Source organism: Cervus elaphus, chromosome 9 (assembly GCF_910594005.1).
Source record: "Cervus elaphus chromosome 9, mCerEla1.1, whole genome shotgun sequence".
Classification (NCBI taxonomy): Eukaryota; Metazoa; Chordata; class Mammalia; order Artiodactyla; family Cervidae; genus Cervus; species Cervus elaphus.
This window is the reverse complement of record NC_057823.1, coordinates 10,930,071-10,990,199: the sequence shown is the minus strand read 5'-3', so window position 1 is coordinate 10,990,199 and position 60,129 is coordinate 10,930,071. Positions and strand designations below refer to the sequence as shown.

The 60,129-nt window shown below is 43.1% G+C and overlaps 3 protein-coding genes across 3 annotated transcripts; 1 reads left to right on the top strand and 2 right to left on the bottom strand.

The window, feature by feature from the left end:
• Positions 1 to 11,810: 11,810 nt before the first annotated feature.
• Positions 11,811 to 12,725, bottom strand: LOC122700918 (olfactory receptor 10H1-like). The gene has a single exon (XM_043913947.1). It carries the CDS (start codon positions 12,663 to 12,665, stop codon positions 11,811 to 11,813), a length of 855 nt encoding a protein of 284 aa, XP_043769882.1. The 5' UTR covers positions 12,666 to 12,725.
• Positions 12,726 to 38,953: 26,228 nt separating this feature from the next.
• On the top strand, positions 38,954 to 39,903 carry LOC122700883 (olfactory receptor 10H4-like). Its single transcript, XM_043913913.1, has one exon. The coding sequence runs from the start codon at positions 38,974 to 38,976 to the stop codon at positions 39,901 to 39,903; it is 930 nt and encodes a 309-aa protein (XP_043769848.1). The 5' UTR covers positions 38,954 to 38,973.
• Positions 39,904 to 49,554: 9,651 nt separating this feature from the next.
• Positions 49,555 to 50,505, bottom strand: LOC122700908 (olfactory receptor 10H2-like). Its single transcript, XM_043913941.1, has one exon. It carries the CDS (start codon positions 50,503 to 50,505, stop codon positions 49,555 to 49,557), a length of 951 nt encoding a protein of 316 aa, XP_043769876.1.
• Between the last annotated feature and the right edge of the window lie 9,624 nt (positions 50,506 to 60,129).

The following is a 60,129-nucleotide window of genomic DNA, read 5'->3' as shown; positions in this document are numbered from 1 at the left end:
CCAGGGATGGGAGCCTGGTGGGCTGCCATCTGTGGGGTCACACAGAGTCGGACACGACTGAAGTGACTTAGCAGCAGCAGCAGCAGAGAAAAGAAATACCTATATATAGAAAACTACAAAACACTAATGAAAGAAATCAAAGAGGACACAAATAGATGGAGAAATATACCATGTTCATGGATTGGAAGAATCAATATAGTGAAAATGAGTATATCACACAAGGCAATCTATAGATTCAATGCAACCCCTATCAAGCTACCAACGGTATTTTTCAGAGAACTAGAGCAAATAATTTCACAATTTGTATGGAAATGCAAAAAACCTTGAATAGCCAAGGCAATCTTGAGAAAGAATAACGGAACTGGAGGAATCAACCTGCCTGATTTCAGGCTATACTACAAAGCCACAGTCATCAAGATAGTATGGTCCTGGCACAAAGACAGAAATATAGATCAATGGAACAAAATAGAAAGCCCAGAGATAAATCCACACACCTATGGACACCTTATCTTTGGCAAAGGAGGCAAGAATATACAATGGAAAAAAGACAATCTCTTTAACAAGTGGTGCTGGGGAAACTGGTCAACCAGTTGTAAAAGAATGAAACTAGAACAATTTTTAACACCACACACAAAAAATAAACTTAAAATGGATTAAAGATCTAAATGTAAGACCAGAAACTATAAAACTCCTAGAGGAAAACATAGGCAAAACACTCTCCAACATAAGTCACAGCAAGATCCTCTATGACTCACATCCCCAGAGTAATGGAAATAAAAGCAAAATAAACAAATAGGACCTAATGAAACTTAAAAGCTTTTGCACAACGAAGCAAACTATAAGCAAGGTGAAAAGACAGCCTTCAGAATGGGAGAAAATAATAGCAAATGAAGCAATGGACAAAGATTAATCTCAAAAATATACAAGCAACTCCTGCAGCTCAATTGCAGAAAAATGAATGACCCAATCAAAAAATGGGCCAAAGAGCTAAACAGACATTTCTTCAAAGAAGACATACAGGTGGCTAACAAACACATGAAAAGATGCTCAACATCACTCATTATCAGAGAAATGAAAATCAAAACCACAGTGAGGTATCATCTCACGCTGGTCAAAATGGCTGCTATTCAAAGTCTACAAGCAATAACTGCTGGAGAGGGTGTGGAGAAAAGGGAGCCCTCCTACACTGTTGGTGGGAATGCGAACTAGTACAGCCACTATGGAGAATATTGTGGAGATTCCTTAAAAAATTGGAAATAGAACTGCCGTATGACCCCGCAATTCCACTGTTGGGCATACACACTGAGGAAACCAGAATTGAAAGAGACACGTGTGCCCCAATGTTCATTGCAGCACTATTTATAATAACCAGGACATGGAAGCAACCTAGATGTCCATCAGCAGATGAATGGATAAGAAAACTGTGGTACATATACACAATGGAATATTACTCAGCCATTAAAAAGAATGCATTTGAATCAGTTCTGAGGTGGATGAAACTGGAGCCTATTATACAAAGTGAAGTAAGTCAGAAAGAAAAACACGAATACAGTATACTAACGCATATATATGGAATTTAGAAAGATGGTAATGATAACCCTATATGCGAGACAGCAACAGAGACAAAGAGGTATAGAACAGTCTTTTGGACTCTGTGGAAGAAGGCGAGGTTGGGATGATTTGGGAGAATAACATTGAGACATGTATATTATCATATGTGAAACAGATCACCAGTCCAGGTTCGATGCATGAGACAGGGTGCTCAGGGCTGGTGCACTGGGATGACCTAGAGGGATGGGATGGGGAGGGAGGTGGGAGGGGGTTCAGGATGGGGAACACATGTATAACCATGGCTGACTCATGTCAATGTATGACAAAAACCACTACAATATTGTAAAGTAGTTAGCCTCCAATTAAATAAATTAAAAAAGAAATAAATGTGGGTGGAGGTCACACAACTGGTGAATAAAAGACGTATGGGGGGGGGGGACCTCACTGGTAGTCCAGTGGTCAATAGTCCTCCTTCCAATGCAGGGACGTGGGTTCAATCCCTGGTCAGGGAACTAAGATCACACATGCCTTGGAGCTACTAAGCCCATGCACCACAGCTAGGGAACCTGCATGCTGCAACGAAGACCAAACACAGCCAAAATAAAGGCAGGGGGCAGGGGGGCGTACTCACGGGGAAATTTAGATCCAGCTGATCCACATGCTGATGTTTGAGAATGATATGACTGAGGATCCGGGAAGGGCACCTTCCATGGGATGTAAAGTTTTAACTCGGGCTGAGACCAGATCTCAAGTTGGAGGCAGAAGAGATTTTAAAACAAGGATCTGAAGAATATCCATCACATATGAGTGCTTCCAGTTTGTCATACATTGTGGTAGGATTTCATATGCATTATCTCCTCAAACTCACAAAATAAATCCATATATATCTGTATATACGGGCTTGCCTGATGGCTCAGGAGGTAAAGAATCTGCCTGCAAGGCAGGAGATACAGATTCAATCCCTGGGTCAGGAAAATCCCCTGGAGGAGGAAATGGCAACCCACTCTAATGCTCTTGCCTGGAAAATAAATCCCACAGATAGAGGAGCTTGGACTCTGTGAGGTTACAAAGAATTGAAAACGATTGAGCGACTGATGCATACACACATATGTTACACCCACATCTATTATTACCCATATTTTTGAGTGGAGGAAAATGAGAATGTGATAGATTGAGCTATTTGTTCAAGCCTTGGGCTTCTCAGGTGGCTCAGTAAAGAATCCTCCTGCAATATAGGAGACTTGGGTTGTTCGATCCCTGGGTCAGGAAGATCCTCTGGAGAAGGAAATGGCAACCCATTCCTGTACTCTTGCATGGGAAATCCCATGAGCAGAGGAGTCTGGTGGGCTACAGTCCATGGTGTCACAAAGAGTTGGACACCACTTTTAGCAGCTAAAGAACAACAACAGCATAGAGTTGAGCCTGCAAAAAGTGAGTGACCTCTATCCAGCCACCTTATAAGCAAGAGGTGGCAACACACTCTGGTACACTTGCCTGGAAAATCCCATGGACAGAGGAGCCTGGTAGGCTGTGGTCCATGGGGTCGCAAAGAGTCAGACACGACTGAGCGACTTCACTTTCACATTTCACTTTCATGCATTGGAGAAGGAAATGGCGACCCACTCCAGTATTCTTGCCTGGAGAATCCCGGGGACAGAGGAGCCTGGTGGGCCGCCATCTATGGGGTCACACAAAGTCGGACATGACTGAAGCGACTTAGCAGCAGCAGCAGCAGCAGCAGCTCCTACTTGACTCTCTATCAGCTGCTTGCCCCTTAAGTGGAAAAAATAGAATTCATTAAGTGAGAGCTGGGGCTCAGAGGCATTGATTTCTTAAGGTTATGAGGAGGGGAGACCAGTCTGTTCCAGGAAGGGATGAAAACCCAGATTGGAAAGAAGACACCAACTTTAGCAGACATCAATGAAATGAGGCCAAAGCTTAAAATATGCTGCTCTCTGGTAGTTAGGAAGAAACACCTGATTTGAGGGACCTGGGGAGACATGTCTTAAGTTTAATGAAACAGGCTATATGCTTTTTGTGTTTGGTTTTGTTAGCAGGTGTATTAATATAAAGAGTGTTGTGTTTAAATGTGAAGTTGCTTGAGCTAAAAATAATTCTGATTCCTTTTATAAAGTCAGGCTCCTGGGTTGTATTGAAAGATTCATGTTAGTTCATTAACAATATTTGGAAACATCCTTTTTCTCTATTATAAATTGTGAAGAAGTCCCAGATAGTAAGGACTGCCTCTTTTGAAAATGTTATGTACAATGGATTATTAAGTGGCTAGAACAAGCCCTGGGGTATAGCCGGTGCTCCATGACTGATCACAAATCTGGAGACATCTTAGAATATACTGATCATCCTGGGAAATGGGTAGGAATCAGACTATGTGAATATGAGAGAATTGACAGCATAGGTGACTTCTGAATTACATCCAAGAAGGGCCAGTGTGCTTCCCTGAGATCACTAAAGAAAAAAATCAACTCATTCTAGTTTGATTAATGTCATTGAATTCTGAAATTTAACAAACTGTGTTTTTACTCCTTTACATTATTTTTTATTAATTGCTTTACAAATTTATCAAGTTTTACATGGTATTAATTTAAGTTACAAATTAAAAACAACCAAAGAAGTTGAACTTAGTGAATGTACATACAATTAGGAGTCATACTCTAGACCCCAAGGGCTGGGTCAGAGCAAGAAGACTGAGGCAGGTTGATGAAAGTGCAGAGTTGTAGCCCATCTTTATTTAAAATGCTGATACTCTGTTCATTGTGAATTTTTTGCATTAATTTTGAGTTTTAAAAATATTGCATGAAATGTGATTTTTCTTGGCCACTGAATTGTGTGGTGGTCCCTTAAATTTAGTTGTCAAGGGTATTTGCTTGCACCTAGTCCTAACCTAGTCACCTAACCTGCTAGACTTCCCCTTGTGTGCGTGCTAAGTCACTTCAGTCATGTCCGACTCTTTGAGACCCCGTGGACTGTAGCCTGCCAGGCTCTTCTGTCAATGGGATTTCCCAGGCAAGAATATGGGAGTGGGCCATTTCCTCCTCCAGGGGATCTTCCCGACCCTGGAATTGAATCATGTCTCCTGCATTGGCAGGTGGATTCTTTACCACTGAACCACCTGGGAAGCCCTTGTTAAGTAAATACAGCAGGGTTTATCATCCTTGGCACTGCTGACATCTGAAGCTGGCTCATCTTTGCAGTGGGGTCTATTCTGTATGAGAAATGGAATATTTCCTGCCATATCAGTAAACAAGGATGTCCCAGTCATTGGCAATTGCAACCCTCCAATGTGAGCTGGTGAGCCCTAAAGGCACTCGGGAAGGAGAAAAATACCTTCTAGAAGCCAGGAGACTATACCCATTCCCTCTGGTGAGCCCTGTAGGAACTCATATGTACAGATGTGAGAGCTGGGCCATAAAGAAGGTTGAGTGCTGAAGAACTGATGCTTTCTAGTTGTGGTGCTGGAGAAGACTGTTGACAGTCCCTTGGACAGAAAGAGGATCAAACCAGTTGATCCTAAAGGAAATCAACCGTGCATACTCATTGGAAGGACTGATGCTAAAGCTGAAGCTCCAATACTTTGGCCACCTGATGCAGAGCCGACTCATTGGAAAATACCCTAAAGCTGGGAAAGATTGAGAGCAGGAGAAGAATGGGGAGACAAAGGATGAGATGTTTGAATGGCATCACCAACCCAATGGACATGAGTTTGAGCAGACTCTGGGAGATAGTGAAAGGCAGGAAAGCCTGGCATGCTGCAGTCCATGGGGTCACAAAGAGTCAGACACGACTTAGTCACTGAAGAACAACAACAGTGAGCCCCAAGGGAGTTCAGGAAGTGAAAAACACAGGAAACTGGCCCGAGATAGGTGAGGTGCCTGTGAAAGGAAAGATTTCGGTGAGCCCAGGTTCTTGTATCTTCCCATACACAGAAAAGCCCTGAATCCCTTCACTTGGGATATTTGGTTTTCTTTAATTAATAATAATCTTTTGATGTTCAGGCTACCTGCCCTTGTTACAAAACTTCTATATAATCTGTATAACCTGGTTCCTCCCCTCACCTCCACTGAGTCATTTGCTCAAGGCTACTTGAGATGCTGGCTCCTGGGCTTCAACCAATTCAATTCAGTCACTCAGTTGTGTCTGAATCTTTACGACTCCATGGACTGCAGCATGCCAGGCTTCCCTGTCCATCACCAACTCCCGGAGTTTGCTCAAACTCATGTCCATTGAGTCAGTGATGCCATCCAACCATCTCATCCTCTGTCATCTCCTTCTCCTCCTGCCTTCAATCTTTCCCAACATCAGGGTTTTCCAGTGAGTCGGTTCTTTGCAACAGGTGGCCAAAGTATTGGAGTTTCAGCTTCAGCATCAGTCCTTCCAATGAATATTCAAGACTGATTTACTTTAGGATGGACTGGTTGGGTCTCCTTGAAGTCCAAGGGACTCTCAACAGTCTTCTCCAACACCACAGTTCAAAAGCATCAGTTCTTCGATGCTCAGCTTTCTTTATAGTCCAGCTCTCACATCCATACATGACTACAGGGAAAACCACAACTTTGACTAGATGGACCTCTGTCAGTAAAGTGATATCTTTGCTTTTTATTATGCTGTCTAGGTTTGTCATAGCTTTTCTTCCAAGGAGCAAGCATCTTCCACTGAATAAAACATAAGTCTCAACTTTTAGGTTGTGACTATTTTTTAAGTCGACGTGCATTCTAGGAAGTTGAGCAGCATCCCTGGCCTTGACCCACTAGACATTACAGCACATCTCCCCACTTCTCCAGTTGTAACAACCAAAAATGTCTCCAGAAACTCCCAATTGTCCTTTGAAGGGGGGCACTTGTGAGAGTTGTTGGAGTACAGGAATGAAGGACGACCTGGCTGATGCTCCCAAGCTGCAGTCACACTCCTTCTGATGGCCCTTAGCACCTGGTCTGGGGTTTCCTGGTGACTCAGAGAGTAAAGAATCTGCCTGCAGTGCAGGAGACCAGGGTTCGATCCCTGGGTCAGGGAGATCCCCTGGAGGAAGAAATGGTTGGGAAGATCCCCTGGAAAAGGGAAGGGCAACCCAGTATCCTTGTCTGGAGAATTCCACAGACAGGAGCCTGGCCGGCTACAGTCCATGGGGTCGCAGAGTCAAACACGACTGAGTGACTAACACACTAACTAACACTAGAATCTGGTCCATGTCTAGTTGAGAGCTCTGACATTTCTCTGTGTGTCTTGCCACCAAGCACCATGGAAACTCTTCAAAGAGAGAGACTAGCAACAGATCCATCTCTGTACTCTCAAAACTATCACAAGAGCTGAGACGCAGAAGGCCATCGATAACTATTAAATAGATCTTTGAAAGCAGGCATTTACTGAGTCCTTACTGTGTGCCAGTCATGGTCAGTTGCCCTACATAGAGGATGTTATTTAACTCTCTGAGCCATCCCAAGAGGTGCATGCGTGTGTGTTAAGTAGCTTCAGTCATGTCTCATTCTGCAACCCTATGGACCCTAGCCCAGAATGCTTCTCTGTCCATGGGATTCTCCAGGCAAGAATACTGGAGTGGGTTGCCATGCCCTCCTCCAGAGGATCTTCCAGACCCAGGGATTGAACCCTGGTCTCCTGTATTGCAGGCAGGTTCTTCACCACAGAGCGACTCTTATTATTTCAACTTTTCTCTAAGTGTGAAAGTTGCATGAGTGCTTCAGTCATGTGCCACTCTTTGCACTCCCATGGACTGTAGCCCTCCAGGCTCCTGTGTCCATGGACTTTTCCAGGCAAGAATACTGGAGTGGGTTGCCATTTCCTTCTCCAGGGTATCTTCTCAACCCAGGGGTCAAACCCATGTCTCTTGCATCTCTGTTGGCAGGCAGATTCTTTACCATTAATGCCACCTGGGAAGCCCATTCTAGGAGGTGGATATGTCATATTGCAGGAAAGAGATATGTGAAGGGTTGGATGGAAAGACAAACATTGGAAGCCTATATTGAGTGACCTTGGATGAGTCATACAACCATTCTGAGCCTCAGTCTCCCCTGTATCAGATGGAGTGGGTGTGAGTTTATCTGCCCTGATCCCTCTTTGTGAGGTTCATTCACATATGTAATGAGATAACATATGGGAAGGATAACAGGAAACCTGCCGTATATTCTGCAAAGGAGGGTGCTTGGGGTTCCCCAGTTTTGACTGGACTTGTTTCCACATCCTCACACTTCATGTTAACATGAAGTAACTTATAAAGAAGGACTGAATTCAACTTTAGGGCAAATTCAACTTAAACATGTGTGTGCGTGATCTTAGTCACTCAGTCATATCTGACTTCGTGCAACCCTAGGGACTGCAGGCTGCCAGACTCCTCTGTCTAAGGGGATTCTCCAGGGAAGAATACCAGAGTGGGTTGTCATGCCCTCCTCCAGGGGATCTTCCCAACCCAAGGATCGAACCCAGGTCTCCTGCATTGTAGGCAGATTCTTTACTGTCTAAGCCACCAGGGAAGACCAAGAATACTGAAGTGGATAACCTATCCCTTCTCCAGGGTATCTTCCCAACCCAGGAGTCAAACCAGGGTCTCCTGCATTGCAGGTGGATTTTTACCAGCTGAGCTACCAGGGAAGCTCATCAACTTAAACATAAATAAGCATATTTTCTTTTCCTTTAACTTTGGCTACTTTGTCTAATTAATTGTTTGTGTTTTTAAATTACACTTGTTGCTGTGTATAACAGAATCACCATAACTAGTGTTCATTAAGTATTATAAAGAGTTATTTTAAAATAAATGCATACCTCAAATACCCACTGGCTATGTGTTTCACATATGGTAATATTCGTGTTTCAGTGCTGTTCTCTCAAATCATCCACCCTCTCCTCCCACTTGTCCACAAGTCTGTTCTTTATGCCTGTGCATCCTTTGCTGCCCTGAACAAACTGTTGTACCATCTTTCTAGACTCCATATATATGTGTTAATATATGATGTTTGTCTTTCTCTTTCTAACTTACTTCACTCTGTATAAAAGGCTCTAGGTTCATCCACCTCATTAGGACTGACCCAAATCCACTCTTTTTATAGCAAAGAAATATTCCATTGTGTATATGCACCACAACTTCCTTATTCTTTGGATGGGGAGGGAAGTGGGAGTCCCTGGGGTTCAGGAGGGAAGGGATACATGTATGCCTATGGCCAATTCATGTTGATGTATGGCAAAAGCCATCACAATATTGTAAAATAATTTTCATCCAATAAAACAAATAAATTAAAACAAAAAAGCATAAATTCATATTTGGAAACAATTTAAATACATCAAAGAAGCTCTTTAAAAATTGAGACGTATTATGTAACAGTCTAAATGGGAAAAGAGCTTCAGAAAGAATAGGTACGTGTGTATGTATATTTACATGTGTATGTATAACTATCACTTTGCTGCACCCCAGAAACTAATACAAGACTGCTAATAAACTACGCTGCAAAAGAAATTGAGATACAACTGACGTATTACATTGTGTAAGTTTAAGGTACACAGTGCGATGATTTGATCTATTTATGTATTACAATATGGTTACCACTTCTTAGGGAAATTAAATGAATAGTCTTGTTTAGGCTTCAGAGACAAAGCAGAGTAGGCCTCTGACCTTGCATCTAACCTGCCTGGACACTGCCCTGACTAGGAGTGATGGTGGTGATGATGACGACGAGCCTGCTATGAGTGCAAGACTTGCAGCACCTGAGATAAGATGAGGGAGAAATCTTCAGGTTGTTGAGCCCTTGGAGGGGGCCTGGCCAACCAAGCCCCAGACTTGGCAACATTCCAAGTTTTACACAACAAACCAAACAACATTAACATGAAACTAGAGCCTCAATTTGGTCACAGATTGATGGTGATATCAGTTTTCGACCATCCTGGGATTATAAGCAGGAAACCACCCACCACCACCACCACCACCACAACTGCAAACTTGGAAATCTCACCCAAGGAGCGACATACTGCCTGGGACCCTTTCCCAATTGAGAGTCCAGATGTGCTGTGATACAGGACTTCCCAGCGCTGTTTAAGTCTGGATGTTGGTCAGAACCCAATTTGGTGATTCTCTGCTCTTTCTATGTCTCTTTTTGAAAGTAAGCAAGATAACTCTCTAAGAAATATTTGTGTTATTTATTTGTATATAAGAGTGGCTCATTTTGTTAACAAATCCTTTGAACCTGAGACGAAAATGAAACCTTTCGGAAAAACACCACTGTAGTGTTTGCTATTAACACCTCTATTGTATCACATAATTATCTCTTTTTGTGTGTGTGTGCATGTGGTGGGAATCGTGTCTTAACAACTGTGAAGTTTATGATAGTATTACTGCCTATAATCACTATGCTGCGATAAACACTATCTTGTTCATTTACTGGTCATGTTACCGATCCAGGTTCTTGGACTCAGTTGAATTGAAATTCTCTCAGTCATGTCTGACCCTTTTGTGACCCCATGGAATTCTCCAGGCCAGAATACTGGAGTGGGTAGCCTTTCCCTTCTTCAGGGGATCTTCCCAACCCAGGGATCGAACCCAGGTCTCCTGCATTGCAGGCGGATTCTTTACCAGCTGAGCCACAAGGGAAGCCCAAGAACACTGGAGTGGGTCATTAGAAACTGAGAAGAGGTCAGACAAAAGATTCAAGCAAGGCTTTACTGGGACTCGTGCTGCAGCATTACTCAGTCACAAAAAGGAACGAAACTGGGTCATTGTAAAGACTTGATTGGAGTGACAGTCTATCATACAGAGTGAAGTAAGTCAGAAAGAAAAACATTGCATATTAATGCATATATGTAGAATCTAGAAAAATGGTACAGATGAACCTATTTGCAGGGCAGGAATAGAGATGCCAATGTAGAGAATGAATGAGTGGACATAGAGGTGGGAAGGATGTTGTTGTTCAGTCACTAAAACTCTTTGTGACCCTATGGACTGCAGCACACCAGGCTCCTCTGTCTTCCACTGTCTCCTGAAGTTTTCTCAAATTGATGTCCATTGAATCAGTGATGCTACCTAACCAGCTCATCCTCTGCTACCCCCTTCTCCTTTTGCCTTCAACATTTCCCAGCATCTGGGTATCTTCCAGTGAGTCAGCTCTTCTCATCAGGTGGCAAAAAGTATTGGAGCTTCAAGCTTCAGCATTATTCCTTCCAATGAATATTCAGGATTGACTTCTTTTAGGATTGACTGGTTTGATCTCCTTGCTGTCCAAGGGACTCTCAAGAGTCACCTTAAATCCCCCTTAGTGCAAATGGGGATATTTAAACTGATGTGACCATGAGAAATACCTTCATTTTGGGCTCTTCACTCACTATTGTGATTCAACAAAGAGTTCCTCCTGGTGGCTGTGCCACTTCACACTCTTCCCATGGCAGGCAATTTCTCACAATGGGACTTTTTCCCTTGAACTAATTATACAGACTTCTCTGTTTCTCTGCAGCTGTTTGAGATTCACACTTGAAACACGGAGATTTCCTTCAGATTTTCTGAATCTGCACATTGGTGGTGGGTTGATGTTCAGTCATCATGTCCAACTCTTTGCAGCCCTCCATCAACTATAGCCTGCCAGGCTCCTCTGTCCATGAGATTTTCTAGGCAAGAATACTGGAGTGGTTGCCATTTCCTCCTCCAGGGGATCTTCCCCACTTAGAGATCCATTGAACTTGAGCATCCTGTGTCTCCTGCATTGCGGGCAGATTCTTTATCACCAGTGCCACCTGCATATTATCATTGCTAACTGCAACTGCACAGATCAGCAATGCTGAAATTTAGAGTGCTTCGCTCTCCTCTGCTGTAATCTGGTTTAGTCTGCCGTAGTCTCAAAACACTTGTGATGTAGCTACCTGTTGCTGCCTACAAGAAGGTGGAGACCTGATATCTTCCATCTCTCTTGGCGCTGTGGGTTTATGGTGATAGGAGTAATTACACCACCCTGATTTCTCACAGGAGAACAAATTCCAAGTTTAACGGTACCTGACAAAGTGCTCTGCAACAGATAGAAGATCAATGAATATGACTTTTTGTGTATTATCATCTCATACATCTTTCCACCCTGCATATATGCATGACACTGTTTAACCATTTTTGCAAACACATAGATGTAGCCTACAAATGTCCCTGTAAACCATAAAGCATCAGACAAACACAGGTTATTACATGCTTACAGGTGCCATCTCTGATGGTAGCATCTGGTAACCCAGTTTAGTCAGTTCCAAGGAATTCCTCCCACCTTTTTTGGCTAGAGCTTGCTGAGGAAGGCCTTCTTCACGGCTTCCTTCAGCTCCCTGTTCCTGAGGCTGAAGATGATGGGGCTCAGGAAGGGAGTGAGGACCGTGTAGGTGATGCCCATCAGCGTGTCTCCTTCCAGAGACTGGGGCCCCTTGGGCTTGAGGTAGATGACAGAGGCAAAGCCGTAGTGCACGACCACCACGGTGAGGTGGGACGCGCACGTGGAGAAGGCTTTGTGCCGGCCCTCGGCTGAAGGGATCCTCAAGATGGCGGCCACGATGAAGGCGTAAGACAAGAGGATGAGGACACCACAGCCCAGCAGGGCGGTGATACACACCAGGCCCACGCCCTTGGCCACAGTGGAGACGTTCCCACAGGCCAACTTCATGAGAGGTGGCACATGGCAGAAGAAATGGCGGATCACATTAGAGCCACAGAAGGTGAGTTGGAAAACGGCTGTTGTCACCACCAACCCCATGACTGAGCCTCCAGCCCAGGACCAGGCCACCAGACGGCCGCAGCCTCTGGGGCTCATGAGCACATTGTAGCGCAGGGGATGGCAGATGGCCACGTAGCAGTCGTAGCCCATGACCGTGAGCAGGAAGGAATGGGTGAAGCCGGGCGTGAAGGAGAAAAACATCTGGCTGGCACAGGCCATGAAGGAGATGGAGCGGTGGGTGGAGAGCAGGTCTGCCAGCACTCGTGGGATGATGGCGAAGGTGTATAGGATCTCTGAGATGGAGAGGGCACACAGGAAGAGGTACATGGGGGTGTGGAGGCTGTGCTCCTTCCAGACGGTGGCCATGATGAGCAGGTTCCCCAGCAGCGTGAACAGGTACATCAGCAGGAAGAGCAGGAAGAACATCAGCTGAAGGTGGGGGAAGGCGGAGAAGCCGATGAGGATGAATTCAGTCACTGCTGAGAAGTGCCTGAAGTATGGTGTGATGTGGAGAGGTCAGCTACTGGATAGGGGGAGGTTGTCAGCTTCCATCACTCCTGGCTCTGCCCCAGGGGCTGCTCCTGATAAATGACAGATGACATTGGCTGAGTTCCTACTCTGTGCCTCCTATGATTTAATCTTCTCTTCAATGTAGTGGGGGCGGTGCTGTTTTGATCACTGTCTTGAGTATCTTGAGACTACCCACTGAGAAAATTGGAAAGGGTCTAAGAAACTTGTTTATGGTAACACTTTCAAAATGCCAGAACCCGTGACTGGCTGTCCCCAAAGTTGCTACCTTTCTATCCCTCTAGGTTGCCTCCAAAAATCAAAATGTTCATTCACCAGAGCTTCCTTCCTCTGTTGCTCTGTCCTTCTGCTCCCTTCTGATAAATCCTGTTCTTCCCAGAGCGTCAGACATCATGAGATTCCTATCGCATGGCTACAACACTTGGGACCAGTGTGCATCTTTAGCTTAGTATGCATCAGTCGGATTCTTCCTCTGGAGTTATCCATGCAAGACACCTGAGGCAAGACACTGTGTAGAAATAATGTTGTGGTTGTTTTCCTAATTCCATGAGAACCATCTATGTGTTCTGAGGCAATGCAACATAGTCATCTGACAAACAGATGAGTGAGTCAGCTGATAGACTTCAAATCCCTGCTCTGCCCACACTGTGTGAAACTGAGCAATTTCTTTATCTCTTTGCACCTCCATTCCCCTCCACCTGCCTCAAAGAGCTATTATGAGAACTAAATGAATTGTTCTTGAACTGTGATCAGGAAAACAATAGGAGCTATCTATGATAAGTGAAAAAATGTACCTGGTCTGTGCTCAGTAACTTCAGTTTAATGAGCTTTCAATGTCTCTTTATAAATAACTTGCCTATTTTTATGCAATCTTTTAAAATTAGGCAATGTCAAGTTTAAAAGGCAGTAAACCACTAATCTACTTTTTGTGTCTATAGATTTGCCTGCTCTAGGCAAGTCATCTAAATGCAATCATACATTATGTGGACTTTGGGATCTGGTGTCTTTTACTCACCATGTTGTTAAAGTTCATCCATGTTGCAGCATGTATGAAAACTTCATTCTTTTTTATGGCCAAATAATATCCCTTTATGGATAAACATGGAGAAGGGCATGGCAGCCCACTCCAGTATTCTTGCATGGATAATCCCATGGACAGAGGAACCTGGTGGTCTACAGTTCATGGGGTCCCAAAGAGTCGGACACAACTGGAGTGACTTAGCACACACGCACAAAGGGATAAACAAGATTTTTATCTGCCCATCTGAACATTTAGATTGTTTTCATTTTTGCACTCTTGTAAATAGTGTTGCTGTGAACCTTTATGTAGGAGTTTAAAACATATCAGTGGTTGCCAGGGCTGCGGGCAGGGGAGAATGGAGAGTGACTGCTAATGGATATGGCGTTTCCTTTGTGGGTTCTGAGAAGATTCTGAAACTAGTTACAGGAGGTGGTTGCACAATACTGTGAATGTACTAAATGCCCCTGCATTGTATGCTATAAAATGGAGAAATGGTAAGTTTTATGTTATGTGTATTTTACCAAAATGAAAAAAAAAAAAAAAAACAGGAAAATGTAATGAACGCTCTATTCAGTGGGCTCATGTCCTAGATGAAGCAAGCCCTGATGGTCTGAGAGCAAACCAAAATGGGGAAACCACACACTTGGGTAAATGGAGGCTGCATTCCCCCAAACATCACCGGTTTCCAGGGTTTCTCAGCCTCCCTTCCTTGGAGTCCTTTGCATCTTTTCCTCAATTTTGTGTCAGCACCTGCTGTATGCCCCCAGGATGGTAGCCGTAACAGTCCCACTCAGTCCTGATACTCTGAGATCGCAGAGTGGGTGGGTCAAGGTCAATGACTTGGAAACAAGAGGCTCCAAGAACACATTGAATGGACGAGACTGGGATCACGTGGGCTGTGCTCTCAGCTTCCTGAAGTTCTCCAACAGCTGGTGCAAGTTTTCTCAATATTTGGTGCCAGATCATCCGTTGCCTTGCGGGGCTCTCCTGTGCACTGTAAGGTGCTTAGCAGCATCCCTGACCTCCACCAGCTGGATGCCAGTAGCCCCGCTCAGGAGCGACAACCAAAATTATCTCCAGACATTGCCAATGTCCCCATGGGGACGGGGACAAAGCCATCCCAAGTTGAGAACCAATGATCTAGAGAGCACAGTTGTAGTTCCTTAACCACTCTTGCTGCCAAATTGAGGTCCTTCTCTTCTCCAACTGACCAACATCTGTTCATTTTTAAGACTCAGCTGAAGTGTCACCTTCTCTGCGTAGTTTTCCTGGACATCTCTTTCCAAAACAGACCTAGTCATTCATTCCTGGGTGCTTCTGAAACAACTCCTGAGTGAGTCTTAAAATCCTTGCTTCTAACTTTTTCATGGCCATCATTATAATGTGTCATCTTAGAGATTTAAGTGTCTCTGGCACTGGATTTTGAGTTATTGCTGAGAATAGCTACTTTTTACAGGATGTTGGCACCTGTGCTCATTAAATGGTTTCTTATTAAACCATTATCCTAATATTTTGAGGCACTTGCTTTGATCCCTATTTTACAGAAGTGGTTCAGTTGGTAAAGAATCTGCCTGCAGTGCAGGAGACCCAGGTTCAATCCCTGGGTCGGGAAGATCCCCTGGAGAAGGAAATGACAACCCACTCCAGTATTCTTGCCTGGAGAATTCCATGGACAAAGGAGCCTGGCACGTTATAGTCCATGGGATTGCAAAAAGTCGGACACGACTGTGTGATTAACTTTCACTTTACAGAAGTGGCAGCTATATCCACAGAGGATACACAGCTTTGCCAAGGGACCATGACTCCTGAGTAGGGGAGCCTGGCTCTGAACCAACATCTGAATGACCCCAAAGCCTATCTTCTGCTTACTTCTCTGTTATACTTATCACTTACTGGTGGCTGCTAATGAATCTTAGAGCTACTCCCCAGGACTGGGGAGTTTTTAGCTTCACTAGACCAGACCATCCACAGACTCCCTCTGTTTATTAATTAAGATGCACAGTCAAGAAGGTAGAAAGAGAGGAACTATAAGAAGAGAAGAGCTCACCACATCCTGGGGAGGTGGCCCAAGACTTAATACACACATTCTGGGATGACAGGGATACAGAACACAGCTAAGATTGGTTTCTGTTCATTCTGGAAAACTGTGGAGACAGTAAAGAGATTGGTGGTTGTCAGGGACTCAGGAGGGGAGAGTAAGGGATGAAACTCCAATTCCATTAGGTGGAACTCCATTTTTTTTAAGTTGATGAAACAATTCTGTATGATATTACGGTGAATATATGACATTTCCCCTTTGTCAAAACCCATAAGTAGAACAGCACCAAGAGTGAACCCTAAGGTAAACTGTGGGCTTTAGTTAATAAAAATGTGTCACGTGCACCCCAATGTTTATCACAGCACTATTTATAATAGCCAGGACATGGAAGCAATCTAGATGCCCATCAGCAGATGAATGGATAAGGAAGCTGTGGTACATACACACCATGGAATATTACTCAGCCATTAAAAAGAATTCATTTGAATCAGTTCTAATGAGATGGATGAAACTGGAGCCCATTATACAGAGTGAAGTAAGCCAGAAAGATAAAGACCAATATAGTATACTAACGCATATATATGGAATTTAGAAAGATGGTAATGATAACCCTATATGCAAAACAGAAAAAGAGACACAGATGTACAGAACAGACTTTTGGACTCTGTGGGAGAAGGCGAGAGTGGGATGTTTTGAAAGAACAGCATTGAAACATGTATATTATCCATGGTGAAACAGATCACCAGCCCAGGCTGGATGCATGAGACAAGTGCTTGGGCCTGGTGCACTGGGAAGACCCAGAGGAATCAGGTGGAGAGGGAGGTGGGAGGGGGGATCGGGATGGGGAATACATGTAAATCCATGGCTGATTCATGTCAATGTATGACAAAACCCACTACAATATTGTAAAGTAATTAGCCTCCAACTAATAAAAATAAATGAAAAAAATAAAATAAATAAAAATGTGTCAATATTGGTTCAGTAACTGCAACACAGTTACTTACTAAAGCAGGATGTTAATAATAGGGGAAGCTGTGTGCAGGAAGAGAAAGGGTATGTGGAAATCCTCTGCACTATCTGCTCAATTTTCTGTAAACCTAAAACTGCTCCAAGAAGTAAAGTCCCTTAATTTTTTAAAACAAAACAAAAAGCCTTAGAACCCTGAAGGGTGTGAGTTCATGATGGCAGCGAGGTGGACTGATATCTCTTGGCATTGATCCACCAGGAGAACACTTAGGGGCTCCTCTGCAATTAAACTGAACAGCCCCAGAGAAGGAGTGTGACCGAGCTCTCTGACACTTAGAGGAACTCACAGAGGGGCTAGTCCTCTCCCAGAACTCAGAGGTCAAACCCACGTGTGGACAGACCCTGTCCACATATACCACTGCAGCAGGATTTTCCAACTTCAGCATCAGGGACATTAGGGACTGATCATTTTCTATGGTTGGGGGCTGCCCTGGGCATTAGAAGATGAACAGCATCCCTGTCACTCTCTAGATGCCAGTAGCATCTCCAACTGTGACAATCAGAGGGATCTCAAGTATTACACAGTGTCCCCTGGGGAGGAGAGTAGTATGGGTAGTAGTATGGGTAGTCTCCGACTTGCCTTGCCTGTCTGCCCCCATCATGGCTCTCTCTTATCATGAAGCTGTTTGTGTTCCCCTCTCTGCATCCCCTCGCTCCCCTCTTAGCCACCTGCCACCTCCCTTTATCCTCCCTATTTTCATCCTTGACTCCTTACCATCACAGCACCTGTCCACCCTGGTGCCTCCCTAATACATTACAATCACACGGAGTGACTGGATCCTAAATCAGTTTGTCTCTTTTCTCTGCCTCCCTGCAATCAGTTCACCATTGGTTTTTGGCTAGAATAGAGAAGGGAGAGCAGGTAAAAGTCAGACGAGTGTTCTGGGTAGAGTGGTATATCTTTTATCATGGCACCTCTGTTTCCTCACCTGCAAAGCAATCATGACATTACTTTGAAGCCAAGAAGTGGAGCCCTGGCTTCACTTTCCACCCATTAGATTTAAATTACACGAAGGGTTTTGTAAGCAGTGTGCCTTCTCTGAGTCTGTGATTGCTGGTTCCCTAGGTCTCTCCTGGTCAAGTGGGAGGGAGAGAAGATGACTCACCTGGGACTCCAGGCTCTGCACCTGCTTCTTCACCTGGAGGCTCTGGTTTGCTCTTCTCCTGTAGGAAAAGGCTGTGTGAGTGAGGGGTGCAAGGCAAGGAAGCTGCCACCCTGAGCAGTCAGGTGGGGGGCTTACTGAGCCTCACCTCCATTATTTATGCTACCTCTGCCCCCTGTCTGATGCCATCTCCCTCTGTGGTCCCACTGTCCCTGCATCTGCCCTCTGGTACAGGGATGCTGGGACCCCTGGGGACCCTGGGAGTCATCAGTCAACCTCAGAGGATTGTCCTCACCTTCCCTCCCTCCCTGCCTGTCAAGAGTGAGTCAATTACCTTAGCTTCTCAGCAGCTTGAGCAGAGGCTGGGATTTGGAGCCCTGGCTCCTGACTTTGGCAGGAGAGCAGCTCTGACAGTACCCAGTGGGGCTGAGGAACCTGCCTTGTGTGCCTCACTACCCTATTTCTTCTCCATTCATATCATTTGCCCAATTCAGTGTCCTTTAAAATATTTTTAAATCAATAAACAAATATGTTTCTTCTTATTATGATTGAGATGCTACAAATAAGGTAAGAAGTCATGCAATGGCCAGCCACACAGTCACAACGATGAATGTGATGGGCATCTTTGCAGAACTTCATATGCATGAGACATGAGAACAAACACAAACCCATAAAATAAGAGTACTATCATGATTTTATTTTTTTAAGCTCTTTTGGCTTTGTTTTATGTTCAAGGTGAAATTCACATAACTTAAAATTAACTGCTTTAAAGAGAACAATTTGGTAGCATGTAGTGCATGCATAGTGTTATTTAACCAACATCTCTATCTAGTTCTAGAATATTTTCATCACCCCCCAAATGGAAGACCTCATCCCATTGGCAGTCCTCCTCTCCCCAGCCCCCAGCAACCACTTATCTGCTGTTTGTCCCTATGGATCTGCCTGATCTGAACATCTCATATAAACAGCATCATACAATATAGGGGTCTGGCTTTTTCACTCAGCATAATACTTTTGAGACTCATCTGTCATGTAGCATGCATCAGTGCTTCGTTCCTGTTAATAACAGAGTAGTGGATTTCCTTGGTGGCCCAGTGTTTAAGAATTCACCTTGCAAAGCAGGGGACATGAGTTTGATCTGAGAAGATTCATGTGCCGAGAGACAGCAAAGCCTGTGTGTCACAACTACTAAGCCTGCATTCTGGAGCCTGTGAGCTGCAACTAAAGCCCACGTGCCCTAGAGCCCAAGCTCTACAACAAGAGAAGCCACAGCAATGAGAAGCCCATCCACTGCAACTGGAGAGTAGCCCCTACTCTCCACAGCTAGAGAAAGACCACATACAGCAATGAAGACCCAGTACAACCAAGAATAAATAAAACAAAAACAACATCTTACACCACTGTGTAGTTCTAGGAAAATTTATGGTAAAGTCAGTGGAGAATGCTGGAGCCAAAGTCCTCAGAAATCCACTGAGTTCAGACTTTGGCCTCAATGCAATGGTGATTTCAGGAGGTAAATCATTTACTTTCTCCACAGTTGTAGACCTAAGAAGTGCATTCTCAGGGCATATCACATATATTCACATAAGCAAGACCAAATCAATACTTTGAAAACTCCTTCGCCAGTTTGGTCTCATCAGTCTGACTACATGGTGATCTCAGGTTGGAGAATGAAAGCACCATTTTTCCTTTTTATTATTTACTTGGAAATGTGGCTGATTCTCCTTATTCATGGTGTGTGTGTGCATGCTAAGTCACTTCAGTTGTGTCCAACTCTTTGCAACCTTATGAACTCTAACCCTTCAGGCTCCTCTGTCCATGGGATTCTCCAGGCAAGAATAATGGAGAGGGTTGCCATGCGTTCTTCCAGGGGATCTTCCTGACCCAGGGATTGAACCCATGTCTCTTACGTCTCCTGCATTGGCAGATGGATTCTTTACACAGTAGGTATGTTCTATAAAATGACCACAAATCCTGAGTAGATGAATACTTAGCCAAGGCTCTCAGGGAAAAAACAGAATTGGGTTCCAGTGAGCCTCTGATTACATTTTTGCCAACGGATCAACACATAACTTACATCATGTGTGTTTCTGTTTAAAAGTACCTTATTTAATGAACTTGTTTACAAAACAAAAACAGACTCACAGGCTTAGAGAGTGAACTTATGGCTGCCAGGGGGAAGGATGGGGAGAAGGGAGTTTGGGGTCGACATGTGCACACTGCTATATTTAAAATGTATAACCAGCAAGATCCTACTGTATAGCATGGGGAACTCTGCTCAATGTTTTGTGGCAGTTATGTGGATGGGAGGAGAGAGTTTGGAGGAGAATGGATACATACACATGTATGTCTGAGTCACTTCACTGTCCTCCTGAAACTGTCACAACATTGTTGATTGGCTATGCGTGCTAAGCTACTTTGGTCATGTCTAACTCTGCAACTCTATGGACTGTAGCCTGCCAGGCTCCTCTCTTGTGTATTCTGAATTGGCAAGTGGGTTCTTTACCACTAGCACCAACCAGGAAGCCTACAGTTGGGTAAAATCATCTAACACAAAACCTATTTTATAATAAAGTGTTGAATATTTCATGTAATTTATTAAATACTGTACTCAAAATGAGAAATAGAATGGCTCTATGGGTACAGAATGGGTGTACATGTTATCAGTTGGTTACACAAATTCACAAATACTGAATCAGTGAATATTTTGAGGATCTACTATTATCATAGATTCACAGGATGTTACAAAGATGTGAGGCCCAGTGTGCCTTTCTTTTAACTTCCCCTAAAACTTACATCTTACAAAGCGATAGTCAACTGACATTGGTATTGAATACCATGCATGCAATTATATATCATATGGTGAGTAGATTCATGGGTACACCATTTTACTTTTTCTTATTTTAGCTCTTAAGTTTTTAGTTTTTTTTTTTTCATTTATTTTTATTAGTTGGAGGCTAATTACAATATTGTAGTGGTTATTTTAAAACAGTTTTAAGGTGTGCAATGTGATGATTTAACATACATTATGAAATGACAACCTCAACCAAGATAATTAAAACATCACAGCATTCACCTCACATAGTTAGCTTTCTTATGGCAAGAACCCTTAAGACATAGTCTTTTAGCAAACTTCAAGTATATAATACACCACTGTAATATATTGCATGAATATAATATGCTAAAGTTAATCCATTGACTGTAGACACACTGTTGGGCACTTACTCTTCTTATAACTGAAAGTTTATAGCCTTTGACTAACAGCACTATTCAACACACACACAGAATCATTCTAAGAATAGAACAACTGATGTATTGAGTAGTTCTTAAACCAGTCTCTCTTTCTATTGACTATTTCACATCCAGAGATAAAACTGCCCTCTATCTCCATCTCTTCCTCCTCCTTCCTTCCTTCTCTCCTAACCTGCACACAGCTGTTAGTCATCTTTAAAAAGGAATATCCTTCAATATCAAATCTCTCTTCAAGATGGTAGGGAGTCATAAAATGCAAACTACTCTTCTTTATTACAAGTAGCTTTTCCCATGAAACCAGATAGGTTAGAATCAAAATGGAAAGTTATATAAAGCATGAATACATTAGATGCTCCATATGCAGTGGTTATCATTATTGGAGGCCGGCACTCCATTATCTGGGCTTCCCTGATAGCTCAGTTGGTAAAGAACCCACCTGCAATGCAGGAGACCCTAGTCTAATCCCTGGGTCAGGAAGATCCGCTGGAGAAGGGATAGTCTACCCACTCCAGTATTCTTGGGCTTTCCTTGTGGTTCAGCTGGTAAAGAATCTGCCTGCAATGCTGGAGACCTGGGTTCGATCCCTGGGTTGGGAAGACCCCTGGAGAAGGGAAAGGCTATCCACTCCAGTATTCTTGCCTGGAGAATTCCTATACAGTCCATGGGGTCACAAAGACTTGGATATTACTGAATGACTTTCACTTTCACTCCATTATCTGACTGCCACATGCAGCCCAGTGGACAGTGAAGGGCACTCACTGGTCGAGCCCATCTGGTTTCAGTTCTTGGTTCTACTCCCTTCTTTGAGCCTCATTGTTGTTGGTGAAACAGAATAATTTGGGTCCTCATCAGATGATACAGCTCTAATGACAGAAAGTGAAGAGGAACTAAAGAGCCTCTTCATGAGGGTGAAAGAGAAGAGTGAAAAAGCTGGCTTGAAATTCAATATTAAAAAAACCAAGATCATGGCATCCAGTGCCATCACTTTATGGAAATAGAAGGGGGAAAAATGGAAGCAGTGGCAGATTTTATTTTCCTAGGCTGCAAAATCACTGCAGATGGTGATGGCAGCCATGAAATTAAAAGACACTTGCTCTTTGGAAGGAAAGCTATGACAAACCTAGACAACATATTAAAAAACAGAGACATCACTTTGCCAACAAGGGTCCATATAGTCAAAGTGACAGTTTTTCCAGTAGTCAAGTACAGATGTGAGAATTAGACCATAAAGAAGGCTGAGCACTGAAGAATTGATGCTTTCAAATTGTGGTGTTAGAGAAGACTCTTGAGAGTCCTTGGACTGCAAGAAGATCAAACCAGTCAATCCTAAAGGAATCAGCCCTGAATACTGGATGGATTGATGCTGAAGCTGAAGCTCTAATACTTTGACCACCTGATGCAAAGAGCCAACTCATTGGAAAATACCCTGATACTGGGAAAGATTGAAGGCAAAAGGAGAAGGGTGTTGCTGAAATGATTGGATAGCATCACCAACTCAATGGGCATAAATCTGAGCAAACTCTGGGAGATAGTGGAGGACAGAGGAGGCTGTTGTGCTGTAGTCCATGTGGTTGCTAAAAAGTCAGACACGACTTTACAACTGAATGACAATAACCATATGGATGTCTTTTATGGTGGGCTCCATGTTGAATTAGAGTCATGTGTGAGATTTATGGAGGCAAGGTGGTGTGCCAGTGATTCAAAAGGTTGAGTAGAGTCTCCCAGAATAATGATAGGGCAGCTCAGACTCCAGAGTAGAGCTGCTACTATGGCTGAAGACAGGCTCAGAACCTAGAATGAGTTTGCAGATATGCAGCCCAGTCTTCCAATAAGGCTTCATGAAGCTGGTGAGGTGAAATCTAAGGCCAGGAGCTCACTCAAACATTCACAGAGGCTAAATCTGGTTTATCTCTCAGCTCTGAACATGAGGAAAGGAAAGTGGAAGCTTAGGGACCCCATCTCCCTCAAGGCCCCTCCTCTTATTCCTTTAGCCCATACTCTGCACTCTCACACCTTTTTACTTTTATTTGGAGTTCTTCTTGGTGGCTTGATTTTTTCTTCATCCTCTTGGAGAGCCCCTATTGATGCCTTATGCTGCCAATAAAATACCCCTCCTTCATTATTTTTCAACGTCCCCTAGCACACCACCCTTAGAGTGATTTTATTCTCATGAGTCTGGTCCTCTGACAAAGTGAGAGTGTGTGAAAAGAAAAAATGGTACCTAATTCATCTCTGTGGCCCTGTGACTATTCCAGAGCCTGGTCCTCAAGATATGTTGAAGGCTAGATATATTTCTCTGGGAAGGAAGATGTGAGGCTGTCACGGCTAACGCCATGACAGGCAGCCTAGATTAGGAGTAGGCCTGGTTTCCCGGGGTAACATAATTATCAGGCCACCTGGAGCCAGCCAATCAACATGTACCTAGCAAGAAAAAGGGAACCTATCAGGGGAAAGCTGAAAGCCCACAAGGATTGGGCCAACAAAAATTGCCTTGCAACTGTGTAACCAATCCGCTTGCACCAACTACCTGATTGTACCCAATAAATACCCAAGACAACTGGGGCTCGGGGCCTTTTCGTTCTCACACCCTTGGTGAGGGCAGGAGGCCCTGGCTCGAGTCAGTAATAAATTCCCCTATTGCAAGTTGCACTGTCTCGAGGAATCTTCTTTCCCGATAGGGGATTCAGACTACGGGCAGAACAGAAGACAGAGTACAATGCCCTGTGATCATACTCCTAGAACCCCTTCTGTGAGTACTTCCTATGTGTCAAGCATTGTTCACACATTAACTCCTTGAATCATCACAACAAACTATGAGGTGCAGTTCTATTTTTACCACTGTGTTCCACCAAAGGAAACTGAGGTTAGGTAAATGCAATAATGTGCAAGGTCACACAGCTGGAGCTAGTCTAAAATGCATGTGTGTGTGTCTACGGCCAGGGCACTCAACTCTTATTGGAGGTTGTCATAAGTTATCACATCTCCCCAAAGAGTTTTAGTGCCCTGGACTTGACAGACTAAGGACCAAATATATCCTGTGTATTGTACATTCACAGGACTTTATGTCCTTACAAATTGGTCTTTCACCAAAGGGGAAATTGAAGTTCAGCAAAAACAAGTCACTTGTCCAACTTCACAAAGCTGGTTCCAGGATTTCGTTTCAGGCTGTTGCAGACAATTAAGGTGATTATACCACACACACACGGGAAGAAAGACAACCATGAGCTGGGCATTCAGAGGAGACACCATGACAGACTGCATAGATGATACAGCAGGATCTACACCTGACTACTTCCTCTTTCTAAGTCTCAGTTTCCCTTGGAAAGCTAGTGAGGTTGACAAATTGACTGCTCTGTGATGTGCTATGACTTGAGGATTCCTTTTTGAATCTTAATTATCAGAGAGACCAGAATTTTGCTTTGATGGGACAAAATCATATCTGTAATCCTGGAGTCAAGAAGGGAATATTTCTGTCTGCCTACAGTTATCTGTGTCTTTTCGGAGATGTGTAACATTAGGAACAAACAACACCTAAGAATCTGAAGATTGTATCAAGATGCTCCACCATAGTCACTAGGATTACTTCCTGTAGAACTGTCATCTGGACAAGGGGATCGGTGAGAAGAAGAAGAGCCCCTGCCCCTGACCTATCTCCTCTCCATCCCTGAGACTATATGATAGGTCCTTTTCTTCTCTGACTTCTGGGTACCAGAGACATCAGTGAAGAATGAGTTTGTGAAGCCCAGCAATTCTTTTGTTGACAGAATATATGGCCCTCTCCCAGCTCCTTTCTGATTTTTGTTGAGCTGAGGAAACCTGATATCAATATGCATATGTGAGCCGTGTCATGTCCTCCAAAATTTCTTAGATCCGGGACAACGTGGATTACCTAGAGCTTAGGTGAAACGGATGGCCATGTTGCAAGAAGTGGGATCCCATCCAGTGTCCAAAAGTGGAATCTTGTCTAACACTCAAAATGAATTGTCTGAGGAGACTTACATGCTGACAAAGACTTCATTGGGAAGGGGCACCTAGGCAGAGGGCAGTAGGGTAAGAGAACCCAGGAGAACTGCCCTGCCACATGGCTCACAGTCTTGGGTTTTATGGTGATGGGACTAGTTTCCAGGTTGTTTTTGGCCAATCATTCTAATTCAAGAATCCTTCCTGGTGACTCACACATCGCTCAGCCAAGATGGGTGCCATTGAGGAGGATTCTGGGAGATGATCAGACATATGCTGTCTCCTTTTGACCTTTCCCAAACTTTTGACCTTTCCGGTTGGTGGTGGCTTATAAGTTCCATGTTCCTTACTAGAACCTCCTTTCGTAAAACAACTTGTGCAGATGGTTACTGTGGTGCTTGGCCAAGCTGGGCCTTTTCAGTCAGTGAGCTTCCCCTAAAAACCATGCAGGGATCTAATTCTACCATCTAGCTGTCTGTACGTTTTACCTGCTTCTTTGTGGGGCCCAGAGCAATTATTCTTTGTGGCCCTTCAAGCCATTGTTAATCTGTCTCCTTCCATGCTCAGCACACCTGCATGCCTTTGCTCAAACTATTCCCTCTGCTTTAAACGCTATCAGAACATTGCTTGGGAATCTCCTCCTTGCCCATCAAAATTCTCCAGTTGAAATGACCAAGAAGATGACAGACTAATGTCTCATTATCACCATTCTACAGAGCCTGGATGCCAGGTTCTTTTCTAGATCAGAGATGAGCAGAGAGGAGGAGACAAGGTAAAAAGGCCATTAATCTTGCAAACATCTCCTACAATGGCAAGCCTCAGGCAAGGGGTGTGTTAATATCTTCCTTCCTGCCATCTACAGGTGGACAGGATTCTGAACAAAGGCACTTTAACAGTCAGGCATAGGGGCAGGATTCACTGAGGCAGGTCATTGTGTATGATTATAATAACAAAAGCAATGAAAAATAAGTCAAAGAAACAGTTCCAGTGTGAAGTCAGAATTTGCTTTTCTCTGCAACATTTACAGCACTTGCCCTTATTTATATAGTCACAAAGCTTATTAAATAATTATTTAATGTGGAAATATTTTAGGCACTAGTCTCCAGCAATAACCAAAGACAGAGTTGACCTGATGACTCAGATGGTAAAGAATCCACCTGCAATGCAAGAGACCAGGGTTCAGTCCCTGGATTGGGAAGATCCTAATCTGGAGGAGGAAATGCAGCCCATGCCAGTATTCTCACTTGGGAAATCCCATGTACAGAGGAGCCTGGAGGGCTACAGTCCATGGAGTCACGGAGTCAGACACGACTGAGTAACTAGCATTTTCATGTTCAACATTCATCTTCTTATGGCCCAGTAAGGAAGCTGTCGTGTAACCAAAGGTGACAACACAGAGTGGCCCAAGGTGTGATGAGGAAAGCCGAAGAGCCTGTGAGAGCTAACAGTAGATCAAAGACTGGTCTGTGGTTTAACAAAGGTTTCTGGATGGCAATGATGTCTAATGTGAGACCTGAAGGGTAAGGAGGTGTGATCCAGGTGAGGCAGGCAGGTGGGAGAGGAGTTTCTAGGAAGAAGAGACAGCAATCACAAAGGTTAAGAGTGACATAAGCCTGGTGCTTTTGGGCACAATGATATGTCTGGTGAACCCTAAAGGATTAGATATAATTGGGGGTTTCTAGGATATGAAGCAGGTGATGTGCTGCAGTCCGTGGGGTTGCAGAGTCAGATGTAACTGAGCGGCTAAACAACAACAACAACATGCAAGATGCTGAGTTCCCCTTGAAGAGCTTGTTTCCATGGCAATAGGGGTCCATAAGTTTTTATTTTATTTATTTATTTGGCTTGAACTTTAAATGTTTACATGAATAGTGGTCTTTCCTCATCTCAGCTGCTCTGAGAAACGAGAATCAAATAAGGTACATGAGAGAAGTAAGCTTAGATGCTCTGCTTTTTCATAAACAGAGTATTTTCACTCTACCATTTAATACTAGAAAGTTAAGTTATTGGTAATTCAGAGACTGTGTGTTGTGTGTGCTGTGTACAGTCAATCAGTCATGTCCCACTCCTTGTGACCCCATGGACCAGGGGGTATCTGCCAGGCTCCTCTATTGGAATTTTCCAGGCAAGAATACTGGAGTGGGTTGCCATTTCTTTCCAGAGGATCTTTCCTATCCAGGGATCGGATCCATGTCTCTTGCATCTCCTGCACTGGTAAGTGGATTCTTTACCACTAGTGCCATCTGGGAAGCCCAGTGGATTACAAAGCATGTGGAGAGGCTAAAAGAAAATATGAAGAGCTAACACATGGTAACTGATCTTATTTCAGTGATTGTTTTCTAATATATAAATATATTAAACCCCTGTTTTGCCTGTAAATATTTTAAATACACTTACAAAAAAATAGTTGTACGATACTCTATGATATGAACATATTCATAGACGTTTGGGTTGTTTACACTCTGGGGTTCCTATCAATGGCATTGCTATGAAGGTTTAGAACATGTCCTTTAGTGGATGATACTTATATGTCGTTCTCTTGAGTCTGTACCTAGATTACTCAATCATAGCGAAGATCTACAATTCACCTGCAATAGATACTGCCAGTCAGTTTTCCAAGGTGTTTGTACCAAGCGGTTGGTTTCCAGCACAAGCAGCAGTATCAGATTCTTCTTTGTGGAGAGCTCTTTCTGAATGCTATGAGGGGAGTAAGCTGCTGGGGCAGGAGTGGATGTGGGGAGATGTAGAGAGTGGTGCAGAGAGGTGGAGGGGAGATAGCTGAGGGCATCCTGCATGAGTTGAGTGGCCAGATTTGAGGCTGATTACAGAGGCTGAGCAGACAGTGTTGCTGAACACATAACGTTAAATGTGTGGCTTCTATCTCTACACTAAGGATCAGTTCTCCAAACGCTCTGGACACCAATGGTGTCCTATGGTTCAATTCTGACACTGAGACAGGGGTTCAATCCCTGGATTGGGAAGATCTCCTGGAGTAGGAAATGGCAACCCACTCCAGTCTTCTTGCCTGGAAAATCCCATGGACAGAGGAGTCTGGTGGGCGACAGTTGATAGGCTTGCAAAGAATCAGACACAGCTGAGGGACTGAGCACACACATGCACATGCAACCACCTGGAGTTGGTGTCAGAATTCCTACAATGTATAGGATCACAAAGAGCCTGCCAGGCTCCTCTGTCCATGGGATTCTCCAGGCAAAAATATGGGAGTGGGTTTCCACTTCCTTCTCCAGGGGATCTTCTGGACCCAGGGATCAAATCTATGTCTCCTGCATTGTTAGGCAGATTCTTTACCACCGGGCCACCTAGGTACTAGTTTGTTATTGAAGATGCAACTTAAGCACAGACAAATGGAAGGGAAGCATAGGACAAATTCCAAGGTAAGGAGTGAAGAGTTTCCATCCTTCTCCGGATTCACCACACCTTCCTAGCACCTTCCTATGTTCACCACCTAGAAACTGTCTCCTAGAAACTCTCCATATCCTGTTGTTTAGGGAGTTTCTATAAAGGTTTTATCACAGAGTCATGATTGATTAAATCCTTGACCTTTGGTGCCTAACTCATCTGTAGCTCTTCTCCTGGTTCTGGAGGTCTAAGGGAGTTGGGGTAAAAGTTTCAACCTTTTAACCTTGCCTTGATCTTTCTGGAGACCATCCCCAGAAAGCTACCTTGGGGCCTCCAGTTACTAGTCATCTCAGCAGTATAAAAAAAGACACTTTGATCACTCCTGAGATACTAACAGTTTCCAGAACTGAGAGACAGGAACCAGGGATAAAGACCAAAAGATCAAGTGTTTATATTTTATGTTTATGTTTATGTTTTATATTAGCATAAAGAGTCTTATGCTAATGTCAGACTGCTGCAGGGAGGAAGCCAATTCTGACTCCACGTTGGAACTGTTTCTTTGACTTGCTTTCATTGCTTTTGTTATTATAATCATACAGAATGGTTTGCCTCAGAGAATCCTGCCCCTCTGCCGGACTGTTAAACTAAAGTGCGTTTTTTCAGAGTCCTGCCCACCTGTGGATGGTAGGAAGGAAAAAATTAACACATCCCCTGCCAGAGGCTTGTCATTCTAGGAGAAGTTTACAAGATTAATGGCCTTTTTACTTTGCTTCCTCACATCCCATCTCTAATCTGTAAAAGAACCTGGCATCCAGACCCCAATAAGATGGTTATTTTGAGGTGCTAGACTGCCATCTTCTGGGTCTGCCGGCTCCCCAATTAAAGTCTCTTCCTTGTCTCAACACCCCGTCTCTAGGATTCATTGGCTTATGTGCGGTGATAGTCCAGAGCGCACTTGGACTCAGTAACAAGACTTTCCAACCTGGATCACCAGGACAACAGGGATAGGGCAGAGCTAGATGGAGAGGAGAGGTGGGGCTTTCCAGTGTGGCTAGAAGACATTGAGCACTTACCTTACGCAAGAGAACCACTCCCTAGGAGCCAGCTCCAAAGTACCCTTATTCTGGATAGCTTTCCAACTGGCCTTACCCAAAGGCACAGCCATGGATTCTTACTCTGGGCTCTTCCAGTTCCTGAATTCCCTCTGACCCTTTCTTTACCCCCAAGGGGTTGAGGACATCTGGATCCAGCCCTGTATCCCCCAAGACTGAGCGCTGAGCCCTCAGCAGGAGCTGCCATCACACTGGGCAGAGAGAGGCAGCAGGGAATCTCTGTTGTGTGTGAATAGTTGAGACTGAAGATCCCAGAAGCTCCCGCTGAGGTCCCGCTCAGCCTCTCCAGACCCTGAGGACTGCCCTTGCAGTTGGTTCCATGAAGATGCTCTTGGGAACAGCCTGCTGGAGGCTGCAGCAGGGATAAAACACACTGCATATCACGTTGGGGAGCTTCTAGGTCTCACTCCACACCTGCCTGTGGATGCTGCCGACAGCAACAAGCAGGAGAGCTTCTGCTCACCCCTACTGACCATTTCTTGGAAGGGGCAGCCCAGGCAGAAGGAAACCAGGACAGAAATCTACAGAAGCAGAATCTACCATTGTGAGCAGTGCTTCTCAGCCTGGGGATGAGATCGGGGCTGGGGAAAAGAGCAGTAAGAGAGGAGCTTGGTCTTGGAAAGCTGCTCGGGGTCTTCTCATTTTGCCCATTCTGGGTCTCTTCTTCTCGCTTACCTTAAGTGTACTTTGCAGCTTCTAGGTCAGCAGTTGTCAAGCCAGGGTGATTCTGCCCCATGGTGGACATCTGGACAAATCTGAAGCTCTTTGGTCATCAGAATTTATGGTGGGGAGAGGATGCTATGGGCCTCTGGTGAATTGAAGCCAGTGAAAGCAAAAGCGAATGTGTTAGTTGCTCAGTTGTGTCCAACTCTGCGACCTCATGGACTGTAGCCCACCAGGCTTCTCTCTCCATGGAATTCTCCAGGCAAGAATCCTGGAGTGTGTAGCCATTTCCTTCTCCAGGGGATCTTCCCAACCCAGGTACTGAACCTGGGTCTCCCGTACTGTGGGCTGATTCTTTACCATCTAGACCACCAAGGAAGCCCTTGGGGGAGAATGGATACATGTATGTGCATGGCTGAATTCATTCGCTGTTCCCCTGAAATTACCACAACATTGTTAATTGGCTATACCCCAATCCAAAATAAGAAGTTTAAAGTGTGCAAAACAGAAACAAACATCACTAGTGCTAAAGCTGAGAAATCCTGCTCTAGGCTATTTTGTCTTTGTTGTTCTGTCCTCCTCTGGCCCAGAGTGGTCCCTGCTAACCTGGAGGGGGAGCTCTGGAGGAGACAGAAGGGTGAGCAGGCTTCACTCCTGTGACGTGTCTGATGTTTGCTCAGCACCAGTGCACCAACACTCCTCCATGAGACCAAAGGAGACAGAATTCTGTCCACCTGTTAGAGAAGATGGGGGAGGCCAGCCTGAATAACCGTGGTGTTCCACCATGCAGGAGGTGCAAAGGTAGACTGTAGGGGTGAGGTAGGGGCTAGAGAAGAGAGTGGAGGTTGAATCAGCCTCCTGGGGGGAACTGTGTTGTGTGGTTACCAGAGGGACTAAGTCCTCCACTGGGGTCAGAGACCACGAGTTTAGAATGGGGTCAGCTGGTGATGTACCAAGTACAGAAGGATGACAACAAACCAGATTAGAAGGAGCAACACAGTGTCTCAGCCAGTGATAACTACATTTCTTAGGTAAACTTTAAGCCCTTATGTGGACTTCCCTGATGGCTTAGCAGGTAAAGAAGCTGCCTGCAATGCAGGAGCCACAGGAGATGCGGGATCGATCCCTGGGTAGAGAAAATCCCCTGGAGAAGGAAATGGCAACCCACTCCAGTATTCTTGCCTGAAAAATGCCATGGACAGAGGAACTTGGCAGGCTACAGTCCAAGGGTTGCAAAGCATCAGACGCAACTGAGCACCAGTACCTAAGCCCTTGGGTGAATTTCATGGACCCACTGAAGGCAGCTCTCTGTGTACTGTCAGTTGGGGAGGGGTGGACCAACACTGCAAAGTTCTTTGAGTTTGAACCCTGAGCCTGATGACTGCAGACCCTGTGCATATTTCAGAAAATTCACGCTAGAAGTCAGAGTAGAGTGGGACCAGAGAAGGAGACATGGGAGGAACCTGGGGCAGTGGTCTAGGAAAAGGGAGATGGAGCCATAAGGATGCAGAGGAGCTGGAGAAACCCAGAACCACTTGGTAGGGAAAGAGAATGCTGAGTGAAGGGAGGGATGAAGCATGGAAGGCAGTTGATGCCAGTGTCTTGGCTTCTGGGTGGGGAGCTTAATTAGGTGGTCAGAGGATGTGTTTTTCATGTCCCAAATGCAGTCTTCCTCATAAGGAGCACCCCCAACTCCTGCCCAGTTCCTCACTGTCCAGATGATTCTGTCTCCTCCAAGTTCCAGATGACCGCTACTGTGCGGGATTCTTAGAGACGATGTCCTAATGAAATGACTAGGGGTCATTATGTCAGGGATGGGAGAGCTGTCTCAGAGCTCTGTTCAGGAGCTCTGGATAGCAATGTGGCTCAAATTATTCGTGAAATTGTCTTCTAATTTTATGACAGGTGCAGAGGTTTGAGTAATGATATTTCTAGTTTTTGGCTTTTGATCATCATTGGTTTGTGTGAGGTCCTCCTCATATTTCATGAATTAATTCCCTTTCTTTCATCCCATTGCCTTTTTGTTTCGACAAACACTTTAAAATACTTCATGAGTACCCTTTGATTTATAGACATTTTGACAAGTTTGTATACATCCTTTAAATTAATTTTTTAATTTCTTAAATTAATGGGCTTCATTTTATTATAGGAGTTTTAGGTTTATAGAAATACTGATCAGATATTATAGCAGGTTCCCGCTTAACTTCCTCTGCCAGCACACAGTTTTCTCTATCTTTACATCTTGCATCGTGTGGTCCATTTTTTACAATTTATCAACCAATAGAGATATGTTATAATTAACCAAAGTCCAAGTTCACATTAAGCTTCACTCCTTCTCTGTACATTCAATGAGTTTGACAAGTATGTAATGACATGCATTCACTATTCTGGTTTAATACAGAGTAGTTTCATGTACTAAATTTTTAATGTGCCCAAAAGGGATTGTGGTAGAGAGTTGATCCTGGTCCTCGCTTCATTCACTCAATATTATTTTTTAAATCACTTTATACTGCTATGTGTATATCTAACACCTGTTTGAGGCTCCAATGTTTGCAACCAATTTTTACCTCCCCTCTCCCCAATTCCCCCACTACAGCAATGCTACAAGGGACAAACTCTTAAATGCTCCCCTATAAATAGGTCTGAGAAATCAACACAAGCACTTAGGACCAAATTTGCTGGTGTACAGAGCATGTATATCCTGAATTTTCATCATTCTACATTCTCACCAGCATTGCAAGAGTATTCCTTTCTCCCCATAATCCAGTCAACACAGCATTTTCTAATTTGGGGAACTGAAGAGTTATACGATGAAATTCCATCACCCCTCCCTCTCTTCCTACCTTCCTCCTTCCCCATGTTCCTTTTTACTGGGCATTTTTCCATCTGCCTGTGTAACTCTTTCCATGATTTCTCTGCTCATACCTGTACTGAGATTCTTACTCTTTGTTCATTTTTCTAGATAGCATTCCATCGACAGTTTTGCCACAGTGAAAATTACTTTTCACAAAGTTTCATCTGCCTGATAACTTTACCCATAATTTTGTTTGTGAAACAAAAGTCCTTAATGTTGATGTTTCCGTGTCTTTTTTTTTTTATCACCTAAATTTTGTGCTTTTTAAAATCAAAAAAGTAACTCTCTTGAGTGAGTGCATGCTAAGTCGCTTCAGTCCTGTCTGACTCTTTGCAGCCCCAAGGACTGCAGCCGCCAGGCTCCTCTGTCCAGGGGATTCTCCAAGCAAGAATATGGCAAGAATACTGGAGTGGGTTGCCATGCCTCCTCAATTCTCTTGTACTCTATCCTATTAGATGTATAGTTGGTAATTCATAGATGTGTCTTGAATCTATCTGGATTCCACTTTTGCATGTGTTCTTGGGCAGATATTCAGATTTACTTTGCTTCCTAAAATGAACATTTTTCCCCACCAGAAGGTAGCAAGCAATCTTACATTTTCCCATTGATTTGTGCTCCCACCTTTATATACATTAAGTTTGGAACCATACAGAGGTATTTTCTTAGATATAGAATCAATTTAATCTGTGTCTATTTAATCCAGGATCACACTTTAAAAAATGACTATGACTCTATAATGTGTCTCATTATCCAGGAGGATATACCTGTCCTGTTTACTCGATTCTTAAAAGTTTGTTATAGTTTTATATTGATTTAATTCTCAGAAGAAATTTTAGGCAAGTTTTATCACATTCACAATCAATTCCCTGGAATTGCTAGTGTAACATAATTTAGGAAAAATTGACATCATGATAATATTAGCTCAACTCATTCAGGGGAGTAGACTGTTTTCAAATATTCAGATCACCTTCTACATTGTTATTAATGCTTTAAAGTCTTTGGATATATTGCATATTTATGTTGATTTCTAGATATTGTAATTACAGTGCTTTTCAAAGCAAGGTGAGAATTCCTAGGGATCCCAGAGATATTTCCTGGGGTCTTTAGGTCATTAGGTCCTTATTTTACCAATTACATGTGTGGATGTGTTTTAATCATATACTTTAACTAAAACACTGCAAGGCTCCTCTTTTCATGGAATTCTCCAGGCAAGAATACTGGAGTGGGTAGACATCCCCTTCTCCAGGGGATCTTTCTGACCCAGGGATCAAACCCAGGTCTCCTGCACTGAAGGCAGATTTTTTTCCCATCTGAGCCACCAGAGAAGCCCAATTACCATCTGAGCCACCAGGCAAGTTCAAACAATATGTTATCACAGACTAAATGAAGAAATAGATATGAGCATTAGGTTGTTTTCTATCAAGGCAGACACTAGATATATTTTCAAACACATAATAAAAGACCACTCTTCTCACTAAATGTTTTTGAACATTGTAATCACCTTGTATAAATATCTTACTAATGTTAACATGCAATAGATTTATTATTGATTTTAAAGTGTACTAATTACTGAATGCAGACAAAGGTCCATCTAGTCAAAGTTATGGTTTTTCCAGTAGTCATGTATGGATGTGAGAGCTGGACTATAAAGAAAGTTGAGTGCCGGAGAATTGATGCTTTTGAACTGTGGTGTTGGAGAAGACTCTTGAGAGTCCCTTGGATTGCAAGGAGATCCAACCAGTCCATCCTAAAGGAAATCAGTCGTGAATATTCATTGGAAGAACTGATGCTGAAGCTGAAACTGCAATACTTTGGCCACCTGATGCGAAGAGCTGACTCATTGGAAAAGACCCTGATGCTGGGAAAGACTGAAGGTGGGAGAAGAAGGAGACGACAAAGGATGAGATGGTTGGATGGCATCACCAACTCGAAGGACACGAGTTTGAGCAAACTCCGGGAGTTGGTGATGGACAGGGAGGCCTGGCATGCTGCAGTCTCAGTTCAGTTCAGCCGCTCAGTCATGTCCAACTCTTTGCGACCCCGTGAACCGCAGCACACCAGGCCTCCCTGTCCATCACCAACTCCCAGAGTCCACCCAAACCCATGTCCATTGAGTCGGTGATGCCATCCAACCATCTCATCCTCTGTCGTCCCCTTCTCCTTCTGCCCTCAATCTTTCCCAGCATCAGGGTCTTTTGTAGTGAGTCAGCTCTTCACATCAGGTGGCCAAAGTATTGGAGTTTCAGCTTCAGCATCAGTCCTTCCAATGAACACCCAGGACTGATCTCCTTTAGGATGGACTGGTTGGCTCTCCTTGCAGTCCAAGGGACTCTCAAGAGTCTTCTCCAACACCACGGTTCAAAAGCATCAATTCTCCAGCTCTCAGCTTTCCTTATAGTCCAACTCTCACATCCATACATGACTACTGGAAAAACCATAGCCTTGACTAGATGGACTTTGTTGACAAAGTAATGTCTCTGGGTCGCAAAGAGTTGGACACGACTGAGCTACTGAACTGAATTACTGAATATTTTTAAAGATTCTAGTTTTAATATCTAATATGGTAAAAACTGATAATTACATTCCACCTAAACAAATGCCTTTTAGGAGCCTCAAAAATTTTTTAGCATAAAGGAATCCTGAGGCCAAAATGCTTGAGAACTGTTTCTATATCATCTATGTCAGTTGAGACTGTTGCCTTACTTTTTACTTAAAATCTAAATTTTTATTGATAACTACTGATTTAAGGGCACAAGAAATATTGTGGTTTTGGGAAACTAATCTTGCCTTCTGCATCACTGCACTCTCCTAATTCTAACGTATTACATCTTGATTCTCTAATCTTTCCAAACAGGTGATCAGTTCTTATCACTTCAATCTTTCCATATCTGCTTCCTCTCTTTCCTTGTGGCCCCACTCATGACTTTCAGTTTCATGTTAAAGACCAGCAGAGACAGTGAGTATCCTTGGCTTCTTCCTGATTATAAAATAATGTATGTAAAGGTCCCCACATAGTATACTATTTGCTAGTTTTGTAGGATGCATTCTTTATCTAGCTAAGAAATTCCCCTTCTGTTTCATGTTGCAAAGGGGCTTTAAAAAATCATAAATAGACAAACATATGTGAAATCATTATGTTGTACACCTAAAGTAAGGTAAGGAAGTGTTAGTTGCTCAATCCTGTCTGACTCTTAGCAACCCCATGGACTGTAGCCTGCAGGCTCCTCTGTCCATAGGATTCTCCAGGCAAGAATACTGGAGTGGGTTGCCATTCTCTTCTCCAGGAGATCTTCCTGACCCAGGGATAGAACTCAGGTCTCCCACATTACAGGCAATCATTACATGGACATTTAAAATATCAGAAATAGAAATAGAAGTTGAAGTTAAGAAAATACATTTTTTCCTTGGTCAAAATACTTACATTATTTTTTTCAATTTATTTATGTGAACCACATGATGCTAAACCATTTTGTCATTCATGTCAATCAACACCACTTGATCATAATTTACTAATTTTAATACATCATTTCATTGATTAGGTGATGTCATAGATTTCAAAATCAAAAACTGACAAGTAAAGTGAGCAAGTAACTGTCATTTCTTATAACATTTTTGCCCGGTTTTAGAATCAAGATTGCATTAACCTGATGAAATGAGCTCAGCAGTTTCCATTTTTTCCATTTTTTCTTTTATTTGAAGAACATGTATAAGATTATTAATCAATTGTTCCTAAAAGGTATATGAGTGCACATTCATAAACCCACTGGGGCTGATAGTTATAGGAAGGGGAAGACTTTTAACATTCCAATTTCTTTAGAATGTTTTTGAATACCCAGGGTCTCTATTTTTCTTTTTTGCACCAGTTTTGGAATTTTATGTTTCTGAGAATTTATTCATCTTTTATTTCAATTTCTTAACTTACATTTTTCTTACCATTTTTATTCATTTTAAATATCCATATTTCTGTAGTTGTCTCCCAATTTTAATTTTATGCTTTCTCATTGGCATTTTCTCCTGTTTCTATCCTATTAATTTTCAACACTTGGTTTTAGTTGTAGTAAGCATACTTTTTTGGGTAAAGTTTCTATATGTATATATATACATATATATATATATATTTCTTAATATATAAAATTGCATATTCCCCTCAAGGTATGTTTTAGTTGTTTTGTTAATTGACATGTTATGCTTAAATTATTTTTTATAAATATCTCTTCATTTATTTTATGACTTACTACTGAAGCAAGAGGTTAATACTACATTCTTCTAACTTATGGATTTGGAAAGCTATTCCTTCTCCAATGGTTTCCAACTTTAGTGTATTATAATCTATATATTATTTATACTTTGAAGTAGATGGAGGATTTCTCTATGTCTGAAAATAAGGTAAAATTTTGTTATAGAGTCCTCTATGTACTTGAAAAAACATGTTTAATATTGTTTTGTGAAGAGTTTAAATATATACAGGAGCTAATGTCTGAATATTATAGTCATTTATAATTAATAACACCCAAATTGCATTTCTGAACTCTGTTAAATTTTCCAACTTCCATTTCTTATCTATCTAGTATTGATTATCAATTTCTATTTTATAATTATTTCACTGAAGTTGTGTTGAATATTAATTTCTAACATTCAAGTGTATATTTTCATATAGGTTAATTATATACATGTAGGTTGATACAATGTTCTTTCAACCTTTATGAAATATTCCTTTGTCCCTTGGTGTGTACATGTGTGTGAATTTTTTAAATTTCAGTATGCCTTTATTTTTTTTAATTTTTGAATTATGTATTTAGTCACATGTTCTTTTAGATATCCATGAATAAATAGAGTGTATAGGAAATATGGATGTCAAAACAAAGAAACACTTACAGAAAACTAATAATCACTACTTATTTATCAGGAGTAGAAGGAAGAAAGGGGGAATGAAGAAAATTACCAATATCCACGATTTTCAAATAAAACTGAAAGTTTTGCCCCACGGTCTTAGTAGGTCCCACTGGGGAGAATACCTGTATGCTTTTCTATGCTTGGAATAGTGAATCTGATAAAGATTGTTTGCTGAGTCTAACAAAAACATGGCTCCAATCTTATTTGCTGGAACTTTAAATTTGTCATTTCTACTTTCATCACTTTTTATTTTTCAGTATCCCTTTAAACTACTAATATTTACCTTCACAGACAAAAAAATAAGACTGAACAAAATATTAATAGATTAATTAATGTGTACTCTGCTTAGTCACTCAGTCATGGCTGACTCTTTGTGACCCCATGGATTGTAGCCCACCAGGCTCCTCTATCCATGGGGATTCTCCAAGCAAGAATTCTGGAGTAGGTTACCATGCTCTCCTCCAGGGGATTTTCCCAACCCAGGGATCAAACCCAGGTCTCCCATACTGCAGGCAGATTCTTTACTATCTGAGCCACCAGAGAAACCAAAAATTAATCAATAATAATCTCTTAATATTATTTGTACTTCATCATTTATCCATACCACAATCAAAATCTTCTCTATTTTCTTAAAAATACAACTAGCTTATCTAAATCAGTATCTGATCCTGTACCCAATATTGCATATTATTGTTATGTCCCCTGAATTTCTCCTTATCCTTTTCTTGATCCTGGCTTATTGATGAGACCAGACCAATTGTTCTGTGGAATGATTCACCTTGAATTTGTCTGATTGCTTCCTTGTGGTGTCATTTAACTAGTTCTTCCATCCTCTGAATGTGATCAATCTGTTTTAACCATTGTGCTTTCATTCTGTTTCTGATCTCACCAGATGCAGCATTCTTGTCTAATCAAAACTATAGCATGATGTCTGAATTCATCCTCATTGGCTTCTCCAACTTCCCTCAGCATCTCCTGCCTGCCTTCTTCCTGCTGTACCTGCTGATGTACCTGTTCACGCTGCTGGGGAACCTGCTCATCATGGCCACCGTCTGGAGGGAGCACAGCCTCCACACCCCCATGTACCTCTTCCTGTGTGCCCTCTCCATCTCCGAGATCCTGTTCACTGTTGCCATCACTCCTTACATGCTGGTTCACATGCTGTCCACCCATCACTCCATCACCTTTGTGGCCTGTGCCAGCCAGATGTTCTTCTCCTTTACGTTTGGCTTCACCCACTCCTTCCTGCTCATGATCATGGGCTATGACCGCTACGTGGCCATCTGCCACCCCCTGCGCTACAACGTGCTCATGAGCCCCCGTGACTGTGCCCGCCTTGTGTCCTGCTGCTGGGCTGGTGGCTCAGTCATGGGGATGATGGTGACCCTGATCATTTTTCACCTCACCTTCTGTAGGTCTAAGGAGATACACCATTTTTTCTGCCATGTGCTTTCCCTCTTGAAGTTGGCCTGTGGGAAGGAGACAGCCTCTGTCACCATGGGTGTGATCATGATTTGTGTTACAGCCCTGATGGGGTGCTTATTCCTAATCTTTCTCTCCTATGTCTTCATCGTGGCTGCCATCTTGAGGATCCCCTCTGCTGAGGGCCGGCACAAGACCTTCTCCACCTGTGTCTCCCACCTCACCATAGTTGTCGTGCACTACGGTTTTGCCTCCCTCATCTACCTCAAGCCCAAAGGCGCCCATTCCATGGACAATAACACTCTGCTGGCCACCACCTACACAGTCTTCACCCCCGTTCTTAGCCCCATCATTTTCAGCCTCAGGAATAAAGAGCTGAAGAATACCATAAAGAGAAGCTTCTGCAGAACCTTCTGTCCCCTAAGTTCCTGATGGCAAGTTTGAAAGAAGGGTTGGAAATAATAATGTCTGTCTTTATAATACTTTTTTAATGATTCTGGTCTGTAAAATACCCACACTCCATAGAAGTTTGGTGCATACTAGCTTTATTTATCTCAAATTTTTCTCCCTCTTGCATTCTCTCAAGCCATCCTAGTCTCCTATTTATACCCAGTGAGATTAACTCCATCTCGTTATCTGTGCCTAAGAATGTGTTCTCTATCTATAGGCAGGAGGGAAGCACCACATGGATGTGTCAGGACCCTGATGCACATGATTCTTTTTGAATGGATTAGCAAGAGAAGATATTATTTTCCCATCCCCCAAAATAAGAATAAAATAAACAAAACACAATAAGAAATGCCACCAGAATTGGATCTTTTCCATATGTCAAGGACCATGTCTAGTGTTTTATCGTCATTATTATTTAAATCATAAGAAATGCACAAAAGAAAATAAAGCATTTGTTTCCAAGAAAAAGTGATTTGCTCCTTCATCTTGGCCTCTCCCCCTTGGTTTATGATTCTTTTAATATGCTTCTGAACTTGGCTTACTAGTATTTTGTTGAGATTACTTGAATTTATATTTATCAAGGATATTGGCCAGTAATTTTCTATTCTAGTATTGTTGTTATCTGACTTTGGTACAATGGCAAAGCTGGCATTGTTAATGAGTTTGGAAGTATCCCCTCTTCAACTTTTTGGAAGAGTTTGAAAATGATTGGCATTGATCCTTTGGTAACATTTACCTGTGAAATCATTTGGTTCTGGGCTTTTCTTTGTTGCAAAATTTTTGATTGCTTGTTCAATTTCTTTACTTGTTATTGATCTGTTCACATTTTCTAATTCTCATGAGTCAGTCTTGGTAGGTTTTATGTTTGTAGGAATTTATCATCTCTTCTAGGTTGTCCAATTTGTTGGTGTATAATTGCTCGTAATAGTCTCTTCTGTTTTTTGCATTTCTATGGTATCAGTTTTAATGTCTGCATTTACATTTTTTATTTTATTTGAGCCTTCTTTTTGCTCCTAAGTAGTCTAGTAAACTTTTGTCAATTTTGTTTATCTTTTCAAAGAGCCGACTCTCAGTTTCATTGATCTTTTCTATTGTTTTTCTAATCTATGTTTTATTTGTTTCTGCTTTGATTTCTTTTTAGTTCCTCCCTTCTACTAATTTGGGGCTTTGTCTGTTCTTTTGCTAGTTCTTTGAGATGTAAAGTTCAGGTGTTCATTTGGGATCTTTCTTTCTCTATTATTGTAGTGTTTATCACAATAAACTTCTCTCTTAGAACTACTTTTGCTGTATTCCAAGTTGTGTTGTGTTGTTATCCATTTTCATTCACCTCAAGATAATTTTTAATTTTTCTTTTGGTTTCTTTATTGACCCAACAGTTGTTTAACAAACTAATCTCTAGGACTGAACAGCTTCACAGAGGAATTCAACCAAATATATAAGGAAGAATTAATACCTATCCTTCTCAAAATACTGCAAAAAAAGTAAAGAGGATGGAACACTCCCAAATTCATCCTATGAGGCCATCATTACCCTGATACCAAAACCAGATAAAATCACTACAAGGAAAAAAGAAAGTTACAGGTCAATATCCCTGATGATATAGATGAAAATCCTCAAAAATATTAGCAAACCAAATTTAACAATTTATAAAAAGGATTATACATAACTATCAAGTTGGACTAATTCCAGGGATGCAAAGATGGTTCAATATCCACACACCAACCAGTGTGATACACCACATAGACAAAAGAGAGGATACAAATCACATGATTATCTCATTAGTAGCAGAAAAAATTGACAAAGTTCAACATTCATTCATGATAAAAACTTTCATCAAAGTTGGTATAGAAGGAACATATCTCAACATAATGAAGACCATTTGAACAGTCCCACTGCTGACATTTTAACTGAATGAAAAGTTGAAAACTATTCCTCTAAAATCAGAATCAGGACAAGGATGCCCACTCTTGCCACCTCTATTTGACATAATATTGGAAATCCTAAATACAGCAATCAGATAAGGAAAAGATATAGAAGCATCCAAAGTGGAAAAGAAAAGATTTCTCGATTTGCAGATGATATGTCACTATGTATACAGAAAATCCTAAAATCACCACTTTAAAAAAAAATCACAACTAGTAAGTGAATTCAGTAAATTTGTAACTCATAAGACTAATATACAGAAATCTGTTGCTTTTCTTTATCCCAAAATCAAAAAGAATAAAATACCTGGGAATAAACTTAACCAAAGAGGTAAGTGACCTTTTCTCTGAAAACTATAAAGCACTCATGAAAAAAACTGAAGATGCAACCAAAAAATTGAAAGTTATCCCATGTTCATGGGTAGAAGAATAATATTGTTATAAAGTCTATACTACCAAAAGCAATCTACAATATACAATGGAGAAACAACAATCCAAGAAAACTGGACAATTACATGTAAAACAATGAGATTAAAACATTCTCAAACACTATATTAAAAATCAATAATGGGTTAAATGTCTTTATGTAAAATCTGAAGCCATAAAATTCTTGGTAGAAAACATAGGCAGAACACACTTTGCCCTAAATCATAGCAATATTTTCTTGGTTCAGCCTCCTACAGCAGAATAAATAAAAGAAAAATAAACAAATGGGACCTAATTAAATGTAAAAGTCTTTGCACTGCAATGGAAATCATTCAGTTCAGTTCAGTTGCTCAGTCGTGTCTGACTCTGTGACCCCATGGCATGCCAGGCCTCCCTGTCTGTCACCAACTCCTAGAGTTTACTCCAACTTTTGTCCATTGAGTCAGTGATGCCACCCGACCATCTCATCCTCTGTGATCCCCTTCTCCTCCTGTCTTCAATCTTTCCCAACATCAGGGTCTTTTCAAATGACTCAGCTCTTCACATTAGGTGGCCAAAGTATTGGAGTTTCAGCTTCAGCATCAGTCCTTCCAATGAACATTCACGACTGATTTCCTTTAGGATGGACTGGCTGGATGTCCTTGCAGTTCAAGGGACTCTCAAGAGTCTTCTCCAACCCCACAGTTCAAAAGCATCAGTTCTTTGGTGCTCAACTTTCTTTATAGTCCAGGTCTCACATCCATACATGACTACTGGAAAAACCATAGCCTTGACTAGATGGACCTTTGTTGACAAAGTAATGTCTCTGCTTTTTAATATGCTGTCTAGGTTGGTCATAACTTTCCTTTCAAGGATTAAGTGTCTTTTAATTTCATGGCTGCAGTCCCCATCTGCAGTGATTTTGGAGTCCCAAAAAATAAAGTCTACCACTGTTTCCAGTGTTTCCCCATCTATGTACCATGAAGTTATGGGCCCGGATGCCATGATCTTAGTTTTCTGAATGTTGAGTTTTAAGCCAACTTTTTCACTCTTCTCTTTCACTTTCATCAAAAGGCTCTTTAGTTCTTCTTCACTTTCTGCCATAAGGGTGGGGTCATCTGCATATCTGAGGTTATTGATATTTCTGCCAGCAATCTTGATTCCAGCTTGTGCTTCATCCAGCCCAGAGTTTCTCATGATGTACTCTGCATATAAGTTAAATAAGCAGGGTGACAATATATCGCCTTGACATACTCCTTTTCCTATTTGGAACCAGTCTGTTGTTCCATGTCCAGTTCTAACTGTTGCTTCCTGACCTGCATATACGTTTCTTAAGAGGCAGGTCAGGTGATCTGATATTCCCATCTCTTTCAGAATTTTCCACAGTTTATTGAGATGCACACAGGCAAAGGCTTTGGCATAGTCAATAAAGCAGAAATAGATGTTTTTCTGGAACTCTCTCGCTTTTTCAATGATCCAGCAGACGTTGGCAACTTGATCTCTGGTTCCTCTGCCTTTTCTAAAACCAGCTTGAACATCTGCAAGTTCATGGTTCACATATTATTGAAGCGTGGCTTGGAGAATTTTGATCATTACATTGCTAACGTGTGAGATGAGTGCAATTGTGCAATAGTTTGAAACTTCTTTGGCACTACCCTTCTTTGGAACTGGAATGAATACTGACATTTTCCAGTCCTGTGGCCTCTGCTGAGTTTTCCAAATTTGCTGGCATAGTGAGCCAGCACTTTCACAGCATCATCTTTTAGGATTTGGAAATCATTGACAAAGTAAAAAGGCAAACTAATTTGTGGGAGAAATACTTGCAAATTATATAACCAATAAGGGGTTAATATCCAAAATTTATAAATAGCTCATGCAACTCAATGTAAAAAAAGAATCCAACTCAAAATTGGCAGATGATCTGAATAGAAATTTTTCCAAAAGAGATATATTGATGACAAATTGGCAAGTGAAAAACTACTAGCATCACTAATCATCAGAGAACTGCAAATCAAAACCACAGTGAATATCACCTCACACTTGTAAGAAGAATATCATCAAAATGTCTATGAATAGTAAATGTTAGTGAGGATGTAGATAAAAGGGAACCCTAGTACACTCTTGGTGAGAATATAAGTTGGTGTAACCACTACAGAAAATGATATGGAGGTTTCTCAAAAACTAAAAATAGAAATACCACATGATCCAGCAACCTCACTGTTGAGCATATAGCCAAAGAAAGCAAAAATACTTATTTTAAAAGGTGCTTGAACCCTAATATTCATAGCAACATTATTTATAATACAATAGCTAAGATATGGGGAAACTAAGTACTACTCAACAGATATGTATATGTGTATGTGTGTATATATATATGTATATATCTGTTGAGTAGTACTTATTGAAGAAAGTAGGGAAAACCACTAGACCATTCAGCTATGATCTAAATCAAATCCCTTATGATTATATGGTGGAAGTGAGAAATAGATTTAAGGGACTAGATCTGATAGACAGAGTGCCTGATGAACTATGGACAGAGGTTCGTGACATTATACAGGAGACAGGGATCCAGACCATCCCCATGAAAAAAAAAAATGCAAAAAAGCAAAATGGCTGTCTGAGGAGGCCTTACAAATAGCTGTGAAATGAAAAGATGCTCAACATCACTCATTATTAGAGAAATGCAAATCAAAACCACAATGAGGTACCATTACACGCCAGTCAGGATGGCTGCTATCCAAAAGTCTACAAGCAATAAATGCTGGAGAGGGTGTGGAGAAAAGGGAACCCTCTTACACTGTTGGTGGGAATGCAAACTAGTACAGCCGCTATGGAAAACAGTGTGGAGATTTCTTAAAAAACTGGAAATAGAACTGCCATATGACCCAGCAATCCCACTTCTGGGCATACACACTGAGGAAACCAGATCTGAAAGAGACACGTGTACCCCAATGTTCATCGCAGCACTGTTTATAATAGCCAGGACATGGAAGCAACCTAGATGCCCATCAGCAGATGAATGGATAAGGAAGCTGTGGTACATATACACCATGGAATATTACTCAGCCATTAAAAAGAATTCATTTGAACCAGTCCTAATGAGATGGATGAAGCTGGAGCCCATTATACAGAGTGAAGTAAGCCAGAAAGATAAAGAACATTACAGCATACTAACACATATATATGGAATTTAGAAAGGTGATAACGATAACCCTATATGCAAAACAGAAAAAGAGACACAGAAATACAGAAGAGACTTTTGAACTTTGTGGGAGAATGTGAGGGTGGGATATTTCAAAAGAACAGCATGTATACTATCTATGGTGAAACAGATCACCAGCCCAGGTGGGATGCATGAGACAAGTGCTCCGGCCTGGTGCACTGGGAAGACCCAGAGGAATCGGGTGGAGAGGGAGGTGGGAGGGGGGATAGGGATTGGGAATACATGTAAATCCATGGCTGATTCATATCAATGTATGACAAAACCCACTGGAAAAAAAATAAATAAATAAAAATTAAAAAAAAATAAAAAATAATAAAAAAAAAATCAAAAAAAAAAAAAAAAAACAAATAGCTGTGAAAAGAAGAGAAGTGAAAAGCAAAGGAGAAAAGGAAAGATATTCCCATTTGAATGCAGAGTTCCAAAGAATAGCAAGGAGAGATAAGAAAGCCTTCCTCCATGATCAATGCAAAGACATAGAGGAAAACAACAGAATGGGAAAGACTAGAGATCTCTTCAAGAATCAAGCCTGGTCCCTGGTACTGAAGCTAAATCTTCTTCTTCGGAGATCAAAAATCCTACATCATTCACCAGGGAGGATCTAAGATGGCAGAGGAATAGGACAGGGAGACCACTTTCTCCCCTACAAATTCATCGAAAGAACATTTGAACGTTGAGCAAACTGCACAAAACAACTTCTGATCGCTAGCAGAGGCCATCAGGCGCCCAGAAAAGCAGTCCATTGTCTTTGAAAGGAGGTAGAACAAAATATAAAAGATAAAAAGAGAGACAAAGGAGCTAAGGATAGAGACCCGTCCCGGGAAGGGACAGTAATAGAGGAAGGTAATAGAGGAAGTTTCCAAACACCAGGAAACCCTCTCACTGATGGGTCTGGGGAAGTTTTCAAATCTCGGAGGGCAACCTAACTGGGAGGAAAAATAAATAAAACCCACAGATTACATGCCTAAAAGCAACTCCCAGCAGAAAAGTACCCCAGATGCTTGGATCTGCCACCAGCAAGTGGGGGCTGAAAGGAGAGGACCGGGCGGCATTGCTTAGGGTAAAGACCAGGCCTGAATGCCCTGAGGGCAATCAGAGGGAGCTAACATGAGATAGCAACTTAAACTGTGGGGTAGCAAGAGAGAGAGAGAAAATTAACCGATGAAAAGAACGCGAACCGAAAACACTGCCGGCCATTGGCAGAACAAAAGAAAGACTGAGCAATTCCAGAGACGAGTTAGCCGGCGGCGGACCGGCCCATCCCCCGCCAGAGGCAGGAGGCATGGGGGAGGGAAAAGGGGCAAACTCGGCCCCAGAGACAGCATCCCCTACCAAACTGCAAACAGGCTTCCAATTTCTAACCAAAGACTTCCTGAAATTCTGGATGGTTGACATCCACCGGGAGGGTCACAGCTAGAGACCAGCTCCCCAGAACAGAGATCTCTTCAAGAAAATTAGAGATACCAAAGGAACATTTCATGCAAAGATGGGTTTGATAAAGGGCAGAAATGGTATGGACCTAACAGAAGCAGAATATATTAAGAAGAGGTGGCAAGAATACACAGAAGAACTGTACAAAAAAGATCTTCATGACCCAGATACCTAGAGCCAGACATCCTGGAATGTGAAGTCAAGTGGGCTTTAGGAAGCATCACTATGAATAAAGCTAGTGGAGGTGATGGAATTCCAGTTGAGCTATTTCAAATCCTGAAAGATGGTGCTGTGAAAGTGCTGCACTCAATAGGCCAGCAAATTTGGAAAACTCAACAGTGGCCACAGGACTGGAAAAGGTCCGTTTTCATTACAATCCCTAAGAAAGGAAATGCTAAAGAATGCTCAAACTACCGCACAATTGTACTCATCTCACACACTAGTAAAGTAATGCTCAAAATTCTCCAAGCCAGGCTTCAGCAATACGTGAACTGTGACCTTCCAGATGTTCAAGCTGGATTTAGAAAAGGCAGAGGAACCAGAGATCAAACTGCCAACATCCACTGGATCATCGAAAAAGCAAGAGAGTTCCAGAAAAACATCTATTTCTGCTTTATTGACTATGCCAAAACCTTTGACTGTGTGGATCACAATAAACTGGAAAATTCTGAAAGAGATGGGAATACCAGACCACCTGACCTGCCTCTTGAGAAACCTATATGCAGGTCAGGAAGCAACAGTTAGAACTAGACATGAAACAACAGACTGGTCCCAAATAGGAAAAGGAGTATGTCAAGGCTGTATATTGTCACCCTGCTTATTTAACTTATATGCAGAATACATCATGAGAAATGCTGGAGTGGAAGAAGCACAAGCTGGAATCAAGACTGCCGGGAGAAATATCAATAACCTCAGATATGCAGATGACACCACTCTTATGGCAGAAAGTGAAGAGGAACTAAAAAACCTTTGCTGAAAGTGAAAGAGGAGAGTGAAAAAGTTGGCTTACAGCTCAACATTCAGAAAACTAAGATCATGGCATCTGGTCCCATCACTTCATGGGAAATAGATGGGGAAGCAGTGGAAACAGTGTCAGACCTTATTTTGGGGGGCTCCAAAGTCACTGCAGATGGTGATTGCAGCCATGAAATTAAAAGATGCTTACTCCTTGGAGGGAAGTTATGACCAACCTAGATAACATATTAAGATGCAGACACATAACTTTGCCAACAAAGGTCCATCTAGTCAAGGCTATGGTTTTTCCAGTAGTCATGTATGGATGTGAGAGTTGGACTGTGAAGAAAGCTGAACACCAAAAAATTGATGCTTTTGAACTGTGGTGTTGGAGAAGACTCTTGAGAGTCCCTTGGACTGCAAGGAGATCCAACCGGTCCATCCTAGAGAGGAGATCAGTCCTGGGTATTCATTGGAAGGACTGATGCTTCAAGCTGAAACTCCAGTACTTTGGCCACCTCATGCGAAGAATTGTCTCACTGGAGAAGATCCTAATGCTGGGAGAGATTGGGGGCAGGAGGAGAAGGGGACGACAGAGGATGAGATGGCTGGATGGCATCATCGACTCGATGGACATGAGTTTGAGTAGACTCTGGGAGTTGGTGATCGACAGGGAGGCCTGGCATGCTGTGATTCATGGGGTTGCAGAGTCGGACACGACTGAGTGACTGAACTGAACTGAACTGACTCTATCTTTTATCACTATCCAGCCATAGTTCCCTGACCAGAGACTGAACCCAAGCCCTGGCAGTGAAAGTGCTGAGTCCTAACCAATGGATCACCAGGGATTTCCCAGAGTTACATATTTTGATTGAGATTTGATTTGTGGAACTTCTTTGCAACCCTTTGAACTGTAGCCCACCAGGCTCCTCTGTCCCTGGTCTTCTCCAAGCAAGAATACTGGAGAGGGTTGCCATGCACTCCTCCAGGGTATCTTCCTGACCCAGGGATCAAACCTATGTCTCCTGCATTGGCTGGTGTATTCTTTACTCACTAACACCGCCTGGGAAGACCATCCATACTTAACCATACTTATGGCAATAAAGATTAATGAAGTTCTGCTACATTCTACAACATAGAAGAACCTTGAACTATGTGCTAAGTTAAAGAATCTACTCAAAGAGACCACATTGTGTATGATTCCATTTATATGAAATATCCAGAATAGGCAAAACAGACAAATCAGATAAGACATTTCCCAAGTCTGGGAGGTAAGGGCATTGGGAAGAAGTAGGAAGTGATTGATAAGAAAGGAAGGGACATAGGTTTCTTCACAGAGTGACAAAACTATTTTTAAATGATTAAGGTGACAACTGTATAACTCTATAAATATATTAAAGGCCAATTGAGTTGTGTACTTTCAATATGTGAATTATAGCTCAATAAAGCTGTTTGATTAAAATAAAAATTATCAGACACAGAGACCAAGGCAGGGGGAGGGAAAAGTTAATATTTATTGAGCACCTACTCAGTAGGTGATAGGTGCTATCACACACACACACACACACACACACACACACACACACACGCATACACACCAGTCTTTACAACAGCCATGCAGGGTAGTCATTATTAATCCCCTTTACAGATGAGGGTATGCTCATCTTTCCACCATATTCTGACCACCTCCACACCGGCCACTCAGATGCTGGAAAGATAGAGTTTGCTGAGGAAGGTCTTCTTCATGGCGTTCTTCAGCTCCTTATTCCTGAGGCTGAATATGATGGGGCTCAGGAAAGGTGTGAGGATCGTGTAGGTGATGGCTATCAAGATGTTGCCTTGCTGAGAGTGGAGACCTGTGAGCTTGACATAGATGACAGAGGCGAAGCTATAGTGCACAATGACCACAGTAAGATGAGATGCACAGGTGGAGAAGGCTTTGTGCCGTCCTTCAGCTGAAGGGATCCTCAAGATGGCGGCCACGATGAAGGTGTAAGAGAGGAGAATGAGGAGAAAGCAACTCAACAAGACCATGCTACAGACTAGGCCCACTCCCAGGGCCACTCCTGGTACTCTGTTTCCACAGGCTAACTTCACTAGCGGGGGCACATGGCAGAAGAAATGATGGACCTCATTGAGCCCACAGAAGGTGAGGTGGAAAATGGAAGATGTCACCAGCATCCCAATGAGTAAGCCACCAACCCAAGACCAGGCCACCAGGCAGGCACAGCCACGGGGGCTCATGAGCACGTTGTAGCGCAGGGGGTGGCAGATGGCCACGTATCGGTCATAGCCCATGACTGTGAGCAGGAAGGAGTGGGTGAAACCCAACATGAAGGAGAAGAACATCTGGCTGGCACAGGCCATGAAGGAGATGGAGCGGTCTGTGGAGAGCAGGTCGGCCAGCATGCGCGGGATGATGGCGAAGGTGTATAGGATCTCGGAGATGGAGAGGGCACACAGGAAGAGGTACATGGGGGTGTGGAGGCTGCCCTCGCTCCAGACGGTGGCCATGATGAGCAGGTTCCCCAGCAGCGTGAACAGGTACATCAGCAGGAAGAGCAGGAAGAAGACAGGCAGGAGATGCTGAGGGAAGGTGGAGAAGCCGATGAGGATGAATTCAGACACGGAGGTGTAGTTTAGCCCCAACATGGCAGCATACCTGCTTGAGGAGAAAGTGAAGAAGATCCAGTGGGAAGGAATTTACAGTCTCTGATGAGCCCTACCTGGGAGGACTTCCCGGAGAGGCTCCTTCACCTCTCCAAGCTATAGTTAATCCATCTGCAAAATGGTGTTCATAATAATGATCATGCATCTCAAGTGCCCTAACACACATACTGCCACATAGCAAGAACTTAATTTAAAAAATACTGATAATAACTATAAGACTACTATTATTATTATAATTAACTCCATGCAGGACCACCCCCACCATGCTTTTCTGTCTTTGAGCATGCTGGTCACGCTGTGCTTATCCCCATCTTCATGAGACCAACTCCTTTGTAAATTTGAAGGTCAGGCTACTCCCTAATTTCAACTTTCAGCTAGAAGCCAACTCTCCCCTACAACATGGAAAGGACCCAGGCTCGGTTTATTTCTCACCACCCCTCCTTCCCAGCTCACCTGGAAAAAGAGTAATATTCCTTTTTCCATAGAGCTTCTGTGGTGCTTAAATGAGGTGATGGACCTTAAAGCTCTTAGCTACTACTGCTGTGTGGTCTAACTTGCATGCGTCCCTCACAGGAGGTGGTCCTGACTGACACGACAGTAGAGTCCTGTTCTCTGAGCCCCGCTGGGCTTTCTTTCTCTGATCACTTCCCAGGGCTGTTCTCTGAAGCTCCTTGCCTCTCTTCAAGTTCTATGCCACTCTCCTATCAATAACCGTATGCTTCACGGAGAAGCCAAAACTTGGCTTCTCTCATCTCCCTCCTTGAGTGGCAACAGTCATATCTGCCCCAGCTCCATGTGAGGTCAACTCTTCTTCCAGGCACCTCCTCCATCATCTTGATGTGTTTACTATTCTTGATGTTTCAAATAAATGGAATCATACAATCAATGTGTGTGGCCTATTGATGTGGCCAAACACATCAATAGTAAACACATCAGCTGTTCTCTGTCTCCCTCTGGTTCTCTCTCACCCTCTGGCTCTCACTTTCTCTGCCACAAGGAAGCTTCATGCAAAATAAAATACTTTTAAAAACTGGAAAGTGCATTAGTGAGTGAGTGGATGAACAAAATGAGCTATATCACTACAATGGAATACCATTTATCCATACAAATGAATAAAGAACTGATACATACTACTACATGGGTGACCCTTAAAGAATTTATGCTGAGTGACTATTTACAATAGCTAGGACATGGAAGCAATCTAGCTGTCAATTGACAGATGAATGGATAAAGAAGTTGTGGTACATATATACAATGGAATATTGCACAACTATGAAAAGGGATGCATTTGAGTCAGTTCTAATGAAGTAGATGAATCTAGAGCCTATTATACAGAATGAGGTAAGTCAGAAAGAGAAGGATAAATATCATATATTAATGCATATATATGGAATATAGAAAGATAGTACTGATGATTCTACTTTTAGAGGGCAGCAGAGGAGATGCAGACATAAAGAACAGATTTTAGACACAGTGGGGGAAGGAGAGGATGCCATGATTTGAGAGAATAACATTGAAACATATACATTACTATGTGTAAAATAGATAGCCAGTGGTAATTTGCTATGTGAGGCAGGAAATGCAAATCTGGTGCTCTGTGATAACCTAGAGGGGTGAAGTGGGGAGGGAGGTACATGGAAGGTTTAAGAGAGTGGGGACATACGACTACCTAAGACTGGTTCATGTTGATGTGTGGCAGAAACCATCACAATGTTGTAAGTAATCATCCTCCAATTAACAATTAAAATTTTAAAAAAGAATTTATGCTGAGTGAAAGAGGCCTGTCACAAAAGGCCACACATCATTGTATGATTTCATTTATTTGAAATATCAAGAATAGTAAACACATCAAGATAGAAAACAGGTTAATGGTTGCCAGGGAATGAGGACAAGTTTAATAGCGAGTGATTGCTAATGGGTTCAAAATTTCCTTTCAGGGTGGTGAAATGTCTAGGACCTAAATGGAAGTGATCAGTTCAGTTCAGTTCAGTCACTGAGTCATGTCCAACTCTTTGCAACCCATGAACCACAGCACACCAGGCCTCCCTGTCCATCACCAACTCCCGGAGTTTACCCAAACTCATGTCCATTGAGTCAGTGATGCCATCCAACCACCTCATCCTCTGTCATCCCCTTCTCCTCCTGCCTTCAATCTTTCCCAGCATCAGGGTCTTTTCAAATGAGTCAGTTCTTCACATCAGATGACCAAAGTACTGGAGTTTCAGTTTCAGCATCAGTCCTTCCAATGAATATTCAGGACTGATTTCCTTGAGGATGGACTGGTTGGATCTCCTTGCAGTCCAAGGGACTCTCAAGAGTCTTCTCCAACACCACAGTTCAAAAGCATCAATTTTTCAGGGCTCAGCTTTCTTTATAGTCCAACTCTCACATCCATACATGACTACTGGAAAAACCATAGCCTTGACTAGACGGACCTTTGTTGACAAAGTAATGTCTCTGCTTCTTAATATGCTATCTAGGTTGGTCATAACTTTCCTTCCAAGGAGTAAGCATCTTTTAATTTCATGGCTGCAGTCCTCATCTGCAGTGGGGAGCCCCAAAAAATAAAGTCAGCCACAGTTTCCACTGTTTCCCCATCTATTTGCCATGAAGTGATGGGACCGGATGCCATGATCTTAGTTTTCTGAATGTTGAGCTTTAAGCCAACTTTTTTACTTTCCTCTTTCACTTTCATCAAGAGGCTCTTTAGTTTTTCTTTGCTTTCAGCCTTAAGGGTGGTATCATCTGCATATCTGAAGTTATTAATATTTCTCCTGGCAATCTTAATTCCAGCTTGTGCTTCTTCCAGTCTGGCATTTCTCATGATGTACTCTGCATATAAGTTAAATAAGCAGGGTGACAATATATCGCCTTTTCCTATTTGGAACCAGTCTGTTGTTCCATGTCTAGTTCTAACTGTTGCTTCCTGACCTGCATACAGATTTCTCAAGAGGCAAGTCAGGTGGTCTGGTATTCCCATCTCTTTCAGACTTTTCCACAGTTTATTGTGATCCACACAGTCAAAGGTTTTGGCATAGTCAATAAAGCAGAAATAGATGTTTTTCTGGAACTCTCTTGCTTTTTCGATGATCCAGTGGATGTTGGCAGTTTGATCTCTGGTTCCTCTGCCTTTTCTAAATCCAGCTTGAACATCTGGAAGGTCACAGTTCACGTATTGCTGAAGCCTGGCTTGGAGAATTTTGAGCATTACTTTACTAGTGTGTGAGATGAGTGCAATGGTGTGGTAGTTTGAGCATTCTTTAGCATTTCCTTTCTTAGGGATTGTAATGAAAACGGACATTTTCCAGTCCTGTGGCCACTGCTGAGTTTTCAAAATTTGCTGGCTTATTGAGTGCAGCAGTTTCACAGCATCATCTTTTAGGATTTGAAATAGCTCAACTGAAATTCCATCACCTCCACTAGCTTTATTCATAGTGATGCTTCCTAAAGCCCACTTGACTTCACATTCCAGGATGGAGGTGATAGTCCCACAATATTGTGAATTTCTTAAATGCCACTGAATTGTGCCATTTAAAATGGCAAAACTGTGGGAAAAAATGTAAAGTCTGCATTTTACAATGCCACCATTGATGTCATTGTAAAAGAGTACAACAACTGTGAGAAGCAGTATGGATATTCCTCAAAAAATTAAAACTAGGACTACTTTATGATGCAATAACCCCACTTCTGTATATGTATGCAAAGGAATTGAAAGCAGGATCTCAAAAAGATCTTTCCACACCCCTGTTCACAGCAGCACTGGTCACAATAGCCATGCGGTAGAAGCAACCCAGATGTTCATCCTTGGGTGAATGGTAAGCAAAATGTGGTCTATCCATCCAATGAAATATTATTCAGCTTTAAAGGGAAGAAAATGTTGTGACATGCTACAACATGAATGAACCTCAGCAATATTATGCTAAGTGGAATCAGCCAATTCTCCTCAAAAGAAATCCTATATGATTCCACTGTATGAGGTCTCTAAAGTAGTCAAACTCAGAGAAATACAATGTAGAATTGCAGTTTCCAAGGGCTGAGGGGAGAGGAAATGGGGAGTTTTTGTTAACAGGTTTAGAGTTTCAGTTTTGCAAGATGAAAAAACATCTGGAATTCTGCCACGTCACAATATGAATAGATTTAACCCTAACAAACTGCATACTTAAATATAGTTAAGTTTTCTTTTTTGCAGCAAAAAAGAAAAAAAAATTGTAGTACTGACACCTGCTACAACTTGGACGAAACTTGTAAACATCATACTATGTGAAAAAAGCCAAGCTCAACTATTGTCTGATTCAATTAATATGAAATATGTGAACAGCAAGCCTGTGGGAACAAAATGCAGATTAAATGTCTCCAGGGGTCAGGAGCAGGGTGAAAGTTGGTTTGACTGCTAAAGAGAAGAGAACAAGGTTTCCTTTGGGGTAATGACAATATTTTATAACTAGATACAAATAATAGTTGCACTTGTGAATGGACTAAATGCCACTGAAATGTTCACTTTAAAATGGTTAATTTTTGGTATGTGAATTTCACCTCCATTTTTTCGTAAAGCGAAATGATCCTCCTTCAGCCCACTTGTACCTCTGCACTACCTCCTCACAGCCCAGCTGGTCCCCAGAAAGGGAGAGAGAGCCTGAGAGTGCCCGAGGCCAGCCCTGAGCCAAGAGAGAGAGAACGTACCTTTTCTGGCTCAGCGCCCCTTCTCTTGCTCCAGGCAGCCTGTGAGCCTCCACCTAGGCAAGCGTGAGACAGAAGGTGAGGCCCCTTAGGACCGCTTTCCTGAGGGTGGGCACCTTCCTGTTCCTACAGAGCTGGATCCGGGTGCCTCTGTGTCTCACACACACCTAGACGCAGGTGTCCCCACACCTCCACATGCCTGCCTTCCACCACTCATGTCTCCCCCAGCACCCAGTACCTGAGGCTCTTTCTTCTGCAAGCAGATGTGCTTGCAGTGGTCTGACTGCACCTGGGTCATGCAAAGATCTGTGCACTTCTAGAGATGCGGAGACCACACCCTCGAGGATGGACCTGCACCTGCAGAGTCATAGTCTGCACAGCCGGCAGTGCATTCAGACTCACAGTCTCACAGCTTGATGCTGCTAAGAAGGTGACTAATGCCTGTGTTACCGACAGGCACCTTTCACTCTGACATCTGCGTGACAGCCACAATGTGCACAAATGTACATGGGTACGGGCCTCCCTCGTGGCTCAGACCGTAAAGAATCTGCCTGCAATGCAGGAGACCCGGGGTCAATCTCTGAGTTGGGAAGACCCCCATAGAAGGAAATGGCAACCCACTCCAGTATTCTTGCCTGGCGAATCCCATGGACAGAGGAGCCTGGCTGGCTACATTCCATGGTGTTGCAAAGAGTCAGACAGAGTGACTAACACTTTCCCTTTTTTCATGAGGCCCCAGTGGAGGATTCAGGAGTAAGGAGCCTTTGCTCAGGCACCTCTTGCTCTGAAATTTGTTCAGCTGGGTTCCTGATACTAAGATCCACAGGGAACACTCCTGTTACCCACAACCCTTCCCCCTGTCTGGGGCATACATCACCTTGTCCAGGAAGACGTCCAGGGGTGCACACTCTCTCGGCAGCCACCAGGCGCTCTAAAGAGGTAGCAGAGGAGATCCTGGCCCCCTCACTCACACAGGGAGCTCAGAAGGGAGTGGGCGGGGGAGCAAGCTGCTCCCTCACTTTATCCCTTTCTTCTCCAGAGGCACGTTCTGAAGGCATCCCAGGGGAGCCTGGTGCAGGATGCAGGAGGGGCTCCCTCGGGCCCACAGTCAGGAGGGAGCCTTGGGGGCACTTCTGGGCACACCAGGCTCCTCTGGGATCAACCCACAGGGGTATAATCAGTCTGCAACCTTCCCTGACAGCCCTCTGTGCTCTGCTGGTGTTGTAGAAACCAGCACTCGAGAAACCAAGCACCACACTCAGAGAGTTGGAGAATCAGGGTTATTATGCCAGCAGGCCCAGGGAAGTTAACACTCCAAGCTCTGAGCCCCGAACAAAGGGTTACAGAGTTTTTATAGACAGACTAGAGTGGGCAACACTAGCTGCTAATAGGCTGTTTAGACTAAAGGGTTTCACACACTTGGAAACAGCAGTCAAGATGGGGAGGGGCATGCCTGACCTTTACACGAACAGGCATGATTAAGCAGGCTTGCGGGGCTGGGCAATTTCAAAGAGCAGGACAAGGGTGAGTGAGATAAGCTCCAGTTCTTAGCACTGTAAGTCCCCACCTTCTGAGACCACTTTGCAAGGAGCAAGCTGAGTTACAGAGGCAGAACGAACAGGAGGTTATGTACAATTTTAACTTTTCCTCTTCACTGAGAGCTGGGTTATTCTGTGGCACCAAAAGGGGACGATTAGGTTGGGAGGTGGATGTGACAAGGCAGCCCCTAACTAGACCAGGGAAGGAATAGAAAAGAAGTAGGTGCCCTTCCCCTAATCTCTCAACCCAGGGGCTCCTTTCCTTTCTGGGAGGCTCCAGTGTGGACCTTGCAGCTCAAAGGGCCAAGACCATCCAAACCCCATATAAGGTACCCCTGGACCATCCCAGAAGACATCACAAGGCTCCCAGACCAGACTTGCATGGACTTTGGTGGGAAAATTCTGACTCCCAGCTACAGGGAGTGTCCTAGCAGAGAGGCTAATGTCTGACCTCTGTGGGAAGGAGAGGGGCTAGGTCAGGAATGGAATCTCTAAAGCATGAACCTGCTCTGGACCCAGGCCCTTGAAGCTGAAGGACTGGAGAGGGAAGGAGCAGACAGTGTCAGGCCCTGACAGCCACAAACAATTGGGCTTCCAGGATTTGGGGCTAAAATGCAGCTCCGTGTCTGCTCTCTTCCCATTTTCCACATTCTCATCTCCGAGACTCCAGCCTGGTTGGTGCAAGCACATAGAACCTGGAGGACAGCATCAACCCATGTATTAGTGCCCTAGGGCTGATAAAACAAATTATCACAAACTGAGTAACTTAAACATGTGCACACACGCGTTCAGTCATGTCTGACTCTTTGTGACCCCACGAACTGTAGCCCACAAGACTCCTCTGTCCATGGGGTTCTCCAGGCAACAATACTGGAGTGGGTTGCCATTTCCTACTCCAGGAGGGCTTCCTGACCCTGGAATCAAACCCAAGTCTTCTGTGTCTCCTGCATTGGCAGATGGATTCTTTACTGCTGAGCCACCTGGGAAGCCCCAGAAATTTATTCTTTTCCAGTTCTGGAGGCCAGAAGTCCAAAATTGAGGTTTTGGCAGAGATGCTTCTTCTGGAAGCTCTGAAGGAGAATCTGTTTTACGCCTCCCTCCTGGTGGCCACTGGCAACACTCAACTGCATCAGTACAATCTCTGCCTCTGTCTTCACCTGAACTTCTCCTTGTGTCTCTGTAGGTCTCCTCCTTTTATAAGGACAAAAGTCATTAGAGTCCACACAAAACTGAGGATGATTTCATTTTGAGATCCTTAAATAATTACATCTTCAGAGGCTCTATTTCCAAGTGGGGTCACATTTAAAGTGCCAAGTGGGCATGAGTTTCTAAGTCACTCAATCCTAGAGAAAATCAACCCTGTATATTCATTGGAAAGACTGATGCTGAGGCTGAAGCTCCGATACTTTGGCCACCTGATGTGAAGAGCTGACTCATTGGAAAAAACCCTGATGTTGGGAAAGCATGAAGGCAGGAGGAGAAGGGGGTGACAGAGGATCAGATGGTTGGATGACATCACTGACGCAATGGACAAGAGTTTGAGCAAACTCTGGGAGATGGTGAAGGACAGGGAGGCCTGGTGTACTGCAGTCCATGGGGTCACAAAGAGTCAGACACAATCTAGTGACTGAACAACAGCATTTTAGCCCACAATAGTATCCTTCATGATATAGTTCTCTGTTTCAGGCCTCATCTCTACATTCATTCCTAAGCAAGAGTAGAGGAATCCTGCTAAACTAACCAGATAACATCCTTCCTCTGCTTAGAACCAGCCATGGCTCCCTGGTGCCCTGATGCTTCTCTGCACCCTCAGAGTTCTGTGCAGTCTGGTCCTTGTTAGCTTCTCCAATTCCCAATCTCAACTCCCTCCCTCTCATTCAATGTCGCACTCTCACTTTGTATCTCTAGTCTAAAATGAAATTCAGTTCCTTGAATTTGCCAGATTCTCTCTCACCCCAGGGACCCGGGCATACCTTACCCTTCATTCCCCTCTGCCTCAATCAACTGGTCTCAGGTTACATGTCACCTCTTACAGGAAGCCTTCCAAGATAGCCCCAAAGCTGGCCAGATAAGGTGCCTTTGTCTCCTAGCTTCCCCTGGAGTCCCCTATCATAAGGTGGTGTTGTTGCCTGGTTATGGGTCAGAGTCTCCCATGAGAGTGGGAATTCCTGAGGGCAGGGCTTGTGTCTCTCCTGTTTCATGTTGTTTTGCCAGCACTCAGAAGCTTTCTGCACATAGTAGTCAATAAATATGCGTTTAAGCAAAAAATGAATGAAGGACAGCATGGTGCCCTTGGGACTTTATCATGTAGGCAGAGGGGTGAGGAAGTGCCATTTAAACTGAACTTTGAAAGATGAACAAGAGTCTTTGGGTACCTGGTGTCAGGGAGGGAATCCCAGGCACAGGAACCATCCTGAGCAAAATCACAGAGAGATGCTCAGAACTGGGTTAGAGGAGGCAGAGAGGTCTGGCTGGAGCCAAATTGTGAAGGGGCTTGACAGCAACTGAGAACACCCTTCCAGCCCCCAGGGAGAGAGTGGGCTGGAAGGAGAGGTCAGGAGGGGACCAGAGCAGCTAGATGGCACAGGCAGATGCCAGTCTGAACTGAAGTTTCAGCCAATATTTTCACTAAGCTATACCTCCTGGGACAGCAAGAAGACCCAGGATTTGAGGGAATTTCCCTGACACTGCACATATCACTAAAGGACATCAGATGGACAGATGTTCAGCTAAGAAGTAGAGCCAGGACTTAGTCAAAAGATCCTTTCTTATTGCATCTGTATGACCAGAGATAAGGAAATGGGACTAGAGTCATGAAATGGGGTCAATACTAAGCCTAGAGATGGAATGTGGGAAATCAAGGTCACAGTTAAGCTGCATCTTGCAATCTTGCCTGGGGTGGGGGGCACTGTGACTAGGGCATGTGGCTTGGCTTCTTTGGGCCTCATTCTCTCTTTTTTAAAATGGGACTGAATTATACAGATAAGAGACACAATGCATATAAGGACGTTGGCATGTAGTGCTTGGTGGAGGTGAACTCCCCTCCCTCCACCCTCATATAAAGCTTTTTCTTTAACTGTGGATGCTCTTCTCTCATTTGGCTCACAGATATTTGTTGAGCACCTACCAAGTGCCAAGCAATATGTGACCAGTAAAGAAACAATGATAAGTAACCAAAGTCCATTTGAACCAGAGCCTGGTAGCTTTACTCAGCTTTACTCCCAGGCAGGACCCATGCATCTCTGGATTTCTCCACTTGGATGATCAATAAATATTAGTTCAAGTTATTTTATTCCCCAAACATTTCCCAACCCCTGCTGTGTGCCAGAACCTGTGCTCATGGCTACCCATGAGGGTTGGGTCAGATCCATCACTCCCTCAACTTCTCCAA

Coding starts and splice junctions, on each gene's coding strand:
- LOC122700883 (XM_043913913.1), top strand. CDS start 38,974: ATGATGTCTGAATTCATCCTCATTGGCTTCTCCAACTTCCCTCAGCAT.
- LOC122700918 (XM_043913947.1), bottom strand. CDS start 12,665: ATGTTCTTCCTGCTCTTCCTGCTGATGTACCTGTTCACGCTGCTGGGG.
- LOC122700908 (XM_043913941.1), bottom strand. CDS start 50,505: ATGTTGGGGCTAAACTACACCTCCGTGTCTGAATTCATCCTCATCGGC.